Below are 72,089 nucleotides of genomic sequence, written 5' to 3' on the forward strand. Positions count from 1 at the left end.
AATGTGATGTAAACTCATTTTGCGAAGCCATTTTCTGAAAAAAAGAAAGATGAAACAGGAAAAATACAGTAGATACTTACCTTATTTCCGCATCTTGCCATTGAAATAAACAATAAACATATGATAAACACTGAAGAACGTCGAATAAAGATGCTTTCGATTCGCACAAGAAGAAAGAAACCAAGAGACAAAGAAAAAACATGAAGATAAAGAACCATCCTTCACAAAAAGGAGAACAATATAAAAGAAGAAGATGATGAAAAAATGGAAGAATTTGTTGAAATATGTTAGTTTTGAAATTATTTTTTAGGAGCTATAAATATAAACTAACCTTCTAAAAGGGGCTAGTTTAATAATTTCTCCTAAAATAAATAACTTTAATAGGTTATAGCTAATTTTTTTTAATAGTTTATCTGATTTTGTAATTCGATCATTAAATTAGTTTAAACGACTTGATGCATTTAACCACTGAAGTCAATTTTAACCGGTGAGAAAAAAGAAAAGAAAAATCTAAAGTTGGACATCTACTGCAAAAGATTATTATATACTATTAAAAGAAAATTGGGTTAGAATTAAGTTGAAGGTCATTTTCAGTAAAATAAAAAAGTAGTACATAATATTGCAATGATTTGTTTGGTTGGTAGTCAGAATGTGGAGCAGAGGCAGCGCAGCCAACTGTCAAAACAAACAAAGCACAAGCACACACTCTTTCTCTTTCCCTGACATCCGCCTCTGTTTTCTCTACTCCCGATTCTGATTCAACCACACCTTTCCAAAAATGGTCACTCTTAATCCCCCAATTTCAACTCAAGATCCTCGTCTATTCTCTTCCTCTAGGAACTTCTCTGATATTTCTCTTTTCGATTCCACCACTGCTAAAACTAGATTTCTCTCTCATAAACGACTTTTTGGTCTTAGATTGACTTCCCTCACCCACCGCCACAATCCTCACGCCGGGAATGTTGTTTTTCCACATGGACTTTCAATTTCTGTGAGTTTCTTCTTACACTTTTCCTCTGTTTCTTCTATACTCAGAAATAGTGGTCAAAAGTTCTATTTGTTATTTCTCTGTTTGCGAAGGATGAGTTTGACTGCGTCTGTAAATAATATCAATCATGCCTTTTCTGTTAATTCAAATAACTGCCACATCAACATTCAATAGTGTGCACTGTGATGGTTTACTACCACCTACCACTACCACCGATGCTTTACCTTTAAGTTAACCAATTTGCATTCTGAATTCTTCATGCGGTTTCTTATCTTTTCCTTCAATATTTAAGCTTATTTCTATGAATTCTGACCTAGGGTCTTGAAGGCAATAGAAGTTCTGTTTTGCTCAAGCTAAATTCTTGCAGCAATGATCTGATTTGATTGGATTTCTAATTAATTATATATATATATGGACAAAAGGGGCAGTAAATGCGTTACTTTATCAATGGGACTAGTAAAACCATGTGAATGTGATGAAGTTGATCAAACTGTGATTGTAACTTACTGTCGTTGTACCGAGGTTTGATTATTACTAATATGCAGTTTGCAGTGACTATGGTTCAGAACATATTGGTTATCATTTATATAACTGATTTGATATTGTTACAAATATAGCACGAGCTTTATTCAATTTTACTCCATTTTCCAATTTTTAAAGATCATTTCAATTATTTTTTTTTCTCCTCCTTTGACATAGTTGTAACCCTAACCTGAAGCATTCATGTGGCTAGGATAATCTCAACACGACTGAGTTTTTGACTAGCAACCAGATTACAGGGCAGAAAGGAAAAGTTCCACATTCTCTAAGAAAAACAAAAATAGTCTGTACAATTGGACCTTCTACGAGTTCACGTGAAATGATATGGAAACTAGCAGAAGCTGGGATGAATGTAGCTCGCCTGAATATGTCGCATGGAGATCATTCTTCACACCGGAAAACTATTGATCTGGTAAAAGAATTCAATGCCCTATCTGATGACAAGGTTATATCAATAATGCTTGACACCAAGGTACATTTCTTATAGGATATTTTGCTTTTATGTCAATGTCTAGTTAATAATGGTTTTATATTAGGTTCAACCTTCCTAACTTGTGAAGTCAGTCAGTTGATTTGATAAATTTCAAGTTTGTTCTCTCTCTTTTTTTTTTCTATTTTCTGCATCACCTTAGGAACCACTTTTATGTCTCTTATATAAAATTTTAGACTTCTAATTGGTAATATTTAGGTCTCAATTTCACTTCCAGTTGTAACTATTTGTAATTAGACAACAGGCATTCAAAACAAATGACATGCTAAATTTCAAAAAGTTATTGTCCAAGTAGCAATACCTTCCACTCTAGTTGCTTGTACGTTAAACTTATCCAACTTGAGTTAAGAAAGTACATATAATTTTTTTCTTTACTATGTTGCTGAGTTTTCTTCTCGATCAAATTGACAAGGTTTTTCATATTTTCTTAATAAGTGCAGGGACCTGAAGTTAGAAGTGGGGATGTGCCTCAACCAATTATATTAAAGGAGGGACAAGAGTTTAATTTTACTATAAAAAGAGGTGTCAGCACAGAAGACACTGTGAGTGTAAATTATGACGATTTTGTGAATGATGTTGAAGTTGGCGACATACTCTTGGTGGATGGTCAGTATATATCTCACATTGGTTTTGGGATGTGGTGGGTTTTAGTTGCATTGTTCAGTTTTTTTACTATTTTCCATGTCCCTATGCACATTAAAAGATTCATGAGGAGTAGCCTTTCTAATGGGCAAAGAATTGGAGTTATATTGTAATTTAGGATGCCTCTAAATGTAAATGAGTTAACTTTGTGTTTTTTCTCTTTTAACTTGTTTTCTGTAAAGTCATGAGTAGTCATTTTTATTTGCAAGACATGAGTTCTTCATACTTTTGCAGGTGGGATGATGTCATTAGCTGTTAAGTGGAAGACAGATGATTTGGTTAAATGTGTTGTAGTTGATGGTGGAGAACTAAAATCCAGGCGCCATTTGAATGTGCGTGGAAAAAGTGCAAATCTGCCTTCAATTACAGGTTATTATCTGTTTCAATTTTAAATGGCAATATTGCTGATATGGACTTTTACTTTTTCATTTGCTGTCTGTTTTTTTTTTCTTACTGAGAAGATTCAGCTGTATTTGTCATTTTTGGCAGAGAAAGACTGGGAAGATATCAAATTTGGGGTGGACAACCAAGTTGATTTCTATGCCGTATCCTTTGTGAAGGATGCTAAAGTGGTCTACGAGTTGAAAGATTATCTCAAAAGTAAAGTATTTGTCTTCACTGAGATAAGGCTTTGTAGTTACAGTTTCATTTGGGTTATTATCTTGTTTCATTTTTATCTAATCAATGTTGTGGTATTCCTCATGTAGGTTGTAATGCTGATATTCATGTGATTGTCAAAATTGAAAGTGCTGACTCCATACCGAATCTTCAGTCAATAATTTCTGCATCTGATGGGGTTAGTTCCTGTGGATTCATCTTCTCTGGTTCTGCATTCCATGTGAAAGCATAAATAGTGGAGTTTTACTTTCTTATTATCTGTTATATCACATTCCTGATTGATTGGACTCTATGTTAAAAATAAAAGGCAATGGTTGCTCGTGGAGATCTTGGCGCTGAGCTTCCAATTGAGGAAGTCCCTCTGTTGCAGGTAAATTGAACCATATGAGTTTGTCTAAAACCACATTTCACTTTTCATATTGATGCATATTTATCAGGTTTCTTCCTAACAGTAAATCTTAGGAAGGTTCACAACCTGAAAAAGAAATCAGGGAATTTTGATTCTAAGCTAATATTTTAGATGAGACTATTCTTTCTACATATTTTTGATTTAAAATCATTTCTTAAGGTTGCAAAAAATGGTGGATAGATTGTTTTAATTTCTGACAGTCACATTCTATTCCTCATAAAATCTCCTGCTTATCTTGCATTCCTTAATCATACTTGGCAGAGCATCTAGAAGATAAGGCTTATATTTCAGGCTTGTATTTTTTCCTTTATGTATCCCTATTGAGTCTTCTTGGAAGAACATGCCTTATTGCTTAATCCTCAAGTTCAAAATGTAATAGTTTCTCTTTCATTCAAACAGGAAGATATTATTAGAAAATGTCACAGTATGAAGAAACCAGTTATTGTAGCAACGAACATGCTGGAAAGCATGATTAATCATCCTACACCAACCAGGGCTGAAGTTTCAGACATAGCAATTGCAGTACGAGAAGGTGCTGATGCAGTCATGCTTTCCGGAGAAACTGCACATGGCAAGTAAGTGAACTTGGGCATTACAATATTCTATTTCTATATTTGTACTTTGTGATGGTCGAAACATGTTTTATGGTAAATTTCTAGGGTCGGGATGATACTTATCATATTTCCCATTTGAGAATCAATTAGATATTATTTGGTTACTTATGTATTGACCAACATTAAAAACCTTGCCATTATCACCATTGTGTCATTGACTGTCAAAACTGCTCCGACATGACTAGGCTTAAGGGTCCCATAAATCTAGGTCATTTCCTTTGGTTAATTAAACTTATGTCGTCATTGCATTTAGGTTGTTGATTCTAGTATTGCCTAAAGGTGTGCCTCAAAGCTTTAGGGTCTTTTCTTATTTTATTTTGGTTGTTTGCAACTTCTTAGGGTATTATTTGCTCTGGTATTTGTTTTACTTCATGCATTTGAGGTTCGATTTCAATTATTCGATGATGTTATGCATCTCATATGCAATCCTTGGGTCAGAAATGAACTCTACATCCCACCCATAGTTGTTAAATGCGCGCCTCAGGCGGCAAACCTCTGATTGAAAGGCTCTCGCCTTGTGCGGCTCGTCTGGGCTTCACAGGCTCTCCTCAGGCGCACCTCTTCTGCGTTTTGTTTAATGATTGGTTTTTAATTTTTGTTACTGTTCGCATGAAAATAAAAGGTTGATTAATCTCAACCCCTTATCCTATTTAGTAAACTTAAATCTAAACCGACGATCTGAGTAAAAAAGAATAAGAAGAGACATGAAAATAGAAGGGAGTGAAGAAGAGTAAGAGACGTAAAGGAGAGGAGCTCCTCCTGCAGTGCGGCACAAGAAACCAACAGAGATTTGCTGCAGTTCTAGTATCTTTTTCTCTGTTGTCAACACTTGGTGTTTTTGAGGTTTAATATTATGTTTTTATATGGTTTTGTTTTGTTTGCGTGGTTATAAGTGTGTTTTTAAATTCATCGTCTATTAGAGTATTTGTGACATTAGTATTGTCAGAGATTAATATAAGATATATGATTGAGCCTTAACTATCAGCTTGGGATTTTAGTTCAATTGGTTCCATTCCAAGTATCAAATATTGATGATTAGATTTTGTATCTATTTTTTTTTTTTTTCATTTTCTGCACCTTCTGTTCATCAAGCGCGTGCCTGAGCCTTGCGTCTAGGCTAGAGGACCCCTATCGCCTTAGTGCATGTTGCGCCTTTAACAACTATGATCCCACCTATTTGTTAATTTGGTGATTGAATTAGCAACAAACACACAATTTTTGTAGGTCTAGGGAGGGGCATAATTTAGTGCGATAGACAAAAACAATTAAGATGTTGAAGGGCATTTCTTGATAATGAGAGATTAAGAAAAAGCCATTAACTTCAATAAGTGAAGATTAGAGAGTAACTATTATTTTCTTATTTCGCATTCTATATAAACTACGGTCAGTTATATACATCTCTTTTCTTTGCATTGCATTTTGTACTTGTTCCATCTAGAATTCTTTCTGTTATTGATTGGTCATGTTTGATTCTTTTGTTATCAGCATATTGAATAGTCAATAGTCAATTGTCTTTTTCTTATCTGATTACTCTGATTTTGCTTTTACAATAATTGTTTAAGGTATCCACTGAAAGCTGTCAAAGTTATGCATACAGTAGCATTGAGGACAGAGTCAAGTTTGCCAGTTAACACGACACCTCCTCCTAATGGCACTTATACGGTATGCATTAATAAAATAAGAACATATCTTGTTCTTTTTGTCTTGTTCTTTATGTTTTTGAATTCCCGTTGTTTAGACATATAGGTTCCATGAATTTTAGATTGTAAGTTTGATTTGTGAGTTTTGGGCTTAATGAGAACTGAAACCAGGAAAATGATGCACTGCTGCAATTTCCCAATTAATTTTTTATGTTGGTTTTGTCAATTCTCTCTAAGGATCCTCTTTCATGGTCTGATTACTTGGTGGACATTCTTTTACAGGGCCATATGGGTGAAATGTTTGCTTTCCATTCCACAATTATGGCAAACACCCTTGGTACACCCATTATTGTTTTCACAAGGACTGGATCCATGGCTATACTTCTAAGTCATTACCAACCTGCATCAACGATATTTGCTTTCACAAATGAGTAAGTGGAATAACCAGTCTGCATTCAAATTATGTTTTGTTTCTTAGATTTCTTGCTTTTTAGTTTCTAATTGCTGCTTAATACAATGTGATTGAAACTGAATCCAGTTAGGTAGGTAGGATCAAATAAATTAACACTAGTAGTTTTCTTAGTTAGACTTTGCATGCTCATTTACTTTGGTGATTGTTATGTTTGCATTGTTACTAGCTGGAGTATTTCTATGTCCACGAAAAGAACAAAAATCTCAAATGCCATGTTTCTTTTTTCATGTGTGCATTATCAGTGATGTAAATGGTTTTTATATTGATTTCATAATTTACATTTCAAGGTCCAATTAGAATTGATACTAGAACATGAAAAGTTGACCTTTAATCCTGCATATGTGAATTGTTTTTCTGACTGAATAGTTGGTGAAGAGTGCAGTATTTCTGATCCAAAGCTTGATTCTTATAACTTATCATGACACATTGGACAGGGAGAGGATGAAGCAGAGACTCGCACTGTATCGGGGTGTGAAGCCAATATATATGCAATTCTCCAGTGATGCAGAGGAGACTTTCTCTAGAGCAGTCAAACTATTACTGGTTAGTAACTTTCATTTATATATATTTTGGTTGGATCAACAGTTACAAGGGTCAAACTTAATTGAAACTTTTCATCCCCCAGGAAAAGGGTCTCTTGATTGAAGGAGAGTATGTTACTCTTGTTCAAAGTGGAGCGCAACCAATTTGGCGTGAAGAGTCTACTCATCACATCCAAGTTCGCCAGGTTCAGAACTGATTTTGTACCAGTAAAGACTTCGTATTATAGCAGATTATATTGGATGAGCTGATATTTGTATAAAACATTTACTGTATATATAATAAGTAGAAAGTATGTGACTTCATGTCTGAAATATGACCTTATATGAACGAATCAGTTTAAAAACCATGAATGAAAATCGTTGCACAATTTTGCCAGAGTGCTTGTTTTTATCATCATTCAAATGTTTTTTCAGTTGAGTAACTATGGGATGTCAGGTAAAAAAACATCAGTCTCTCATGAATGACTTACTTTTGTCTTCTTTGTCCTTCCACCCTATCAATGTACAATATAACCTATCAAGCTTCTTCTTATGTCTGTGTCTTTTTTTAGTCACAAGGTCTAATAATTATGGTATTCTATTAATTCTGCCTTTGCTTATCGCTAGCTGTTATTTTTTGGGTTTGGTTTTAGCATTATCCTGAATCAGCTCCTAACATGAACTGATGAACCTAATCTTGTTCATGGTGATTTATCACTACCTAACTTGCTGCCATGTTTATAGCAGATAGTACCACATTTGAAGAGTCTTGACTCGCTCTCTATTACATCTGAAAAAGCCTAATTGGTTACGCAATTATCATATTACTGGCAGTAGACATTAGATGTCTGAAAACCTAGAGCTCTTGTAATCCAAGAGGGGTGAATTAGATGTCTGAAAACCTTTTAATACTTTTTGCAAAATCTCTTTTAAAAAGAGACTAAGAAAGAAATATAATATAAAAGGCTTAAAAGAGTCATGAAGTGCATGATTGATAGTTGTTGTTTTATTGACTAAGAGTATTATTCCAAATAATAAATCAATTAACAATGATCGCAATAGATAATAGTCAAATGTATAATAGTGTTATCGGATGTAATAATAGTGTTGCTGCAGAATTATGAACTATAGGTTACAAGGTTCTTCAAGGATTTTTTGAAGGGTTTTAATAAAGAACTTCAAAGAGATGAAATACACAACATGAAACTGACTTTGCAGATGAGTATGAAGAGGATCAGATCCTCGAAGAAGAATTTGATGATATTAGAGATGAGGAATATTCATGGTGATGAGTGATGATTGATGAATTTGGCTAATATTGATGAGAAGTAGCTATTAGTTAACTTAGAATTTATTATTTAGTTGAACACTTAAGAATGTGAGGTTTATTGCATGTTAGAATTTATAAGTAAAAATATTGTCATGATTTAGTATTTATTGCATTTTATTTTAGAATTTATCATTTCTTATATCGTTTATCATTTGTGGTTTTATATATTTTTGTTCTTTTAGTGCAACTTCTGTTGCTTTGGTGTGCCATGCACCTTTAATAACTATGGGCAGTGTAAATAGTAGAGAAAGAGAAGCAAATGCATAGGATTTTCATAGAGGTTTGGCTTTCTTGCCTACGTCCTTTTCTCAGGTACCCCCGAGAATTTCCAATCCACTATAATTTCTTCAAATTGAAAGAAGAATTTCAAACCGACTTACAACCTAGTTGTCATCTCAACAAGTCCTTCATTGAAGAGGCTAACAACCTTTTTGGAACACGTCTCTTTTTATTTACAATATTTCTTTCTTCTTTTTCTTATAACTTTGTTGAACTTCAAAGATCACCAAGCACTTGTATTTATAGGCTTGAAGAGCTTTTTGACTGTTGTGGTACAAGAAATAGTCGGTTGAGAAATGAAGCTTTGATCAAATTAAAATCTAGTTGTTTGAAACAGATCAACAATCATTGAAAGTAGAATTTCTTGATGCTAGAACGATCCTGAGTAACACTACACCACTATTAGCTTCTGGAGAAATATGAAACAATTTTATTTTCATTTTTGAATAATATTTTCATTTTGACTTGAAGAAAGATTTCTTTTGTTCATCATAGGAAAGGAAATAATTCCATGTACTTCAGTTTGAAAGATCATCTATGTTGGAGACTGCAGTGAATGACCCTATTTTCAGGTAATTTCATATAGTCAAGTCATTCCCTTTTTATGCTAAGTGCTTTTAACATAGAATTCTGATAATACCTCTTTTTTTTAGTAATAGTAACATTTAGTTCACAGGAGAAAACAATTTAGTTAGTCAAACAAGTAGAATCATGCGTAAGAACAAAAATCGAAAGACATGTGACTTATGATGATGATGTTTTCTTTGATTCTAAACATTTTTATTATATGCGATAAAATTTATTCTTTATCTTCAAAACATATAAGCAAATTGAGAATATTTCTTCAGCATACGTCTTTTTTTTATATGCTTTGCCTCAACTTTTTCATGGCAATGGAACTTTTGATGGGATGCATTGCGCATGCAAGGGAGGGGTTCAGGTGGGTTAAGGGTTTGATGTCTTAGCTGAAAACTGGAATATGTCAAATCTGTATAGCTTGTTTTGTGGAATGCAATGACAGATGAAAGGAAAATCTGTCAAAACTTCAAACATGATCTTATGGACTGCAATGGAAAATGAGAAGGAAAATTTTCTTGTATGACAAGCATTTCTCATATCCGTTTGTTGTTTATGCTCATAGGTAAGATTCTAAGAATGACTTAAATCTGCAGCAGTTTAATTAATAAACAAAAGATTGTTAAAACTTTTAAGACTAGATCTCTTGATTTAGGAGGGCTTTGATATATGTAGTAATGCCAAGTGTGAGCATGTGATGAAAGGCGGCACTTTTCTCTTATTATCATTCATTAGAGAAGCTCTCATATACATGAAATGTCTGTACTCTACAAAAGAGAGTCCACTCTATTTAAATACATATATATATATATAGAAACATATCTTCAAGCTCAGGTGAATTCTCTGGCTTTTGAAAAGCCAATAAATTAGAATGAGATGACTTTAAAACAAACCTCTTCAAACCCATTTTTAGCCAACCTAACTCTAAAAACAGAATCAACAGTAGAATTAGGTGTCGAGGGAATATGGGGAAATTAGGTGTTGAGTTCAGTAAACAGGTTTCCTCTACTCCCGCAACGCCCAATTTTCTCTTTAACACAAACTTCCAAATGATTATGTCTACCCTACATGACACCCTCTTATTTATATATGCTGGTAGAGTAGATGTTAATGTCGGATCGATGTTCGATTGCTAGACGTCGAAGCTGTCTTCCTTGTTGTTTTCTGGACATTTTCCTTCCAGCTTGATGTTCTTGTACCATCTTGCACATGCTATGTAGACAAACAAGTCTGCAGATGTTAATGCTGCTAAGAGAAAGTAAAACCTATCTAGATGACCCTTGTTCAGATTCCCTGGGATCCATCCGGGCATGTGATCTTCAGTTGAAATCTTCATCACCATAGTCACGAGCAAGCTACTCACGTAGTTTCCTAATGAGATTGATGTCATACATAGTGCACTTCCGAAGCTCTTTAGTCCATCCGGAGTTTGTGCATTAAAGAACTCGAGTTGTCCGACATACATGAAAACTTCGGATGCCCCGATAAGTGCATACTGAGGAACTTGCCAGAAGATGCTCAAGGAACTTGAGCAATCTGTGCAGTCTTTTCTTGTATACTTGAGTCTATAGCACTCTACAATCCCGGCAGAAACCATTGCCATTACCGCTATCACTAGGCCAATCCCCATTCTTTGCAGCTCAGTCAACCCTTTTGATTTTGAGCTCTTAAATCTGCTCACAAGTGGATCAAGAACTCGGCGATAAAGGAAAATGAAAAGTGCAACACTGAGAATGTCGAAGCTAGACATGCTAGCGGGAGGGATTCTGAAGTTTGAGATTGTAGTTTTCATGGCAGCACCTTGTTCTACAAACAGAGAAGCCATTTGTGTAAAGACAACTGAATACAATATGGTGCAGAGCCAAATTGGGAGTAGTCTCAGTATGCATTTAACTTCTTCCACTTGTGTAATCGGACAAAGACGCCAAGGGTTTTGACATCCCTGCTTCTGCTCATCCATATCTCTCGATGAGATGAAAGCTGCTCTATCCAAGAACCTGAAATATATAGATGAAGATGGGTTAGCATTGTTATTGATCAAACTGGGTATTATCAGTATTTGAGTAAGGCAAATCTTACTTGAATCCATGTGTATAGAGTATTCTTCTTCCATTGCCGTTGCCATTGCCATCGACAGAACAATCTTGTTCAGCGTATAATTCGTCTGGTTCCTGGGGCATCTCCACCCTCCACTTCTTGGTTGCAGCAACAAAAACTTGGCTGAATCTCGAGAGGGGATTTCCGGTAGGCTTAAAATGTCTGTACCTTGCTGATCCTCCAAGAAACAAGAGCAGAGCAGCCAAGGCAGAACCTGCTGATGCCCAAAAGCCTAATGCCCACATTCCTTCATCCTCAAAGTAACCCAAAACTGTGTTGGAGAAAAGGGAACCCAAGTTCAAAGCTAAGTAGAAGTAGCTAAAAAAGGCTACTTTGGAGAGGCCTTCCTTAGGGTCTTCTTCATCAAATTGATCAGCACCAAATGTAGCAATGTTAGGTTGATAGCCTCCATTTCCTAGTGCAATCAGATAAATGGAAAGGTAAAAGAGTCCAACTTCCATGCTTGAATGTTTCCCACATGGAGTGTTTTCATCACCACACCCTGTAGGCCTTATTAGGAAAAGGTATGATGAAAGTGACAGCACTACTAGACCCTGTTGTTAACAACAAAACAAACAAGTTATTATCCTCCTCCCCTGGTGAAGAAGTTCAATTTCATTTTTAGTTAGATGAAATTAAACTTACAACGACAAAAATGCCTTGAAAAATGGCACAGGTTTTGTATCTTCCCCAGTAGGAATCGCTGAGAAAAGCTCCAACGAGAGAGAAGATGTAAACCGTTCCGGTCCATTTGCTAACATTATTAGCAGCTTCAGCATTGTCCTGCTGTAACACTCTCGTCAGGAACAGCACCAAGTTAATTCCTACCCCGAAGAATGCCAGAGTTGCAAGAGCTTGATTCACTGCTCATTGGAAAAAAAAAACATTAAAATTCATCTAATTTCAATTATAATTGTTTATCAAATAAAGATTTGATAGTATTCTCATTCTATAGAACACTTAGGAGTTGAATTACGTATGAGGATTTGTCTATGAAAAATTTGTCAAGTAGCTTTCATAATTAAATGAATTTAAATGATTGAAGCTCACAAGGAAAAAAGAGTTCAAATATCTATCATCATATGCAACAAATTATATGTATTTTCTTGCAGTGACGGATTCAAGATTCAATTTCTCTTGTGATTTATGGATACTAAATTGATATTTTTTACGTTTATATATAAAAAAATTAAAAACCAATACATAATTTACATAGAATTTTTAGCGTTTTCTATCAACCAGTGAGTGCTCAAGTCCCTCTGGATCCGTCTCTGTTTTCATGTGCCATATTGAGAAATTACTAGCAATCATATTTGATTGTTAATAGGTTTATCATCTTTCATCTTGCATGTGCTTCCTATACACATTTTTAGCAACTTGACAATTACTCCACAAGTCATATTTTCTGTACGCTACCAAAGAATTAATGGCAAAACAAAGAGAAAAATAAGAGCAATTTTTTCATCTTTTAATTTTTAAATCACAAATTGATTTTTATATCACAGAGATACTGTAATCTTTTTATTGATGAATTAATCAGTTTGTTAACTTAATGTTGGATTGAGACGGCAAGATCACCAAATCGCTTAAATTAAAGATCTCACATTAGAAACTAATTGAGAAAAAATATGCTTAAATTAAAAATCTCAAATTAAAAGAATATATTTGTTATTATTTTCTTAATTTTTGATTTCGATGTAATTAGCTACGCATGCCATTATAATTAGGTTTAACAATTAAGGGCATACTCATACACAAAAAGATAGGGATCGTTTATAATAAAAAATGATATATAAAAACGAAGTCATCTTTCCAGAAAGATCATAACTATTATAAATTTTTTAAAATAAAAAAAGAAAAGGGATGAAAATGGGTAAGAGACGTAAGTGAAGAAATAAATGATACTTTTTGTCGTATATAATGGTAATTGAACAAAAGAAGAAAGTGGTCCATGACTGACAATGTGTGTACTCTAACATCTTTGAATCTGTACAACGTTATATAAGTATGTTTCCATATATAACAAGGTTTCCTTTTCCGCTCAGGATATCATCATTCCTATATACCAACTATATATTTTTTTTTTCTTTTCTAAAAGATTATAACAAAAAGTTTGTTTTCCCCTTAAGAAAAAGTTTCAATTTAGCCATATAAAGAAAATATCACAATTACTCCCAACTAATCTTAAACCTATTCTTCACCAACTAAATAGTCTAATTTTTAAATTATCCTCTAAAAATTGAATTTGAGTTTGATAAGTGAATAATTGATAGATAAATGATTTAATTAATTAATAATGGGTAAATTGAGAAAGAAAAAATATATATTTTTTTGATAGTAAAATTGAGAAAGAAAATAAAAGGGGATACGTGGCAGAAAAGAGAGATAACGTGTCAGGTGGGATTTTCTGTTTATAATGCATGTTTTCATCTTCTTCCTCGTTGCTGAGTTCAACCATATTGTAAATTGTAATAAATGAAGCAGCTGACTTTGCAAATACTGGTGTTTTTTTTAACTTCATCTATCGCTTATCTCACTCTTCATTCATTTTATTTTGTCTTATTATCCTTTCAGAGATGAAGTTCTTCTTATCATCAAAATCCATAATATCTAACTATTTCCCATAATAACCTTATCACCATTTCTTATTTTACTTTTTTAACCTCATGCAAACTGAGCTCTGATACTCTCTTCTAAACTTTAATTAATTTGCAATTAAGTACATATTTTTATGTTAGGTTATAGTAAACCGAGTTTAATTAGTAAGTAATTCTGAAAAAATGAATGTAGATAAGTAAGCTTGTACAGTGTTTATGTGGGGATGGATACTCAGTGCGTTCACACAAATCAATAATTTTTATGTATAAGTATTATCAATTTTATTTAGCTTCTGGACCCATCCATCTTATATACATACAGTACTAAAGATATATACATCTCAAAAATTACTATTTTAATTTACTGCAAAATTTATGGACTACTTACGGAGAATGATAATTCCAGCAACCCACTGTCCAGATTTGTGTTTAATAGCAGGACGGCCTTCCCAATCAACTGTTCCATCAAGAGTGCATCTTTCTTGATCATGCACTTTCAACTTATTACCCTGCTTAATCATAGTAAAAAATTAAAAAAGGTTAAAAATCATGATCATCCCTTTAAAACATGAATGCATGCTGAAGATCAGAAATGACACCAAAATTCAAGAAATTCAAATTATTTTTCTTGATGATCATTTGTAGTTTATATATAAAAGGAAGAAGAATTGCACTAATTAACTAACCTGATCCTTACTGAGCTCCAAACAATCCATTGATATGATCTTGGAGAGAGAGCAAAATAAGAATTGATTTGTGAAATTAAGTTAAATGCACAAGATGAGTAATTTTGTAAGTGATCAAGAACAAGAAAGAAGAAAGAAGGGAAGTAGTTTGGGAGTGATTAAGAGAAGAGAGGGAGAGGAGTGGTATAAATAGACACTCAGATGTTTAGATGAATGGTGGAGATTAATACAGGACTTGACCCTACCCCACACTATATAATATAATATAAAATTCATTTTGTTTGGACTGCCACATTTGATATGTCTTTTTCTTTATTTTACGAATTTTCCTGAAAATATGGGAAATTATTTTGATTTACAAAGAAGGGCCTTTTTCCAGTATGTACTGTATGTCTCATTTTTTTGTCTATTTGATTTGACTATTGATTTGATATATGCTACTTACTAAACCTTAAAACTGTTTCTTAAGATTGCGAATTTCGTGCTCACCGTTCATTATTTCCATTTCCACCATACACCTATATATGTAAGATTATAATAAGTTGAGAGTTAACAATTATGGATTGTGAAGACGGTATTAGATCATATGAAAAACAATGTTGATGAGTTTCGTGTTCTTAGACAGTTACACATTCTTCTTAGACCCCTTCAAGCTTTTAATGTAGTTGGTGTTATTTGGGTTCGTCCTCTACCGGGATGACACAGATGGTTCTGCAAACGTTAGTAGAGGAATGGGGGGCGCAGGAGGACTGTTTCGCACTATTCGAGGATTTGCTCGGGATTGTTTTGCGTTCCGAGTGGATACCCTTTCTGCACATATTTCCGAATTGAAAACCGTTATTTTTGTTATTCAGATTACTTGGGGAAAAGAATGGCATAAACTATGGGTGGGATGCAATCATGTTTATGTGGTAAATTTACTTAGGAAGCGCTTTCTAGTTGTTCCATGTGCATTGCGACATGATTGGATTGCTTGTTTTCGGCATTGTTCTTCTATGGATCTAAATGTTACTCATATTTTTCGTGAAGGAAATAGAACGACTGATGCATTGGCTAAATTTGGTGTCACAACAGATCATATTATTTGATGGAATTTTGCACCAGTTTTTTGCAATATGATGATATCTATTGTTTAGAACAATTTGGTTTCTCTAAATTTTTCTCCTGTATTTTTTCCTTCTTTTAATAAAATTCGGATTAGGATTTTTAATTAGTTTTATGGAAATGTCAATCTAGTTATGATCTTTACATTCCAATCTTAACATGTAACCCAACATTTACTTAAAAAATTAAATTGAACAATTATGAGTTTAAGTAACAGAAATTTAAAAGTTATAAGAGCCATGATGATATTTTTTTTCAAAAACATCATACATAGTGTACATGCATATGCACGTGCATATGTGCAGGAAAAAAAATAAAAAAGAATATTCTAGTACTAATAATTAAGCAGAAAAATATGCTATTAATTAATTTTTAAGAATAAATAAAGGAGAATATGTATTGTATAGAGGTTTGCAGCAAACATGTTTAGTATTATTGCAGAATTATTGTTATGTAGGAGGATATGATTCCATAGATTTATGCATGTTTTTGATTTCAAAGGATGACGCATTCAGATTAATTAATTAATTTCTTCCCTTAGTGGAGACATTGGCATATATTATCTCACTCTTTATATCCTCCAAATATAATGTTCATATCATATCTCACTCTCAACTTGCTAATAATTCTCATCAATATTCATATACTTCTTTTTTTTACTTTCATATCTTAATTACTTACACAACTCTGTTATTATATATGTAAGAATAATGTTGTGATATATTCTTATATTTTTTCATTAGTCAGATTTCAGATTTAAGGTACGACTGGTGACACTAAAGAATTAAGTTCCAGTAACAAAAAAAAAAAAAAAAAAAGAATTAAGTTCCATTTCGTATATATGGTGTTCCTCCAGCAGAGCACATGATGATAATATTAAAGTCAAAATCAGAAATGAAAAGCCATTAGAAGAATAGAATTGATGCATGCTTATTTTATAAACAAGAAGCAAAATTTTAATTTATCTAGTAATGTTAAATGGAATAATCGGTGTAGCATTATAATTTTAAAATAATTTTATTTGTTATCTGCGACATTGTATATGTAATAATTAGGTTAAAAGGATTACAACTGTCTCACACTAGATTATTTGAGGATCTTCAATCAACTTGAGACCACATATTTTGCTCATTTTCGTGGAAAAACCCGGCGTCTTCTGTGCTTTTATTCGACGAGTTCTTCTACACGGAAGTTATTTTGTTTTTTTTTCCAAATGATTTCGTCGCTAATGTCTTGCATTACAAGTGATTGTATTTCTACTATAATTATAAAGCTTTCCACACCATAATTACAGTAATTTCATTAGAAATTGTATTAGTCCGGCTTAGGCTAAGCTTGGTATATATATATACATTGTGATTGTGAATCACTAGCTAATTGTTATATGGTATAAGAGTTGTAAAGTTCATTGAAAACCATTAGTCCAAAGAAAATAAAACTGTCATAAGACTTTTTGCCTTCTGTTGATGTTTCATAAGACATGCAAAATCTCTCGTTTGAATAATGTTCGCATGATAGCAATCAAATTGGTGTTATCCGAATACAAATCATATGGTGGTATGACTAATACGTTTTGTCATCTTTATTACATTCTCATGACATATTGTTATTGATATTTTTGAAATATCCCAATTTTCAACATTAATATGCTAGTGGATTAAAAATTGTAAAAAAATAAATGAGGGGCTTGCCAGAAGTTAATTCTCGAATGGTAGAATGGTAATTTTAGAAATAAAATAAATGATTTGCGCCTAAACTTGATTTCTAGAAACTAAGCTATTGGACGAGGGCTACAACCTGAATACAAACATTTTGTAATTCTTTTCAATTGTTTTTGGGTTCAAAACAGTCTGTCTTTCCTTCGCTTCTATCATACCGGATCTCCTCTGCTCAAATGTGAGAAATAAAGCCGGAAATTACAACTTGAAAATGTAATTAAAACGAGCAAATTGTAAAAATAAAACAATATGTACGATGAAATTAATTGCGATAAATGTGCAAAAATAAATAAATTTTAACAAACTTGATGTCCTGGCTAAGGATTGGTCGTTCACGTCGTTGGAGAGCTCGTGAATGAAGGCTTGAAGGCCGTTGGACTTTCTGATGATTATGGACGTAATAGGAGCGTAACAGACAATTGGGGGACTAAGATATATATTTGCCAATTTCGGAGGCAATAGGGGGTTGTTTTGGATAAAACGAAAGCTGGAATCTAACGATTGTATGTTTGAGAAAAAATCTGTTTAGAACAGTTGTTTGATGAGATTAAATTTGATTGAGATCAAATAAATACCAAAAGCTTGGTTCTGAGGAAATTAATCGTTTAGAATCAATATATAGCTTCGAAAGATGATATGTGAATAGTTTGTAGTCAAAGAATGGCTCGAAATAAAGATCCCGAGTTAATAAAAAAAGCTTGAAGCTATAACAATGGTGAAAATTGATTTGGACTAAATTGGTTCGAATTTAGGATTGAATAATGTTTATCTAGCTAAATAAGGCTCTTGGAATATTCAGATTGGAATTTATCGAATAGGATGTAATATTTGGACTTGTTGAAATCGTTTTAAAAGTTGAAGGACTGAAATGAAATTTTACCAATTCATTGAATGAAAAGGGGTACGTTTTGGATGACAAAACGAAGGCTATAGGAGATGATTTTGGACGAAATAAAGATTGTGATATCAACGAAGAGATTGAGATTTGTTTCGTAAGGAATGACGACTCATTGCGGCTAGAATAAATATTGAAAAAGGGATGGTTAGTACATGTGTTTGATGTAAATTATGATTTTGAGATCAATAATTACCAAAAGCATAATTCTGTGTGTTTTAACTAATTGGAATCAACTAATAGATTGCAAATATGATTTAGAAAAGGTTTACAACAGCAAACTGCATAAAAATGAGGCTTTGAGTGTTTAGGTTTGTGAGTTGGAGTTTGAAGCTACAAAAAAAAGACAATAATGGCAGATTACAGAATAAGCAGAGTTAATCTAAATTGATGATTGAGAAACTTATACCGAGCTTAAACTAAGAGGTTTGAATAATCAGATAACAATTTTATCAACTAGGATTGGAGAAATAATTATCGAAAAGTATGAACTTTACTAAGCTTTTAAGCTGAATTTGAGAATTGGAAATTGGAGAATATGAGCTTGAACCTAGAATTGGAGGCTATAGGCATGAATTGGAAGAGATAAACAATGATTTTGCTAGATTTATCTATTGATAAATTGATTGTTTGATTGCTTGGTTTTTTATTTGGTTGTAGGTCAGCATGTGCCATATGAAGCACTGCTTAAAGTTGGAGGCCGACGATACTGAGTTGAGCTTTGGGAAGATGAAGTTGGTCAATATGTAATGAGCCATCTTCTGATTTTGTCCCATACAGGTGCTGGGTATCTCTCCTTTATGATTCTTCGGTTTGCAGAATCCTTTGACATGATCAAGCGTTTCTTTGGTTGTCCTAAACTCTTTCCCTTCTTCTGGCAGGTTGAGTAAGGTTGCTAGGTAAGATGGGGTGATTGTAATCTTGTGGCCCTTGACGGAAGTTTCCAAGTAGTCAGCATCTTCTTCGTCAACATGAAGATTGGAATAAAATTCCCTAACTAACCTGGGATAGGTTTTCCCAGAAAGAGAGAAGAGTCCTGCCCATTTATTTTTCTCAATCCACTCACAGAAGGGTTTTTCAGCGGTGACGAAGCTGGGAGAGAACCACCTACTTTTAAGAACTTCAAGGTTGTTGACTTTCTTGTGGACCTTGACCATAGTCCTTTCCTTGGGCTTCTTTGAAGAGCTTGCTGGGTCATTTTGAGGGTTTTTGTTTTGGTCAAGCAGAGGAGGAGATATTGGATTTTCATCGGTGTGATGTTTGCCGGAATCACTGATGCGCCCTCACCTAAGTTAGAGATGAGAACTCACTAAGGGATAAGTGTACCCCGTCGTTATCAAGTAATAAATTTCTGGTTTAAGTCCAGGTTATCGTCCACAGGATTTATTTCTGCAAGTACCGAGCTACTCGATCTCGGATGTTATCTAGGCTTAGGGGGTTTTGAGTTGGTTTGTTTAAATTAATCTACTCCTAGGTTGAATTATACTAATCCTAGCTAAGTTATCTAATTCTAACTAAGTTATCTAATTCTAGCTAAGTTATTCTATGCCTAACTAAGTTACTCTACCCCTAATTGATCTTTCATTAATGAAATTATCCGAAGGAACATGGTATGAACGATAATAATGAAGATAGATTATCAAGTCCATTGAATAAAAACCTAATCTGAGTCACTTGTATTCAAGGCGATTAACCCTACTTACCCTCCTGAGGTTCCTAGTGCGTGATTCCCTAAGGCCGAAACTAGGTCTAAGGCTCAGTAAATTGGCGCTTAATCAACTAAGAGGTCGTCAATCTCCTAGGCTCTGACTAGGTCAGATTCAGCTCGCAATATGTGCCTACTAGATTTTGGGGCTTTTGAATGAGTTAAACCAATTGAATAAAGCGTAAGACAGAGATTAAACAAATAATCATAGAACAAAACAAGAGCTGAATTATTATTAAAGGCGAAGATAATTTGTCACAAGATACAATAAGTCAAGTTCGGCAACTGTATCAAAGAGTACAAACAAGGAAAGATAAAAGGAGATACAAAAATCCCTTTCAGGGAACCTGTTTACTCTGCAGCCGGCGACTTAATCTTAAGGACGGACCTTGATAATTCCTCGAGAAAAAGCTTTGAAGGAGCTTCAATGGAGGTTGAAGAAGATGGAGAAGATGGAGAGGAATTACAAGGGGAAAGCTAAAATAATTTACAAAAACGAAAGATATCTAAATTACAATGGAAAAATCCTATTTATAGACGCGGCTCGGGCCTCGTTTTGACCTATTTTCGTGTACTTATTGGTGTAGGAAGACGTGGGGCCAATCGTGGCTTCGTGGGGGCGGAATTGGTCTTTTTGACCAATTCCCGCAGGGCTGCTCGCCGAGCAGGGCGGGCTGCTCGCGACGAGCAGCCCCCTGCTCGCTGAGCAGGCGCCTGGCAACCTGCTCAGCGAGCAGGCCTCTGGCGGCCTGCTCGGCGAGTAGGCCTCTAGGGGCCTACTCGGTGAGCAGAAATGGCCCACGGGGCCCTGCTCGTCGAGTGTTTTCGCCCGAAATGCGCTTGATTCTTGCCGAGTATCCTTGATGTCCTTTTTCGCCCGAACTTACACCTGCGCACGTATAGAAACTCCAGATAACATTAGTCCAAAAGCTAAATTGATCCGTCAATCGCTTATTTTGAGCAAACGCTTCGTTTGGTGCGACTTTTGACAGACCAATTAGCTTCAAAAGATAACGGAATTATACTATGCATGCTATTTCGGCCGGATTTGCCTAAATTGATCATAAAGCGAGCCTAAACGACGAAAAGTAAATAGAACGTTTCCAATTTCTAACTTACTCACACAAAAGCATTTAAATGCGAGAATTGCTCGCTTATTAACTAAATAACTCTAAAACACGTCCTAAAACCGTACCCAAAGATAGGGGTTTTTGACCCCTATCAAACCTCCTCGCACTTAAAACTTTACTTGTCCGTAAGTAAACTAAAAAACTAAACCCGCCATCACAAGCAAGCTAGAAAACCTCCCGGTTTGACTAGGTGCTTGACACAATTTCGAGCATCTGTAATTACATGCATTCGGAAATACAAAGTAGAGACACGATATCCAAAAGCCGCATTTCAATTATCATGGGTCATAGTTTTAAGCAAATGGACACATGTTCAATTAAACGAGCTTGAGGGGATCGCTAAGTAAAACACCTCACCATAGGTAGTTTACTCATTTCACACAATTTTTGGTGGCTAAGGTGTTTACTCTCGGCTTATGTTCTTACTTAGGATTATGTTGATTTTGCACGTTCATCCGCGTTCCTCTACTATGCTATATGATTCCGATGATATCAAAAACAGCCTCTAATCGGGGTTGTAATGTGGTTAGAGGGTTAAGTACAACAAGGGTTATTAGTTCTAGCGCTACAAAAACAAAGTTTAAATGGCTTTAGCAAATATGAAGTGACTGAGCTTTTTATTCATCCCTTATTATTAATTTTTTTTTTTGGGATGTTTCCCTGAGACGTTTTTGATTTTTTTAAGAACTGGGGAATGAAGTTCTTCCCTTTTGTTCATCTTTTTTTTTTCTGGGATAGTGATGCTCATTCACTTCTTAGCCTTTTGGCTTGCTACTGTAATGCCATAAACAAAGATAAAGCGCTAGAAGAAAACAAAGGCTCTATTTGAGCTTTGCACAAGAAATTGGGTTAAGTAGCAAACCAAGTTGTGGTTTGCAAAAACAGGTTAGAACGAAAGAAAAATCTATAAACTACAAAAATATAGGCTCAAAGGGGCTTCCTAGAGTGGATGAAAAAGAAAAAATAAGGTAAAGAAAAGGGTTAATTCTAATGAGGCTGATTCGTCGTTTATCATCTCAAACCATTGCATGTAGGTTCAACACAGTATTAGATGCAAAATCTGTAATCTTCCACAAGTCAAAGCATTCACACAAAAATGTCAAGAAAAAGAGCTTTTTGATGTTCGCTCTTAGGCTCAAATTCAACTCACAATTCTTTGGGTTTTAATTTTGTGTTTACTAGTTTTCCCCAAACTCAAGTTTAATGTCACATGCCTTCAATTCTTAAGTTATCTACCTAAGTAATGATTTTAGCATTTCTTCAAAAGTAGGGTCTAAATGCAAACTTTAGCTCATGCTTTTACAGATACAAGAGTTGTGTCCTACGCCTAAACTAGTTGTCATGCAATTTTAGATTCGGTTCTCAGCCCTCAAAGACAAATAACGAAGTTTAGATTCGAAGGAGGTTCACGGTTTTAGGTCCTAAACATGCAAAAACATAAACAAAACCCAAAAACGCTAAACTAAACTAGACACGACGCAACAAAAATAAAAAATTTATACAATTTTTGTAAGTTTGTCTACCCCTCCTCCCCACACTAAAAATATGCAATAAGTTCCAACATTGCATCACAAATCATGAAGTACGAGTGTAAAGAGTTAGGGTGGAGAAGACAGCTTACTGATCGGCCGCCCATTCTGTGCTTGTCTGTAGGCGCAGAACTTGTACGTCCGAATCGTTCTTGCCAAGATAAAGCTTCAGGCGGTGCCCATTTACCTTTTGGGTGGCTCCATCCCTCCCTTTGATTTCAACCATTCCAGAGGGGTGTGCGTTGATGACCGAGAATGGCCCGTGCCATCTACTTTTGAGTTTGCCCGGGAAGAATCTTAGTCGGGAGTTGTATAGTAGTACTTGGTCACCTATTTCAAAGGTTTTCTTTTGTACTTTCCTATCATGCACCCTCTTGGTTCGTTCTTTGTATAGCTTGGCATTTTCGTAAGAGTTGTACCGGAGCTCATCCAGTTTGTGCAGCTGAGTTAGTCGTAGTTCACCTGAAAGTTTTGGGTCAAAATTCAAATATTTCAGCGCCCAATAAGCCTTATGCTCTAGTTCAACCGGTAAGTGACAAGATTTTCCGAAAACTAAACGATAGGGGGACATTCCTATTGGAGTCTTGAAAGCTGTCCGATATGCCCAAAGAGCATCATCCAGCTTAAGGCTCCAATCTTTTCTAGCATTCCCTACTGTTTTCTCAAGAATACGTTTCAACTCCCTATTTGACACCTCTACCTGACCACTCGTCTGAGGGTGGTAGGGTGTTGCAACCCTATGAGCTACGCCATACTTTTGGAGCAACATGTCAAATTGCCTATTGCAAAAATGGGATCCCCCATCACTGATGATGGTTCGGGGGGTCTCGAATCTGGTAAAAATATTCTTTCTCAGAAATCTCATCACTACTCGAGCATCATTTGTGGGTAGAGCTTCTGCTTCTACCCATTTGGAAACATAATCAACCGCCACAAGAATGTATTGGTTGTTGTGTGACATGGGAAAGGGTCCCATGAAGTCTATGCCCCAAACATCAAATAGCTCACACACGAGTATACCTTGTTGAAGCATCTCATTTCTCCTAGAGATATTTCCTACTCTCTGACATGCATCACAGTATTTAATATAGCTATTAACATCTTTATGCATTTGTGGCCACCAAAACCCACTTTGGAAGATTTTTGCCACCGTCCTATCTGGCCCGAAGTGGCCACCTGGTTCCCTAGAATGACACATATTAATCACTGAATCTACCTCCTCTTCAGGTATACATCTCCTAATTATGCCATCAGTGCAGAATCGAAACAAATATGGTTCTTCCCAAAAATATTGTTTGGTTTCAAACATAAACTTACGTTTTTTGCTTGCATCTAAATCAGGGGGAAGAATGTTACCGACTTTGTAGTTCGCGATGTCTGCAAACCAGGAGAGAGATCGTACCGAATACAATGTTTCGTCCAGAAATACCTCCTTGATTGTCTCATGCTCTAAGGTTTGTTGATCTGACTCTAACCTGGATAGGTGGTCTGCTATTACGTTTTCCACCCCTTTTTTGTCTCTGATCTCGATGTCAAATTCTTGGAGTAGCAAGATCCAACGGATCAGCCTAGGTTTCGCATCCTGCTTGCTCATCAGATATCTCAATGCTGCATGGTCAGTAAAAACAATTACCTTAGATAGCACCAAATAGGATCTAAATTTGTCAAAAGCAAAGACTACGGCTAGCAATTCCTTTTCAGTTATTGAATAGTTTTGCTGTGCATCATTCAAGGTTTTGCTAGCATAGAAGATTGGGCGAAAAAGTTTATCCACCCTCTGCCCAAGACAGGCTCCTACGGCCAGATCACTGGCATTGCACATTAACTCAAAGGGGAGGGACCAATCCGGGCTTACCATAATAGGTGCTTCGATTAATTTCTTTTTTAGTAATTTGAATGCAAACATACATTCTTCATTGAAATTAAAATCAGCATCTTTTAGTAATAATTGAGTGAGGGGTTTAGTGATTTTTGAAAAGTCTTTTATAAACCGTCTATAAAACCCCGCATGTCCTAAAAAGCTCCTAACCAATTTTACATTGGTAGGAGGTGGCAGTTTTTCAATTACCTCAATTTTTGCCGGATCGACCTCGATCCCTTTTCCCGACACCTTGTGTCCTAATACTATACAATTTTGGACCATGAACTGGCACTTCTCCCAAGTTCTTGTCTTCACAACGTTCTAAGACTCGGTCCAAGTTTTCAAGACATTGGTCGAAAGTAGATCCTACAACATTAAAATCATCCATGAAAATTTCTAGGAACTCCTCGACCATGTCAGAAAACATAGCCATCATACAACGTTGGAATGTGGCAGGGGCATTACACAATCCGAAAGGCATCCGCCTATATGCGAAAGTCCCATAGGGGCAAGTGAATGTGGTTTTCTCTTTATCCAAAGGGTCCACAGGAATTTGCATATAGCCGGATAGCCCATCTAAAGTACAGAAAAATTCGTGCCCTGCCAACCGTTCCAACATTTGATCAATAAGAGGTAAGGGAAAGTGGTCTTTACGGGTGGCCTCGTTTAATTTCCTATAATCTATGCATACACGCCAACCCATAACCTTTCTAGTTGGGATTAATTCCCCTTTTTCATTTTCCATTACCGTTGTACCCCCTTTTTTAGGCACGCATTGAACCGGGCTTACCCATTGGCTATCAGAAATCAGAAAGATGATACCTGCGTCGAGGAGTTTTATAACCTCGACTTTTACCACCTCTTTCATGTTAGGGTTGAGCCGTCGTTGAGGTTGGGCAGATGGCTTGATCTCTTCCTCAAGGAAAATTCTATGCGTGCAGATTTTGGGGTCGATGCCTTTGATGTCGTGGATCGACCATCCAAAGGCCCCTTTATGTTGCATCAACACCTCCACCAATTTTTCTTCCTGTTCAACTGTCAACAAAGAAGAAATAATAATGGGTAAATCTGTGGGAGGTTGAAGAAAAACATATTTCAGATTGTTGGGTAAGGGCTTAAGCTCTAATTTTGGAGGTTCCTCTAACGAGGTTTTGGGTTTAGGTTTGATCTCACGATCAAGGTCCTCTTTTCTACCCTTAACCCAATAACATTTTTCAGGTGGGAGATCTTCAAATGGTTCATTCGAGTTTTCACATTCCTCACCACCTAGACCGAGTTCTAAAGAGGCATTTCTTATGTTAAGGTCAACTTCCTCAATACATTCATCTATTAGCGCATCTACAAAGTTACAACTTTTGGAGCGTTCTTGAGGAAATTTCATAGACTCATAAACATTAAATGTTACCTCTTCGTCCTGCACCCTTAGGACCAATTTACCTCCATGGACGTCTATCAGTGTCCTACCAGTTGCAAGAAACGGTCTCCCAAGAAGAATGGGGACGGAGTCATCTTCTTCCATGTCGAGGACCACAAAGTCGACCGGGAAGATCAGTTTGTCTACCTTCACCAATACATCTTCAACTATGCCTCTAGGCCGTGCGATCGACCTATCTGCCATTTGCTGTGTCATGTTTGTTGGTTTAGGCTCTCCAAGTCCCAATTTCCTGAAAATTGATAGAGGCATAAGATTAATGCTTGCTCCTAAATCGCATAATGCCCTATCTATGTGCATGTTGCCTATCCTACATGGGATGGTAAAGCTCCCTTGATCTTTAAGCTTGGGGGGTAATTTATGGGTGATTATGGCCGAGCATTGTTCTGTTAAAGCCACTATCTCATTTTCCCCAAACTTTTTCTTTTTCGACAACATGTCTTTAAGAAATTTTGCATAGTTTGGCATTTCCTCTAGTGCTTCCATTAATGGAATGTTTATTTCTAATCTACTAAGGATTTCCGAAAACCGAGCAAATTTCTTATCTAGGTTGGCCTTTTTCTGCTTCTGAGGGAATGGCAGTTTTCGTGTATAAGGCCTAACTACTTTTTCTACAGCTACTTCAGGAGTTGGAGTTTCAGATGCGGGACCGGGGTTGCTTACCACTTCCGGTTCCCTACTTACCTGAGGTGACGGATACGTTTGCGATGGAGGTGCCACGAGTGTGTCCACTTCCTTGCCGCTCCTTAGGGCGATGGCTTGAATCGCCTCTTCTTGTAAGAGGAACGCCTCGTGGCATTCCCTTTCTTCTTGTCTGATTGTGGCAAGCTGGTTACTCAGGGTCCTGCAGGCCTCCTCGTTGGCTGCCAGTCGGGCGGATATCTCTCTTAAGAGGGTCATTATTCCTTCTGAGTACCCTGTTTGCCTGCCATAAAAATCAGAGTTAGAATGGGGACATGGAAGGGTATCCACAGGTGCCATGTAGGGCGCCGGTGGATATCGTGTATGCTCCTGATCGTAGTAGTTGTAAGTTGAGGGTTCAGAATTATACCTTTGATGATTGCCCAAATAACTTACATTCTCACCTCTAGGTACGTGATAGTTGATGTGGCATACCCTACCGGGGTGATTCTGGCCGCATCTCTCGTAAAATGGTGTCCTTGGTTGGTTATTATGGCTGTATGAAGCCACAAGGAAATCCATTTTTGTGTTGAGATCGTTCATGGACGGATCTGACGCTCTGTTGTCCATAGTTACTGAAAGAATGATTTTTATAAGTACAAGTAATGTTACAGAATTTAAGTAATCAACCACTATATATATAAACAAGTATAAATGATATTAACAAAGGATATATTCACAAAGAATGCCTAAACTAACAAGTCGACCTTTGGTTCGATATTGCAGAAGAAATAAATCCCCGGCAACAGCGCCAAAAACTTGATGCGCCCTCACCTAAGTTAGAGATGAGAACTCACTAAGGGATAAGTGTACCCCGTCGTTATCAAGTAATAAATTTCTGGTTTAAGTCCAGGTTATCGTCCACAGGATTTATTTCTGCAAGTACCGAGCTACTCGATCTCGGATGTTATCTAGGCTTAGGGGGTTTTGAGTTGGTTTGTTTAAATTAATCTACTCCTAGGTTGAATTATACTAATCCTAGCTAAGTTATCTAATTCTAACTAAGTTATCTAATTCTAGCTAAGTTATTCTATGCCTAACTAAGTTACTCTACCCCTAATTGATCTTTCATTAATGAAATTATCCGAAGGAACATGGTATGAACGATAATAATGAAGATAGATTATCAAGTCTATTGAATAAAAACCTAATCTGAGTCACTTGTATTCAAGGCGATTAACCCTACTTACCCTCCTGAGGTTCCTAGCGCGTGATTCCGTAAGGCCGAAACTAGGTCTAAGGCTCAGTAAATTGGCGCTTAATCAACTAAGAGGTCGTCAATCTCCTAGGCTCTAACTAGGTCAGATTTAGCTCGCAATATGTGCCTACTAGATTTTGGGGCTTTTGAATGAGTTAAACCAATTGAATAAAGCGTAAGACAGAGATTAAACAAATAATCATAGAACAAAACAAGAGCTGAATTATTATTAAAGGCGAAGATAATTTGTCACAAGATACAATAAGTCAAGTTCGACAACTATATCAAAGAGTACAAACAAGGAAAGATAAAAGGAGATACAAAAATCCCTTTCAGGGAACCTGTTTACTCTGCAGCCGGCGACTTAATCTTAAGGACGGACCTTGATAATTCCTCGAGAAAAAGCTTTGAAGGAGCTTCAATGGAGGTTGAAGAAGATGGAGAAGATGGAGAGGAATTACAAGGGGAAAGCTAAAATAATTTACAAAAATGAAAGATATCTAAATTACAATGGAAAAATCCTATTTATAGACGCGGCTCAGGCCTCGTTTTGACCTATTTTCGTGTACTTATTGGTGTAGGAAGACGTGGGGCCAATCGTGGCTTCGTGGGGGCAGAATTGGTCTTTTTGACCAATTCCCGCAGGGCTGCTCGCGACGAGCAGCCCCCTGCTCGCCGAGCAGGCGCCTGGCGGCCTGCTCGGCGAGCAGGCTCCTGCTCGCCGAGCAGGCCTCTAGCGGCCTGCTCGGTGAGCAGGCATGGCCTGCTCGGCGAGTAGGCCTCCAGGGGCCTGCTCGGCGAGCAGAAATGGCCCACGGGGCCCTGCTCGTCGAGCGTTTTCGTCCGGAATGCGCTCGATTCTTGCCGAGTATCCTTGATGTCCTTTTTCGCCCGAACTTACACCTGCACACGTATAGAAACTCCAGATAACATTAGTCCAAAAGCTAAATTGATCCGTCAATCGCTTATTTTGAGCAAACGCTTCATTTGGTGCGACTTTTGACGGACCAATTAGCTTCAAAAGATAACGGAATTATACTATGCATGCTATTTCGGCCGTATTTGCCTAAATTGATCATAAAACGAGCCTAAACGACGAAAAGTAAATAGAACGTTTCCAATTTCTAACTTACTCACACAAAAGCATTTAAATGCGAGAATTGCTCGCTTATTAACTAAATAACTCTAAAACCCGTCCTAAAACCGTACCCAAAGATAGGGGTTTTTGACCCCTATAAATCACCACCGGAGACATTTTGAGGATTTGACATTTTCTTCTCAAAGATTTTCGAGGGATTTTGAAATTCAGAGAGAGAGAAAGATTGGAATGCCAAAGGATTCAAGCGTAAAGATGATTAAGTGGGAAATCTTCCACTATTTCTAGAGATTTAAATCGATCCTTTTCATTGGACTAGCCGTTTTTCCTTGGGATATTCAATCGACAGAGATTCTGTCACTTATGACACGTTCGACGCATGGGCTTTGCCTTTATTGCTTACGTTATCCCAGGTGCCCTTTTTATTACACGTGTTTGCATTAAATGGTGCACGTGGGTTTTACTCAGTTTTACTAGAATATGGAACGTTTGTGATGCTGAGTACCTAGTTCTACGTAGATGAGTTTCTTATCTCTTAGTAACTTAGCATAGGACAATCACTCAGCATGTATATCTACTTAGCATAAAGTGATCTTCTACATTTTAAGCCCAATAAGTAGTAGTTACTAATTTTGAATTCACTCAGCATGGCAATCACTCAACATTCAATTTTTCACATAGAGTTATTGAAGAGGATTAGACATACCGATAGCTTCCCTTAGTATGTTGAATTGTTCACATGCCAATGGCTTGGTGAAGATATCTGCAAGCTGTTCATCTGTTGGTACATAGGTAAGCTTGATCTCTCCCTTTAGTACGTGATCTCTGATGAAGTGATGCCTTATGCTGACATGCTTCATCCTGCTGTGTTGGATTGGATTCTTGGATAGATCAATGGCACTCTTGCTGTCACATTTGATCTCTATTGTTTCTGTTTTTACTCCATAATCCTCAAGCTGTTGCTTAATCCATAGAACTTGGGCAACACAGCTTCCAGCAGCTACGTACTCAGCTTCAGTTGTAGACAAGGCAACTGATGACTGCTTCTTGCTGAACCAAGATACTAGACAGCTTCTAAGGAAATGATATCCTCCTGAAGTACTTTTACGTTCTAGGTTATCTCGTCCATAGTCAGCATCAGTATATCCAATGAGTGTGAAGTCATTTGAGGTTGGATACCATAAACCTGCATCAACTGAGCTCTGCAAATATCTAAAAATTCTTTTTACAGCAATTAAGTGAGATTCCCTGGGGTCAGTTTGATATCTTGCACAATAACATACTGAGCACTGTATATTAGGTCTACTAGCCGTGAGATAAAGTAAGGAGCCTATCATACCTCGATAAAGTTTACTGTCTATTGACTTACTTTTCTCATCTTTGCATAAGACAGTATCAGTACCCATAGGGGTTGATATGGGTTTGCAATCTTCCATATCAAATTTCTTTAACATCTCTTTGGTATACTTGGACTGACTTATGAAGATGCCATTCTTACCTTGCTTAATTTGAAGTCCAAGGAAGAAGTTGAGTTCACCCATCATGGACATCTCGAACTCAGTTTGCATCTGTTTGCTAAATTCTTTACACAAAGATTCGTCAGTAGCACCAAATATTATATCATCTACATAGATTTGTGCAAGTAGGGTATGTTTACCCCTTTTCTTAATGAACAAGGTTATGTCAGCTTTTCATCTGACATAGTTCCTGGTCAGCAGAAAGTTTGTCAACCTCTCATACCAAGCTCTTGGGGCTTGCTTCAGGCCATACAGGGCCTTCTTGAGTTTATAAACGTGGTTTGGAAATTTTGGATCTTCAAACCCCGGAGGTTGGTTAACATATACCTCTTCGTTTATAAAGCCATTAAGAAATGCACTTTTAACATCCATTTGATATAATTTAAAGTTCATAAAACTGGCATAGGCACATAATATATGTATAACTTCTAGCCTAACAACTGGTGCAAAAGTTTCACCATAGTCAATACCCTCTTGCTGACTATAGCCTTGAGCTACAAGTCGAGCCTTGTTTCTGACTACATTTCCATTCTCACCTAATTTGTTCCTAAAGACCCACTTAGTTCCTATGCACTTTTGATTTCTAGGCTTAGGTACTAAATCCCATACCTCATTTCTTGTGAATTGGTCGAGCTCTTCTTGCATAGAATTGATCCAATATTCATCGTGCTCAGCATCAGCAAAGTTCTTTGGTTCATGTACTGATACAAAAGCCACATTGCTTAGATACTTCCGAAGCTGATCTCTTGTCATTACCTTGTTTTCAGCAGCATCAAGAATGGATTTTTCTGAATGTCCTCTTGGAATTCTTATTTCTTTGGGCAATGCTGAGTTATTTGGAACAGGTGTTTCTACAATTTTTGCAGGAGTAGATTGGTCAGCAAAGGTAATTTCAACTTCTTGTTTACCTTTGGTCAGCCCCTGTATTGATGACTCAGCAGCACCATTTTGGTCAGCGGAAGCTGAGCTCAGTTTATATTCTTCGAGCTGGGTTGACTTCCCTGCAGGGTCAGCTTCATCGAACTCAATATGGATAGACTCTTCTACTATTTGAGTTCGTTTATTATATACTCTATATGCTTTACTGTTTGTTGAGTATCCCAAAAAGATCGATTCGTCAGCTTTAGCGTCAAATTTAGCAAGATTGTCTTTCGTGTTGAGTATATAACATTTACACCCAAAGGCACGAAAGTATCCAATGTTGGGCTTTCATCCTTTCCAAAGTTCATATGGGGTTTTCTTAAGGATGGGTCTAACTAAGGCCCTATTGAGAATATAGCATGCTGTGTGGACAGCTTCACCCCAGAAATACTTTGGAAGCCTATTTTCACTCAACATGGTTCTAGCAATTTCGACAATTGTTATGTTCTTCCTTTCAACAACCCCATTCTGTTGAGGTGTTCTAGGAGTAGAGAAATTGTGGTCAATACCACTGGTTTCACAAAATTCATCAAACTGTTGGTTTTTGAATTCTCCACCATTGTCGCTTCTAATATGAGCTACTCTTAGGTCTTTGTCAATTTCAAGTTTTTTAATCAATGTGGTAAACATCTCAAATGTTTCATCCTTGCTACTCAGCAAGATGATCCAAGTGTACCGAGAGAAATCGTCTACAATGACCAAGGAAAATTTCTTACCTCCCAAGCTGAGTGGTTGGATAGGTCCGAAAAGATCCAAGTGTAGTAATTCCAATGGTCTCTTGGTTGAGACGATGTTTTTACTTTGAAATGACTTCTTAGTTTGTTTGCCTTGCTGACAAGCTTTACACAATTGATCTTTTTCAAATTTAAGTTTGGGCAATCCCTCAACTAGTTGCTTTCTCGCTAATTTGGCAAGAAGATCCATGCTTACATGACCAAGTCTTCTATGCCATAGCCAGGAGTTATCCTCTTTAGACACTAAGCATATGTTTTTAGAAAACTGTTTTTCTAAACTCAGCATGTATACATTGTCTACGCAAGGGGCAGTTAAAATCAATTCATTTGTATTTCCCTCGAGTATTGGACACTTAGTATCACCAAATACAACCTTTCTGCCGCTTGTGCAAAGCTGAGCTACACTCAGCAGATTGTATTTGAGACCTTTAACTAAGGAGACTGACTCAATAGTTGGGTTACCTCCGATAGTACCTGAGCCGACTATCTTACCCTTCTTATTGTCCCTAAAGCTTACACTACCACCTCGTTTAAGCTCTAGTGTGATGAATTGTGTTTCATCACCTGTCATGTGCCTTAAGCATGCGCTGTCTATGTACCAAAGTTTTGACTTCTCTACGCATGTCAAGCTGACCTGCATTTTAAACTATTCATCTTTAGGTACCCAATTCTTTTTGGGTCCTTTCTTGTTAGTATAAACAGGTGCAAAGTCATATTTTAGTTTGTGACGGCATACTTTTATAGTGTGGCCATTTTTACCACAGAAGTCACAATAAATTACCCTTTGAGGGTGATGCTGAGTATGGTCAGCATTGTTATGCTGAGCATGCCAACATACCTTAGTGGTATGTCCTTTTCTTCCGTAGAAGTCACATTGGACAATCCGCTTGTTGAACCAACACACATCTTTCGTGTGTCCCCTTTTCCCGCAACAGTCACACTGAGTGAACTGTTTATGCTGATTAGTACTTGCGTACTCAGCATGGGGTTTATTTCTATTTGAGCCTTTTACTTGACTCTGTAAGGTTGTAACGTCCTTTCTTAGTTTCTTTGACTCAGATTGGACCTCCGTGACAAACTTATGCACTATTTGCATGTTGCTATGTAAATCTGAATTGTCTTGGAGGAGATATCGGAGGTCACTCAGCTTGACCTCTTCAATCTCGTCACATCGCCTGCTGAGTGATTTTATTTTCTTGTTACATTTTTTAGTTAGCTTATATAAATCACTCAGGGCATTGACCATCTCATTTCTAAACAGGAGTAAAGGTGTTACCTCATTGTTGTGTACCTCCTGGTCAGTTTCATCAAAGAGGTCAGCTTGCTCAGATTAAGAGTGATCAGCATCATCGGCCATGAAGCATATCTTTGCCGTTTCATTTGCATCAGCTTCGGATGATGTTGACTCATCACTGTCACTCCATGTTGCTACCATTGCTTTCTTGTTTCCCTTCTTATCTCTTTTGAGGTTTGGGCAGCTTGACTTGATGTGCCCAGTTTGGTGGCACTCAAAACAGGTGACAGACTTAGAGCAGCCCTTCTTGTTTTTATCACTGGACTCAACTTTGTATCTGTCATTTTTTCTGAATGGCCTCCTGCTGTTCTTTTCATTCTTTCTAAACAGCTTCTTCATTTTTCGTGTAAACATGGCCATTTCCTCATCGTCTGATGAGTCAGCTTCGGTCGAGTCAGCTTTCATGACAAGTGACCTTTGTTTCTTGTCTTCTGACTTTTCTTTCTCTTTAGCTTCAAAGTTTTACATTGAGATCTCATGAGTCAGCAGAGATCCGATTAGCTCGTCATACTTGTATGTAGTCAGGTCCTGAGCTTCCTCTATGGCAGTTTTCTTAGCTTGCCAGCTCTTAGGTAAGCTTCTCAAGATTTTCTTCACTTGTTCTTCTTCGGTGAAGTTCTTACCGAGTCTTTTTAGTTCATTTATGATATTAGTGAATCTAGCATTCATGCTGGAGATGTCTTCGTTGTCGTTCATCTCGAACAGCTCATACAATCTCATGTGTTGATTCACCTTTGACTCTTTGACCTTGCTTGTACCTTCGTAGGGCACCTCAAGCTTTTTCCATATCTCCTGTGCTGACTCACAACCTGATATTTTATTGTATTCTGCAGCATCTAGAGCATAGTGAAGCATATTGATAGCCGAAGCATTATTTTGAAGTTTTCTAAGGTCATCTTCTGACCACTCAATTTCACTCTTAACAACTTTCTCATTGTTAACAGTTTTATATGGCACGTATGGGCCTTGAACTATTGCAAGCCATGCACTCATGTTTGTGGCTTGAATAAAATTCTTCATCCTATTCTTCTAGAATGTATAGTTGGATCCAAAGAATAGGGGAGGCCGACTAATAGATAATCCCTCAGGGAGTATCTGTGTTGTTTGGTTCCCTGGAAGGAAATGAGTGCTGTTCTCAGCCATTTATGGGGATCCGCTTAAGATAGTTATATCTTAGTGTAGTGAGCTTAGGCTTTGATACCACTTGTTGGTCCCTTGTGATTAGTTCCAAGGGGGGGGGGGGGGGAGGGGGTTAGGAACTAATATAATTTTTTTGCTAATTTAATTATACTGAATTGGTGATTTTGACGAGTTTGTTAACTCAGCTTTTAGTCAGCACGACCGATCTTGATGTAAGACAGCTTTGGTCAGATGTTGACTAACACGGTTTTACTCGTGAGTTAGGAATTGACACTTTCTGTGGTCAGCTTCCAACTCAGCACTCTGATTTACTCAGTATTAGCTTGAATAATTTATATGCTGAGTAAATTCAACAGACAACACATGCATATATATATATATTGAGAGAGTTAGAAATTACTCAGTACGACTTATCCTGGTTCGGCCTCTCTGCCTACGTCCAGTCCCCAGAGTCCTCCGGGCTTTTAGAATCCAATACTGAGCTGTTTAAAGGTAAAGCACAAACCATTTACAAGGCAGTTGAATATGCAAGAGTACCGTCCTCTATTCTTCTACTCAACTCCTACTAAGCACCACAACTCAGTACTTAGATTTCTCTACCACTGAATGTTTACAACCAAACACTCAGCACAAACACTCTCAATATCACGATTGATACAAGTTGTTCTTTTTCAAGGGAAGAACACTTTAGATGATTACAAACAATCAATCTATCATTTACACAGGAATAGAAAATGGGTGTAAGATCTCTTTCTTGTTTTTGAGTGCTTTGAACTTGTATTTTTCTCTATTGTATTTTTCTTGTTGTAATTCGGCAAATGATCCAAGGATTTTGATTGTCCTTATATAGGCAAAAATCTAGAGGTGGATCATTTCAAATGATTTAGCCGTTAAGTCCAAAACGGCTCTTTTAGGAGACAGCTTCTGGTCAGCTTCAGGTTTTGCAGGCCAATCCTATCCTCTGATTTCTTCAGACGTCAGACTTGTCTTCTTCCTGCAGACTTTGTCTTTTTGTGCCAGTTGTCTTTTAGCAATAATCTGTTGACCCATGCATCTCGGAATGTGTCTTTTGCGTAATTCCGAGAATTCAATTGGTGCAGAAGGTTTGCAAAACTTGTCTTCTAGTGAACGGATCTCTCATGCTGTCCTGAAGATTTACTCAGCTTCTTCTTTATTCATTGTCTTCGTTTATTGTTAACTTCTATGCTGAGTTCCATTCCACTCCGCTATGTTGAACTTCAGGCTTCTATTCTTTTGATACTGAGTTCAATTCTACTCAGTTTTATCTTTGATCTCATGCTGACTTCGTCCTGTCTTACTTTTTATCCTTTTGTATTTAAGTTTATACTCAACATTGAACAAATAGATTAGTACAATTAAATCAAAGCACTTAAATTTAATTGTCTCTTAATCATGGATGATTTTGTCAAATCAAAATCTAGTGGAAAGGTGTTTCAACAAAATGTCTAGAAACATTATTTCTATTAGCCGTCTTGTTGACGATGGTTTTCATATTTCAATAAAGAACAAACATTGCGAGTTTTATAGAGATGGGATTTTCTATTTTTCAGGAATATCACAAAATGGGATTTATGTGCTAGATGACAAAATTTCTGTATTCGCGATTGATACCAAAAGACATAAGCTAGATAATTCGACTTACTTGTGGCATTGTCGTTTAGGCCATATAAACAAAAGACGCATGCTTAAGCTACATCATGATGGGCTTATAGATTCAATTGATTCTGAATTATTGCAAACATGCGAAGCATGTTTAAAAGGTAAAATGACAAAGACACCCTTTAACAATAAAGGTGAGCGTGTATCAGACACTCTAGGATTAATACATTCAGATGTATGCGGTCCTATATCAGTCCAAGCAAGAGGAGGATTCAGATACTTCATAAACTTTATAGACAACCATACCAGATATGATTATGTTTACTTGATGAAGCACAAGTCTGAAGCTTTTGAGAAATTCAAATGCTTCAAGAATGAAGTAGAAAATCAATTAGGAAAGAAAATAAAAATACTTCGATCCGATCGAGGTGGCGAATATCTTTCAGATGATTTTCTGAATTATCTAACTGAATATGGGATATGCTCACAATAGACACCTCCCTATACACCACAACACAATGGTGTATCCGAAAGGAGGAACCGTACCCTACTAGATATGGTACGATCTATGATGAGCATATCATTACTTCCAAAGACATTCTGGGGCTATGCCTTAGAAACTGCCCTCTTCACCCTAAATCGAGTACCAACTAAATCCGCTAGTTCCACACCATATGAATTGTTCGTTGGTAGGAAACCCACATTCTCATTCATGAGAGTATGGGGTTGTTCAGCATTTGTCAAACGCATAGCGTCAGACAAGCTAGATTCTAAATCTGATAAATGTTTCTTCATTGGATATCCTAAGGAAACTGTAGGGTATTACTTCTATCATCCAGATGATCAGAAAGTAATAGTATCCAAGCACGCAACCTTCTTGGAGAAAGAGTTTCTCGAAGAAACAAAAAAGGGAAGCATGATTGAACTTGATGAAGTTCAAGAAGAAGAAACACCGACTGAAACAACAGAGGCGGTTGAGGAACCCGAAGTAGTCCCATTGGATGAGACTCAAGTGCCACCCATTCGTAGATCACAAAGAGTTCATGAACTCCTAATTAGATATGGTTTTCTAGTGGGAGATGATGATGAGGTTCCCGTGTTAGACGATGAACTCAAAAACTACGAAGAGGCTCTTAACAGTCCAGATTCTAAAGCATGGCTCGAGGCCATGGATTCTATGTACACCAACCAAGTGTGGACTTTGGTTGATCCACCCGAAGGGATAAAACCCATTGGGTGCAGGTGGATCTTCAAAAAGAAGACTGACATGGATGGAAAGGTTAGCACCTACAAAGCTAGGTTAGTAGCGAAAGGATATCGTCAGAAACAAGGAATTGATTATGACGAAACTTTCTCTCCTGTGGCTATGTCCAAATCAATCAGAATAATGCTCGCTATTGCCGCTCACTACGATTACGAGATTTGGCAAATGGATGTGAAAACAGCTTTCCTAAATAGAAACCTGCTTGAGGATGTATATATGATGCAGCCTGAAGGTTTCATATCAAAGGATGCAAACAAGGTTTGCAAACTACAGAGATCCATTTATGGACTCAAGCAAGCATCTAGAAGCTGGAACAAGCGTTTTGACGAAACCATAAAACAATTTGGTTTCGAACAAAATTGCGAAGAAGCTTGCATTTACAAGAAAGCAAGTGGGAGCTCAGTTGCATTTTTAATATTATATGTGGACGATATATTATTAATGGGAAATGATATAGCTCTCCTACAGTCGGTAAAAGTTTGGTTATCAGGTAACTTCTCCATAAAAGACCTAGGTGAAGCAGCTCATATACTTGGTATAAAGATCTACAGAGATAGATCAAGAAGACTGCTTGGTCTTTCACAGGCTACATACATTGAAAAGGTGCTAAAGCGGTTTAGCATGCTTGAATCGAAACGAGGTAACTTACCCATGGTAAATGGAGTAAAGTTAAGCAATCATCAATGTCCTAAAACCGAAGATGATAAGAAACGCATGGCTGTAATCTCGTACGCCAATCCAATCGGTTCGATTATGTATATTATGCTATGCACTAGACCTGATGTAGCGTTCGCGTTAAGTATAACGAGTCGTTATCAAGGTAATCCGAGAGACGAGCATTGGAATACCGTCAAGAACATTCTTAAGTACTTGAGAAGGACTAAAGACATGTTCCTAGTGTACGGAGAAGGGGATCTGAAAATAGAGGGATTTTCAGATGCCAGTCATCTCGCAAACGATTTTAGATCCTAATCAGGATACCTGTTTATCTTGAATGGGGGCGCGGTCAGTTGGAAGAGTTCCAAGCAGGGAAGCGTAGCTTTCTCTACGACCGAGTCAGAGTACATCACTGATGCGGAGGCAATAAAGGAAGCGGTTTGGATTAAGAAGTTCATTACAGAACTTGGTGTGGTGCCTGACATTGTAAATCCCATTACTCTGTACTGTGATAACAATGGAGCCATTGCACAAGCAAAGGAACCACGGTCTCATAATGCATCCAAGCATTACCTAAAGCGATACCACATTGTAAGAGAGATTGTGGCAAGAGGAGATGTGAGAATAGAAAGAGTACCTATTGAGGACAACGTTGCAGATCCGTTGACAAAGCCCTTAGCCCAAAAAGTACATGATCGTCATCTAAGTTCTACTAGGATAAGTTGTAGAAAAAATTGGCTTTAGTCCAAGTGGGAGTATGTTGGGGTTTAGTGTCCTATAGACAATTGTTCTAGGATATAAACTTAATGTAAATGAAGTGTTCTTTACATCATTTGTTTTAAATAGATATGGTTTCATAAACTATATAAAGGCAACCTCTTTTAAGAACTAAATAAGTCTAATAAAAGGAAATCCATAAGTTTGTTTAAAGTGATTATAAAGTGTTCATACAAGTATGAAGTGAGACGAAACTTTATAATGAACTAATAAACTTAAAACCACCCCAAGTCAAGTAATATGTTTAGAAATAAGATTGACATATCACTGTTGAGACTTGCATGTAACAATGTCTTCTGTCGAGACAGAGAGCTGATCTCACAAGCTTCAGATATGCAGATATCTAGACAGTTACATGGATCCAATGAAAGTGAGTTCATTAGGATTGGGGACCCGACTTGAGATAACAGGATGGGTAGATTTATCCTTGTCACCTGTTCATCTCATTGGTATTAATAGGTATAAGTAATCCTCAGACTCAAAGGAATGTTAATTAGTGATTCTGGATTATGGAATGTGATGCTTTGATCCTGTTGTAACACGATCCATAACAGAGATGACTCTGGGGTGTGAACAGCAGACGTTTGGTATCACAGGAAGTAATTGCAGGATAGTTATACATTGGATTGAGCATTTGTCACTCCCGATAAATGGGAGATACGTCCAAGAATCGCTTATGGAAGACTTGACTCTAAATCCTTGCAAGGTGATATCTTAAGACTTGAAATGCAGATTTCACTTAACCTATCTAATTGGAGTTAACTCGGCCTGTACAAGTAAAACGAACGTCTCGCTATATGTGACTTGACATTATCCATAGTCATAAGATTCAGTTCAAGGATGTAGTTGATAAAGGATCGAATTATACCGTAACTAATACGGAAAGGTCAACAACAGAATCGACCTGTCTTCTTATAGCTCTGGGGGAATGTTTCGGATTTGCTAATCACATTTCGCGTACTCATTCCGTTATGCAAAGATTAAATATAATTCTGAGAAAATTAATTTAATAGTTGCATACGGCTAGAAGCAATAAGAACCTAATGGGCCACACATAAGACTTGGAGCCCAAAAGAGAAACAGATGTTAATTGATTGACGGAAGCCCAACTGAGTCCACTAAGGCCCAGTACTTAAAGGGGGCGATTTTATGTATGTGAAATACATAAAGAAATTAATTTGATTTTAAAGTAATCCTAATTAGATTATGATTGTGAATTAAATTAATTAAAGGATAAATAAGTTAGGAGGTTTAATGAGATTAAATTGCTCCTATTATTATCCTAAAAGGTTATTATTATTATCTTTATATTAAGATATAATTATAGATAATAAATAAGAATTATATTCCGAATTAAATTCTTATTCAGTAACCTAATTCTATCTAACTAGGGTTTAGATACAAGAGAATATATATACCCCCTTATATGTAAATTTCGGCCAAGCCATTGTCTACCGAAGAGAGAGAATTTCGACCCCCTGTTGAGGATGAGATCATTCACCGCTTCCTTCCGTTTCAATTGATTATTAATCTCTTTCTCTATTCCTTGATCTTGTGTTGATTAATTAGAGGCAATCTATTCTTGATTGCTTTCATACGGTTGAATTCTAACTTGGTTTATAATTGTGTTTTTGTCTTGTGCTCGGGAACTCGAAGTAAGAGTTGTGGGCACTTCGATTGCAACGGTAGATAGAACATCAAAAGGTATTTCCTTCTATCCCTCTTTATATGAAATAACGATTAACGGATCTTGGGTTAATGGAAAAAGGTTAAAATTTTTATATTTCCGCTGCCAAACGTTTGCCTATTTTCCTTCACAACAGGTAGGCAAACGCAGAACCGTTCACTCTAACCAAAGACCAGTATCAGACGCTAGTCGCCTTATTGCCACTGAGCCATTCAGAAAAGTCCCCGGCCTCAGGCAGCAGCGTCAACACCTTTGTCAAGGGAGACAGTTCTGGTAAAAGCCTAAACCATAACTCTATTTCATCATGCTGGATAATAGACACCGGAGCCACATAGGACATCATTTGTGACACAAAACTATACACCTCATACACAAAAATAGACAAATGTTGGGTAAATTTTCCTAATGGAGAAAAGGTCAAGGCAGAACATGTTGGTACTGTACCCTAAGTCCACAACTCGCTTTGCATAATGTCATGTGCATACCTGCTTTCGATTACAACCTCATATCAACTAGTAAATTGCTAGATACTGGTAAACTGTGCATTGTGATAACTGGGTCCATGTGTGTGATACAGGACACAACAAGTTGGAAGAGGATTGGCTTGGCTAGGGAGCATGAAGGTCTTTATTATTTAGAATATCTGTTGCCTAGTAGTCATTGTTCTGTTTTTTCAATTAAAGCAAATATATGGCACCAGCGTTTTCGCCATCCCTCTTACGAAAGGATTAAAGGCCTCAACTTACCCTGTAATGATTTTGATTCATTTAAGGAAATACCATGTGACATTTGCCAAAAAGCTAAACAGAAAAAGACTTCATTCTCAAACAGCCATAGCATAGCAAAAGAATGCTTTGACCTAATACATGTGGACATATGGGGCCCTGCTATAGAGTCACACTCTAGCAAGCGTTATTTCCTAACTATACTTGATGATCATATCAGGTATACATGGGTAACATTAATGCAAACGAAAGGGGAAGCAAGCACATCATTGCAACAGTTTTGCATATATGCTAAAAGACAGTTCAACAAAGACATAAAGACGATTAGAACGGACAATGGCCCTGAGTTCATCATGAAGGATTTCTTTGTCACAAACGGAATCATACATCAGACATCATGCCCAGAAACACCACAATAGAACGGCAGGGTAGAAAGGAAGCATCAAGACATCATGAATACCACAAGGGCACTCATGTTTCAAAGTTCCTTGCCTAAAGAATTTTGGCCGGAGGCAGTAAGTCATGCAGTCTACCTCATAAACAGGTTGCCTTCGACACCTATCCTAGGGCAGACCCCTTATCAAAGGGTGTATGGAGAGAAAAGTAACCTAGAAGACCTCAAGGTTTTTGGGTGCTTAGCCTATGCATCGTCACTGGATAGACACAAGAACAAATTTATAGAAAGAGCAATCAGATGCGCATTCATGGGATACAGACATGGTACAAAGGGTTTCAGACTCTTAAATTTAAACACTAACATCCTTTTTTTTCCAGGCATGTCAAGTTCTTTGAACAATGTTTCCCATTTTCGGAAACCAATCCAGGAACAGAAAATTTTTGCAGCGAAGAAGAGTTAGACTCTTTGCACATTGCAACCATGATTGACGATGAAGATGAGACCCTAGACATAGACACACAAGCAGGGATACCAGAAATTATGCAGCATGTGGATGCAGTACAAACAGACAATCATGAGCCCACAGAAATACAATACACAAATACTCAACCAGCCAGTGAAAGACCACAAAGAACCAAAAAGACACCAACTTATCTCAGGGATTATCACTTATAGCTTTAATACAAGGTTCGTCATTGCCTTGTCTTACAAATTCTCCACATGCCCTTTCAAAACACCTTTCATACGAGAGGCTTTCCCCTACCAAAAGAATTTTCTCGCTTAACCTTGCCTATCACAAGGAACCTGCCACATACCAAGAAGCTAAGTCAGATCAAAATTGGGTAAAAGCCATGAAAAATGAACTAGCAGCCCTAGAAGCCAACCAAACATGGCACTTGGCCATTTTACCTGAGGGAAAACGACCCATAGGGTGCAGATGGATCTATAAGATCAAGCATAAGGCAGACGGAAGCATCTCGAGGTACAAGGCTAGACTCGTTGCAAAGGGGTATACCCAACAGGAGGGAGTTGATTTTACGGCTACCTTCGCTCCTGTTGCAAAATTCACAACGATTAGAATGCTTCTAACTCTGGCAATAAACAAAAATTGGTACATCCACCAGTTAGACATTGACAATGCTTACCTACACGGGGATCTGAGCGAAGATGTTTATATGGCTCTGCCTCCAGGGATTGAACCACAACACAGCAAGCAAGTTTGCAAGCTCAACAAAGCCCTTTACAGGCTACGACAAGCCGAACGACAATGGAACGCCAAGCTTATGGCAACCATCAAACAAATGGGCTTTACGCAGGCCATAACCGACCCTTCCTTATTCACCAAAATAGAAGCAGAGCACACAACCACAATTTTGGTGTATGTTGATGACGTTATACTGGCAGGAAGCGACATGCATGCCATCTCTAGGGTCAAAACACATTTGAATGACACCTTCAGCATCAAGGATATAGGTATCGTATATTACTTCCTTGGCTTCGAGTTTTCTCGCAACAATCATGGCCTCCACATGTCACAAAGGAAATACACGTTAGAACTGTTACAGGAAATGGGTTTCATTGACTGTAAGCCAGCCTCATCCCCAGCATTACCAAATTACAAGCCTAGCCAAAATGAAACATTGTTACCAGACAATACACCCTACAGACAGCTTATCGGAAAATTACTCTACCTTACCCATACAAGACCAGACATTTCCGTCTAGTAAATCAACTATCTCAACATCTTGTACAACCAACTACAGAAGATCAAAGTAGAGCTCAAAGGGTGTTACGTTACCTCAAAGGGAAGGTTGGCCTAGGCTTGTTCTTTCCCGTCATCAACGATCTTCACCTACAGGCTTTTACGGATTCTGACTGGGGAAATTGCACAGAAACACGAAGATCGGTAACAGGGTATGCGGTTTTCCTCGGATCCGCCTTGATCTCGTGGAGATCAAAGAAACAAAACACCGTATCACGCTCCTCGTCGGAAGCGGAATACCGTGTCATGGCTTCCACCTCTTGCGAGCTCCATTGGCTCACGAATCTCTTTCAAGATTTTCACTCACCGCCGGCCACCGCTTCTCTCCTCTTCTGTGATAATATATCGGCCATGCATATCGCCCAGAACCCCGTTTTCCACGAGAGGACGAAGCATATAGACATTGATTGCCACGTTGTTCGTGAAAGAGTCCAGGTCGGCCTCATCCGTCTCATGCCGATTCCGTCCGCCTTACAACTCGCCGATTTGTTCACCAAAGCACAACACTCGCCGCAGTTAAGGTTCCTTTTGAGCAAACTAGGCTTGAAGAACCAGTATCAAGTCTAGTTTGAGGGAGGATGAAGATACAAACACAAGGCGGATGAGATTTCTCAACAGAACAACAAGAGTTTTTCATACAGAGGAAGAAAATTAAACGGGGGAAGAAGAATAGAAGCCTTGAGGCTTTTGGATTTCCTTTCTCGAATAAATGGAAAGGTTAAAGTACAATTAATGAAGACTTGAAGTCTTATCTACACGCAAAGCATGGGTCAGGGGCACATGCGTCTTTTCGCACAAACTAGGGGCATTTCCGTCATCTCCAGTTTTGTGACACATTCTAGAAGGACCTCATCAAGCCATTGTGTTCATCACCACACCTAATCACACCTTAAGCAAATCTCTACCATTCATCTCATCAAATGGTTTAGATTAAGACACTTGTTTTCTTTATTTTCTTGATCATTAAGTTTATTTGGTGGACAAACCTAGCATTAAGATATAAATGTAATAGTTAGAGGTTTTTATTTTTAATGAGAAATTAAGGAGTTGAAGAATATTTCTACCTCATTCAATTAATAGTTGATTTTATTCATATGTATAATAAATATTTATTATAATTATGATGGAATCGGTATAATTGTGATTGCACCATGCTTGAGTTTCATTGTATTGTTCCCTAATTGGGGGCGATGTATCCATAACTTATTGGCTCAAGTCTTGAAAAGAATGAAAAATATATAGATTCTTTTAATCTTTTCTAACTATTGTCTCCAATTTGTTGGCTTGTCCAAAATAAATAAATTTTTGAGGTCTAGTCTTTTTCTCTCTAACAAACGAATATGTAGAACAACTCATAAAGCTCTTCTCTAATCAACAGGATTTTCCTTTTTAATAAATTCTCTTCAATTTCTTTTTAATCCAATTATTCTATTTTTTCGCATCCCATCTAGTAAAGGAGGAAGGGAGCTAAAACAGGCTAAGACTTTGTGCAGATTGTGCATGTAATAATATGGTATAATGGCCCTGTTTGGGAATTAGCTGTTAGGTGATTACATTAGCTGTTAGCTGTTAGCTGATTACATTAGCTGATTTGACTAGCTGATTTGATTAGCTGTTTGTGTAGACCTGTTTGGTAAAAATTAGCTGATTGATAATAGCGGTTTGTGGAAAAAAAAAAAACGAATAAGGGCATTAATTTTGGCGCATGAGAAGAGGGAGTCTATTAGGGTTAAAGAAGTCCATTAATTTTAATATTGCAAAACGCTAATTGAAAAAGCTCATTTTAAGAGCTTTTTCTAAATTAGCGTTTTCATTCCAAAACTCTCTCCCAAACCTCTCTCCACCAAACACTCCAATTAGCGGTTTCAGTGGTCAAACCTCTAAAGTTGGTTAAAACCGCTCTTTTTATCCCAAAACGCTCTTTACCAAACAGGGCCAATATCATATTGTGCGCTTTAGTCTAAATTTAATAGGTTAAAATTCACGGATTTAAAACGTGTTTATGTATTAAATAATAAGTTTTAGTCATTTTCCAATATGAGATTAGAATTCATTTTCATTATTTAAATCTTTTTTCTCCAACAACACCCATTCTGAATTAAGTCGATACGGTGCATGCACAAGCCGTTTCTTGCTGAGGCCTGGATACACATATTTTAATTCATAACAGAATCTAAACATACATGCATATACAAAATTTAATAAGAATTCATAAAAATATTAGATTTTGAAAAGGTTACTACAGGTTCGTTGCATTCTATTCTATAATATGAATTCACAATTAAAACATTGTTAATTTAAAAATTGTTTTGTTAAAAAGAGATGATTTAAATAAAGAGTGCCGTTTTGTAGAAAATGTAAATAGAAGTCCAAAAGAAGTGGCTACTTTTTATTGCAGAAAATTACAAAACGGAAAGCAAAGAAAAGTAATAAGGAATACAGATGTTAACCATCTTCACAACATTACAAATAATAAGCATGAAAGGCCACGCTAACCCCTTCAATAAAAGACAGATATACAGGAAATTTATTTACCTTTTTTAAAAAGGCAAGCCCATAATATATAAAGATATCAGAATTTTAGTAATTTTATTTAATTTTTTTGACAGAACATATGTAAATTAATAGTAGTTCAAACATAACAATCAAACTTAGGTATATATATGTTTGTGCGTGTGATTCTGAAATGCAATACCTCCTATCACTCTTTTTCTTTTACAGTATTTAATTTAATATACATAATTACCAATCACCACATACAATTATAACAATTTCTTCTTCATGCCTCACACTTTCATTTTTACTAACTTCACTCTTTACTATTTTCAATTTTATTAAAAGGACACATTTTTTTCCAAGCTCATTAAAACAACAGCTAGACTAATTACTCATAATTTTATAATGTCCAACATAATTAATTGTGATTATTACAAGTATAGGATTATTTCCTTATAAAAAAATATTAATTTGCTAAAGAGAAAATAGCACTACTTATCAAGTCAACATATCCTGCATTAATATAAGAAAAAAGAAAAATATAAAATGATATGCATATTATCCAATATAGTTTATGTCAATTTTTTCCATTATCATTCTGCTTATCACTTTATTAATTCTATAGTGTAATGAGATTCGGGTTGAAACATTAATATATATGTTTGAATATCTATTATCATCAATAGTTGATTACTATAAATACCTGTTATCTTGTCACGCTAAGATCATGACAAACATTCCAGTCAATATGGCACTATTCAGTAACATCCCATATTGATAGATTTGTTATTAACAATATTAATTCCAAAAAAAAAAAATTCAAAAAAAAAAAAAGAAAAGAAAAGGGAAGCAATTTTATTTATAATATGAAATTATAAAATGAAAAGAATAACTGCATATATAGAATACTTTCAACATTCAGATAAGTAATTACCAAAAAAAAAAAAAAAACATTCAGATAAGTAGAAATGAAAGTAGGAAAGCTGAGATCTATACTGGACAAATTTTTAAGATACAACAAACTCTACTGTGTACAAAGAAGTTATCACAGAATATGAAGAACAAACGTTTATAAGACCAGAGAGCTGAACCATAATTTGTATGTATGAATTTTGTGTATTCGGAAAAACTGAAGGACCATTCAAATAGAGGTTGGAAAGACGTTTGATAGTTTTAATTCGAAAACTAGTCACATAATTAATTTCTAAAATGATATTTAACAACTCTAAAACGTTTCAAAGTTTGGAAAAAAGATTCTCACTGTTGAGAGGAAAAATATTACCGATCTGGCCAAAAGAAGGCCAGCTCGGTTCCAATTCAGTCTGACATTCATGTCATCCATGACGCATGGCATGGCCTCCAAGCCTGTTGGAGTTTGATTTGCAGTCTCTACCTGTGAGATAGCCTTCTAGTTAGTTATTACTTACACCTTGTAAAAGGACTTTGTAAATAATTGTAGAAACTCCTCTAAAAACGGCCATGTGAGAAGAAAACTTTATCAATCAATAAAACTCAATTTCTCATTCATTATTTATCAATTTTGACTTTATAATATATTGTTGGAAAGATCTCATAGAATGGAATAAAATGACATTACCTATTCAAAATGTCATCTATCCATTATGTTTTTAAGCCTCAAGTTGATAAATATAACAATATAAATAGTTAATTTTTCAACAATCTCACATGAATGAAATTGAAAAGTGAAAAGAATTGGCTTTGGTGATAACACTCTACACAATTGATATTTGCATAGGATAGGACAACAATCTTTGAATCTTCCATTGTGAAAGTACATTTATTTTACTAGGTGACTAGTAGAATGATATCCTCGAAACATTCTACATTTTGTGTAAACGATAATATACCTCACACACAAATACCAACTTAACACAAATTTGGTTTTCACTATGTTCATTATGGTCGTGAACATATCCTAATTCAACAAGATTTTAGAGAACTAAGTCTCGTTAGTCTCCTTTGAAGGGGCCCTAATTCACTCTCACCTAAGTGACTACTTTTTCTCAAACATCTGATGAAAAAATATCATTAAAAGCATAACTTTACCTTTTTCGTTTTATATCACTATTTAAATCAAAGGAATCGACAAGGATTTTGACACCTCATAGTTACCTCACAAGGTCTATACTATTAGGTTGTCCTATTGAACCTATATCTTGGAATCTCCAGTAAACATAGTTGGATTTTCCTTCACATAGAACCTTAAATTATAATAGGTTTTCAATCCTATTTCTTTCAATGTCTTTTCAACTTGATCTCGTTTAACCCTTTGGTTAACGGATCCGCAACATTATCCTTAAATCTTACAAAATCAATAGAGATAAGCGGGTCCAGTTCAATTTTTTAAATTTTTATGTAAGTGATGCATACATGTATTGATTTTTAATGTTATAAATCACATTCTCTGCTTTTGTTAATTGTTGGTTGATTATCATAATTTACGCAAATTGTTGGAAAAAGCTTTAGCTATTCAAGATTATCCTCTAAGAAGTTTCGTAGCTAATCAGCTTCTTCTCCGATTTTATCCAATGCTACAAACTCAGACCTCATAACGGATCTCGTTATTATCGTTTGTTTTGAGAATTTCCAAGACACTTTTCCTCCTCTAGAGTAAACACGCATCCATTTATACATTTAGAATCTTTATATCAGATATCTAACTAGCATTAGAATTCTTCTACACATTAGGATCTCTCATATAGTGCAGTTTTTAATCACAAGTGTAACGCAAATACCTTATATTCATATGATAGTGGTTCTCCCCTAGATTTCTCGTGTACCTACTTAAACTGCTCAAAAGAAAAGTGATATAAGGTCTTATACAACTCATGAGATACATCAAACTGCCTATTATCTTTGTATATTCCATTTGGTCAACACTTTCATCTTTATTTTTAGATAGATGTTGGCTAATGCTTATTGGAGTTCTCGCTTTACTAGAATCATCCTTACTAAAATTTTCAAATCTCTTTTTAATGTAGTCTAACTGAGTTAAGATCAAATTATGTTTAATTTGGATGCTCAAAATCACAGCCACGAGTCTCATATCTTTCAAATTAAACCTTGAGTTTAACAAATTCTTAGTACTATTTACCATCTTGCCATTACTCCATACCTGAGTATGTCATCAATATACAAACACAAAATAATGTATCTTTTATTTATAGTTTTGACATATATGCATATGTCTAATTCATTTATTTTATAAATGTTTTCTATTGACATCATCAAACTTTTTGTTCTATTGTTTTGATGATTGCTTTAATCCGTATTAAGACTTCACCAAGTCACTAACTCTCCTTTTCTAGCCTAGAGCTACTCAACCTTTAGGTTGTTCTATGTAGATATTTTCATCAAAATCCCCATTCAGCAAACATGTCTTAACATCCATTTCATGTACTTTAATATCTCATAGATGGAAGATTTCAAGCATCATCATAATGGAGGTTATTATTGACACATGAAATTATATATCAAAGTATGCTATGCCTTCTTTTTTACTGGACTCTGTGGTGCTATTGAGGTTGTTTTATAATTTGTCTTCGGCTTTCTTCAGTTGTTGCTTGAGTTCCACCATCTCTACTACGTGTGCAGCTCTTATATCGTCCCTTTCTTTTTGCATCATCTCTAGGTTTTGCCCAAACTTAGAGGAAATTTCATCCACTAGTAGTTGGTATTGAGGTTCCAATTGTGGCTGGCGTTCAATTTCCTAAGTGGATTCTTCTCTATTATTTCGATGGATTTCCGAATGGATACGATTAGATTCTGCCATCTCTGAATGATTTGATTTCTTGCTCGTTTTTCTTCAAGGTCCATGCTCACCGCACTAATGATAACCATGTTTATGAACTCTCAATCCGAATATTTTGATGAATCTTCCCAGATGAACCTGTAAAAAAGAACCAAGTGTCAAAAAGGGTTGGAGTCTGGTAAACCCGCTCTGATGCCCAAGCCAGTAGGTGCTTAGGAAAGGTTGAAGAGTAAGGACTAAGTCTGAGTTGTAGAGTAAACGTACCGTAGTATGTGGCTATACCTGTCTATTTATAGGGTCAGTCCGAATCCCTTATCTTTTAGGAATCCATTTGGTATTAGGACTCCTACTATTAGGAATCTGACTTTAGGAGAAGTCCTCCATGATGTGGAGTCTTTGACCTAGCCGCATGTTGGGTTCCTTTAGAGGGAAAACGTTCTATGGAAGCTTTTTGGCAGATTTGAAGATCCAAATTAGGACATGTGGTGGCAAATCTGAAAGATCCTAAAACATCATGTGTCTTATTCATTTTGTACGATATCAAATGGTTCATTTTAAAGCCCATTGGTCGTAGTTGGTGAGGCTCCAAGTGGTGTTCGGGAGCCTCTGAACATCACCAAGCCATGTTTCATCCAATATGAAATCATGCGCAATCCGTTAGTTTGGAACCCTAAAGATTAGGAGGACACATTTTCAGAAGACAACTGAGGCTAGTTATGCAACCCTTGGAAACCTTAGGGTAGTTTTTGGGACCAACAAATCATGCATCCTAACTTTTGTAGGTTATAACTATTATGTTCGACATCCAAGTGGAGCGCACTTCGTACTCTTGGAAACAATATGAATATTAATCCAACTTATATTAACAGATCTAAGGCTAATTCTAACCCTCGGGAAATTCAACTTTTCTGAACAAATTCCTGAATTTAACCGAAAATTTCGTATGTCATAATTTTGTCGTTAGAATTTCAATTTAGGTATGTCACGTAGAATTGGAAAGCTTATGGGGAGTACTACTCTTGAATACTCCAAGACCTAATTCAGCTATTATAAAAAGGTTAACCTTTTAGCTTATGACGGTTTGCCTTTCGAAAACTTTTATTTTCCATCAATTACAAAGTCTCAAAGCTTCCGTACATCTCTTATTTATTGGGTATCATCAATTATGGGGATTTTTAGAACACTGTCCCGATTTTCTCAAGTCGGACAGCATTCATCGGTTTATTGATTTTTGACCGCCTAGACGGTCTCAGACGGCTCCATGCGGCCATTTTGAAAAATTGGCCCTTAAATTTTATATCAATATTTCTAATTTCAAATAACAAACAAACAAAAAACAAAAAAAAATCTTAAACTATATATGTATGACTAAGAATATTTATTTATTTATTTTTACACATTTTGTTATTAATCTTATTTTGTTGATCCATTTTTTAAAAAACATCAATATAAATAATATTAAAATATATATGTTTTCCTATCCTGTATATTTTATATTATTATTTTTACATAGTATAATTCATATTTTAATTGTATGTATATGGTAATTTATTTAATAAAAATATAAAAAATACAAATCCGATTAATTCTGATTAATCTCCTTCTTGATTAATCCCCAGACCCTATCCGTCCGACTAGCATCTCTTACAACATTTGTATATCACCGGGTTTGAATTCCAATATAAACACCACCGCAAGCTGGAAATGATTCTCTTGGCTGTTGGCATGGTGTGTAACATTTTCCTGGGCGTGATGATCTTCCGCAGGTGAGTTTGATATTTTGTCCCTACCAATATGAATATTCAGTGCTGACACAATTGAAGGCTTAAAAATCAGAGTTTATTTTTAGTTTCACTCAACTTCAAAATCACTGCAGAGATTACTGTAGTGTTTGGTGCATGAATTTTTATCGGACAAGAATTAAAACTTTTATTTCTGAACTACCATGCAATAGGTAGGAGGATCTGATTTATTAATTCCACACTATATATATAAGTGGTCTGAATTCTAATATATTAAGTATTAATTATCATAAGTGGTCTCAGATTTTATACCATTTATTTATCTTTTATGAAAGCCAACCATGTCGATACACCGTTGCTACAGTTTTTATTATTATTATTTTTGTTTAGGATTTTGAGTGTGAAAAGTGTTGAATGGTCATCAAGTCAGATTCCACTAATATTGTAATATAAAAAGAACAGTAAGCATCAACATCCTGACCGAAATTTCATTGCAATAAAATAGTAATATTGTAAGAAAGGAGACAGACCTGATTAGTCCATGTCTTCATTCGTGCTGTCCCAATTTCCTTTTTCTTCTTTATTTTGTTTTTCTTATAATCTCATAAATGTAATTTTTTTTCCCAAATTATATGTCACCCCTCATTACCTAATTACACCTCACTACACCCTAAATTCATAATGAATCATGTCATTTTCCAGTAATTAACTGTCTTCCACACTACCACATAATAAATTCTACCAAATGATAAAATATACAAGAAGAAAAGTTAGATAAAGTGATCATGACTTTTATTACTATTAACAAAATATCAATTAAATTTCGTATCTAATCTAAATAGAGAAAATGGCACTGCTAATTTCATAAGAATGTTCTAGATTATCAAGAGAATGTTGGTCTCTATGGCTAAGTTTACCCCAAGAGAGGTGATTAGATTTCTAATATTTGTTAAACTCTTTCAAAGCGGGTCTGATTCGGTTATTATCAAATGAGTGTTCTTATTGAAGTTGGTTGTTTCAGTTAGCTGTTTGTTATTGTTATGAAACCAATTGAACTGAAAGTTTAAGCATATAATTTAGATCTAAGAATAACTTTTATTATTTTTTTTTGACAAACTCCCAACTCTCGACCACTTGGTTAAGAGATTCTAATATCATGTCATGAAATCAATTGAACGAAAAGTTTAAGCTGATACTTGAGGCCTAAGAATAGCTTTTATTGTTATTTTTGACATTTATTGACTGATTATACTGTTTGGTAAAATTATACTGTTTCTGTTAGTATGTAAAATCTCTAATATAAAAATGTTTTAAATTAATTAACAAATAAATTATAAAATTAAAATATATAAATTAATATAAATGATATAAATAACTATATAATAATTTATTGAATGGAGTAAAACCTTATTCTTTCGGCAGTATATAGAGATGTGTTTTGTGAAAATAAGAATGATAAATTTGTCAACATTAAATAAATACAAACAACTGTTTATGAAAAGCTCAAAAAAAATCATGAAAAACTCCAAAACACTATTGTTTCTTAGCAAAACATAACCAAACATCATATTTCCTATGGTTTTGAATGAAACACTAAACGATGCTCCAAAAAAAATTGAAGCAACTCCTTTAATATAATAGATAAATATTAAAAAAAAAATCAAAGCTAAAAGTAAGGGTATATGTGATTTCTGATATTTGATTGACTAACAATTTTATCTTTACTATTTGACACACTCTTAAGTTTCCATCAAATTAATGGATTGCATAAACAAAGAAGAAGAAGAAGATTACAGTTGGGGAAGAAAAATATGAAGTGAAAAATTACAATAATCTTCTTATCCTTTTATACAAAAATAGGGGAGAAAATGACAATTGCTCACCTAATAACTAACCCAATCCTATAGTTAAAACTACTTTAATAAACCATGGTTAACACTTCCTCTCAAGCTGGGAAGATGGACATTAATAATTCCCAATCGTTGAAGAAAAGAAATCAGCAGAGGCGAATGTAACGGTTTGGTGAAACAATCAGCTAACTGGTTTTCTGATCTTACAGGCATCAACTTTATCTTCCCAGATTGCACTTTCCCTCGAATAAAATGATAGTCCAACTCTATGTGTTTCATCCATTCATGAAACAATTCATTTTTTGCAATTTGGATTGCAGATAAATTATCTTAGAACATCATATTAGGTTGTGGATGAGGGATATATGTAAATCATTCAGCAAAAATAATAATCATTGTAACTCGTAGGAAGTTAAATCCATGGCCCTATACTCTGCTTCTGATGATGAACGGCTAACTATACTTTGTTTTTTAGACTTCCAGATTGCAAGGCTATCTCCTAAAAACACACTAAATCCTGTTGTAGACACTGGAGTCGGAACCCTATGATGATATCCAACAAAGAGGAGATCAATGGAAGTGTTTTGGAATACATTTGAATGAAAGTCAAAAAAGTCATAGAAAAGGTCAAACTGTCCAAGCTGAAATTCAACATTATTATTGGAGTCAAGTTAGGTCCCAAATATCAAATAATATCATTGTACTCTTTATGAGCTTTCCAACGCCATGTGGCACGTCTAAATCAGAGGTCCAACGGAAAAGTTATGACTTATGGAAGTTTCGGTCAAACTCGAGGTTTAACCTAAAAGTTGACTTTTTATACGATTAAAATTAGCTCTAGAGGTCTTATAGATTAGTGTTCTCATGGTCTTAAGGGTTTCAACGCAATTAACCGTGTATGATTCCGACATTAGACGAGAAAGTTATGACCTAATAAAGATCTCTGGTGGTTCGGGCCCTATCGGGTCTGCACCCTGCCGTGGCAGGGCATGTCCTAGGGGGCACCCTGCCGCGGCAGGGTACATGCAAGGTTGATAATCATTCGAATTCTAAATTCGAATCTCATCCCAAGCTTATCTAAGTAGCTTATTGTTCAGAAAATCAAGGGAAATCAATCTATATTCGGTTATGGATTGATTTTAGGAGTTTTAATATCATTTAACCTCATTTAATGGGAGTTAAACGTCTTTTATTCTTCTATAAATAGAGGGGAACGAATTAGGGTTAGGGTTAGCTACAACAAAAACACCTCTTAGCCTTCTTCTTCCCGAGTCTAAAGTTCTTCCGAGTTCATTATTGTTAATGATTTTCATATGGAGCCAAGTATATTTCAACAACGTCAAAAGGGAAAGAAGGCTCGGGAATGCCCAAGTTTGTTTGTAAATGTCGATTTAATTTCGTTTTGGTAATTGTTTGTATGAATTCACCCTTTTTTTACTTGCTTTAAATCTCTAATTAAAATGGATTTCCAAACTTTGTGAAAACTTACACATATCACACATATCACACATACCTCACGAATTTAAAAAGCTTAAAAGAGTTATTAATAGCCTGATTGTATTTAGAAATGCTAAGTAGGAGGCCGATGGGTTCACCGGGCGATTTTGGGGGTGCTTAATATTTCCTTTCGAGGAGATATTAACCTTCCCCAAGCGTACCTAACTTCCCGAACCCACTTGCTTCCCGTAAGGAATCTCAGTAACATTCTCGGACCTAAAATCCGGGTGGCGACTCTTTCTCCGACACCGGCCCTACCGAGCTAGTCGTTTTCTCTAGTGGACCTCGAGTCCAAACAGCACCGTAGTAGTCATGGCGGACCTCCCGTGGGTGAAAGCTCGCGAGGTGGGCTTCATCTACAATGGCGACTCCGCTGGGGATGCAGATAAGTTGATTCCGAAAAGCATTTTCTTCTGTACACTTGGAACTATTCTTATTCTCTTTTAAGTTCGCATAGCATATTCATGAAGAAAACCCTTTTGGGCAATTCTCACGAAAGTGCTTCAAGATCCATTCGATACTTGGAGATTACCTAGTGTCAATGCCCCCTTGTAAAAAGTTTTGGACTATTCTAACTCCATTCGAAAGGAATAGTTTGATCTTTTTGCAATGGTCCCCATGTCTCAACCAAACCTCATGTAATGGCTTTAGTTACTTCCCTTAGGATAAAGCATGACCCTAATAATGATTTGATTTTCCATTGTATTTTGACCTTTTGTTTGTCTTTTGTTATAGCCTATGACATACCTGAAGTTTCATAGCTCTTTCATAGAGATTTTACCTCTTTGTTCAAACCCGAAAGAAGGAGAAAAATTCTAATCTAGGATGACTTCTTCTAAAGAAACTAAGTAGTCTCTTTAACCATGACTTATACTAGACCCAAAAGTTTCACATTCCCAAAAGAGATTTTACCTCTTGTGTCAGAAAGGGAAAAATGAAATATAAGGTTGGTATGAATCATGATTCAAAGACCATTTTGACATCTTTTGTTCAAGTCATGTCATATTAGAATTGAAATTTCAGTTTGTTATAATCTATGCCAAAAGAATAGGGTTTCGTGTCTTTTAATATAGTATGTACTACACCCGAAGTCTCCATTTACTCAAAAGAGCTTTTCACCTCTTTCAAATCAAAACAGTAATGGAGATCAAGGTTGGTACAACCTATAGTAAAGGAAACGAACATGTCATTTAAGGTAGTGCATGTCATACTTGAAACGAGAGAAAACCCCAATAGAGATTTCAACTCTATCTTAAGGGTACTTTCGAAATAAAGTTGACATAACCTATTTTAAAAGACACCAACTTGTCTAAGACGACCTTTGCTATATCCAAGTTTTGGAAATCACCCTGAGGAGGCTTAAAACTTCAAATGATGAAACAGGTGAGTTCTACAGACTAGATTGGTATAGTTTGTCCTAAACAAGACCCTAACCGATAAGATAGCCCACATTGTATCCCATGGTCCCACGTGACCTAAAAAACTGATACGGTCTATCCTAAAGGCGAACTAAAGGCCAACCTTGTATGATGATTGATTTACATCGCTTTGAGAGTTATGCATGTCGTCGGTTTCGTGCATCCCTCGTTGATGCAAAACGAACCAAAGCCAAAAATCCTAGGAAAGGACCTGAACCACTACGTGTATGGGAGGAATAAGGTTGGAAGGAATAATGTTGTGATATGTGTTATGTGTGTTATGACTAATTGTTTGTTCATTTTGTTTTCTGTTTCTTTCTTTCTGTAAAAATAAAAAAAAACGCACACACCACGAATCATGCATTAAGTCATGCATCATATGTATATCTAATACCTTGTGGTTGCAGCCATCATAGATTCTCATTGGGTTCGTGAAGGCTCTCGTTTAGTCCGCTCAACCACATTAGCTTACCATTCAGACTCAGATAATTCTGTCAATCAGATGGCTAACCACACAATGGAGGAGAAAATGAAACAGATGGAAGATAGGTTTAAGACTCTAGGGGCACAGATAGAAGCCCTCACTACTCTTGTTGCAAAAAATAACATGGGTCCCCAACCTAATGGACCAGAGACTCATATCGAAGATGAGGAAGACATGGCTGATTACTTGATTAAGAGGAATGCTGCTGCAAGGCATAAAGCCCTAAAAGAAGAAATATTGAATGAGATCCGAAACCTGAACGGAGATGGTTCAACTCACGATGAGGTCTTCAATCTGAGAGGTCGTTTGGCCCGGGGCGGTCTGCCAAATAAATTCAAGCTACTTGATATTAAGAAGTTTGATGGATCAGGTGACCCCACTGCTCATGCCACCTCTTATATGGCAATCATGCTCTTGACAACACTGACAGAGGATCAAATTGTAGACCTTTTCAATGTTTATCTAGAAGGCCCAGCCTTGACATGGTACCACACCTTGTCCCCCTCAATCAAGAAGAATTGGATAGAGCTAACAAAGGCCTTTGTGGGGCAGTATGGCTTTAATGCTGGACTAGAAGTGACTTTGAAGGAGCTTGAAAGCACCAAGCAGAAGCAAGGTGAGTCTTTCGCCGATTATGTAAGGAGATGGAGAGATAAAGCAGCCTTAATGAAAACCAAGCATGAGGGAGCCGATTAGATTCAAATGGTGGTAAAAAATTCTCTATCGTTCATCAGGAACGAGATCAGATATATGCCTTTCTCTGGATTCAAGAAGATGTATGATTGTGGCCTATCAGTAGAATCAGATCTTGAGCTAGGAAAGAAGCCATTTTTGAAAAGGATCGGGGGTAGTTATGAAGGAAGTACAAGTGGAAGTAGTGGGTCTACAAAGGCGATGGATGTTCATGCAGTAACTGGGAGGAGGTTCTCCAATTTTAATCAATCGTTATCAAAGATGTTGAACCGACTGCAACAGAAAGGGTTGCTCTCTCCTTTAACGGCTCGCCCAAGTACACCTTCTACTCAGGCTAAGGAAAATGGATATTGCAATTTCCACCAACAATATGGTCATAAGACAGACGATTGTGGTAGGCTGAAGCATGAGATTCAAGATCTCATTGACGCGGGAAAGATAAGTGATCCAGATTCTTCTCGCAGCTGAATCCTTCAGCAGTGCATTGAATAAAGGAACTTCGTAATGAACCAGAAGGAGCTGAAGAAGAAGTTCTCAAGATTGAGGATGATAAATGGAGCAGAGGCACCAAAGCCCCTTGAAGCAGCATGAGAATGGAGGATTGCATTATTAGTCTTTATCTTTTATCTTTGTTTTTGTTCAATAAGACATCATGAATTTCTTTCAATAAAATTATGTTTTTATGTGATATTGGCAATCTTTTACATTCTCATCTGCACCACATATCAGCATTTGACATTCACTCATTTGAAACACTTCCATTGTTATCACGGCATGGACGAAAGTCCCAAAAATATACTTGTTGCTCAGAACTTAACCACTGAAGAGAGAAAATTAATGGAGTGGATAAAGAAATAAATCATGAGAAGGGTTTCCTTGGCCTTACAGTGATAAGCCAGACCTAAATTCATCAAGCAAAAAGTTCTAACCTACTTGCACACAAAGAAGGCCAACCAACAATTGACAGAGGCGAGTAGTAAGCCGAAATCATACTGGTCTCAAACACTAAGATTTCTATGAGAAGGTCACCTCCAATTCCACAAGAGACACTATCGTATGGGTACCCCATTCATATTGAGGCAACCAATCTATAGATGAGAAATGACCTTATTCCATGAGGAACGATAAGATCCAAATCCATGATGTGATAATCCAAGACTAAAAGGAAGTTGCTAGAAAAGTTCAGGGGCAAAGTCTAGCAATAAGAAATGAAGATGAAGCAATCCAAAGCCATCTTGAAAGAAGATCCTTCAGAATTCCAATGAGATTAAAAGCCAACACAGTCAACTAAGTGGCTTCATGGAAAAATGATCAATAGTGCCTGACAAGTGGCTAACCAAGCCTTCAAGAAAAGCTCACTTTAGTCAAGGAAGAAAATCTGGACTTAATCGATCATGCTCTCATAAGTTCATATCTAACATGGAAATTCCAAGTCAAGATCAAGAGTTCAGTTAAGTGAAGCCAAGAAATCCTTCTCATAAAAAAACAAAAAAAAAGAAAAAAAGAAAAAAAAGTCCTAATAGGTGGAAAATCCGCAAAGGACGACCTATGCAACAATAAGGGACTTCCCCAATGAGTGAAAACCTGTAAAAGGCATTCATTTGAAAATTCCGGGAACAAAAGTGAGGAAATGAGATAGCTGAAATGTGAAAACCCGTAAAGGCGCACTTTAGTGACAGTGGTTAGGAATCTAAGCAATAAACAATTCAATGTATATTTGCCAAGTGTTTTGTTTGAGTTGAACAGTTAGAAGCTATATATACGATGAAATGTTTGAATGAATAGATATCTCACCTCAAGAGAATTTTTTTTAAAAAAAATCAAATAAATAAGATTTGAGTAAAAAAGACTACTCCTCCATCTCTATGCTCCCTAAAGCTTGGTCTCTCTACTCCTCTGTTGTCCTCTTAAGAGCCGAATATGACAGAAGCATCTTGTGTTTATAATCATCCAGAGTAGTGAACCCCGATCCAAACTAAGGAATATATCGAGTTCTTCACTCCTCATCTATATACGCAGACCAACCAACATAGCGAGTGACAATGGTTCACTCCCAACGGTGGTGTTCCCAATACAAACACAAATGAGGCCTCACCTCAGATTTTTCAGGGGCATCCACCCACATGAACCTCTATTTAGCACCCAAGTTGTAATCTTCATCAAGGGTACATCTGCATGACCCGATCACCTATCAGCCCATTCAGAAGGCTTTTCCACTGGTCAAAAGACTGAGCACCAACTCACCTTCGATGCTAAGTATGGTAATCAACAAAAAATGACTCTTGGGTCCATGCACTTCAAAATACCGAATTTCTCTTGCATCTATGAAGATAAAGAAAAAAATGTTGGATTGAAAACCTCAAAAGAGGCAGTCCAGGCAAAAGGAGAGATAGAGAAAAAACTGTGAGATGTTAAAAAGCTTAATTGAAAACCCCTATGGGCAGTTCAGGCAAAAGGAGAGATAGAGAACAACAGAGAGATCCCGTTGAGTTGAAACCTCAAAAAGGGCGACTCAGACAAAAATTAGGGAAAAACGAACATATCAACACTTCCTGCAAGAAAATATGAGCCTCATCAAGCTGAAACCTTGCCCCTAGAGCTTCTCATGTCAGACCTATCTATCCTCATCAAGCTGAAATCTTGCCCCCAAAACTTCTCATGTCAGACTTATCTATCATCATCATTTACAGACAGTATAAGCTCTCACAAACTGGGGCATATCGTCAAAACACCATTCATTGATCCTAAAGACGCCCCATCTCTCGAGTCTGGAAAAGAGAATCTATGGAATCATTTCATCCATTCATGCATAATCTTCACACATTTACCAATGTATCGACACCGAGTAAAATGCACGTGTAGTATACACATTCATTCACACACACATGCTTCCATGCATACATGCATACATGCATACATTAGGCTACATACGCATCACTACATATTTGTCATTTGATTCAATGACGACTATACGAGAAAATAGGCATCTTACTTTATTGCAGGGAATACCTTAAACTCTAGTAATCGTCATCAAAACAACATCTTCTGAAGCAAGAGAATGAAGGATTTGAAGCGGAAACATGTTGGTATTTAGGAGACGAATTTGAAGCGGAAACATTATTATTATTATATATATCTATTAAAGCTTCTCTAGCGGTGAAGCCTCTAGTCCGTCCAGTAAGTCGATTAGATCAAGCCTTACAGAAATTCACCTTACTCAAAGTTGAACATACTGATATCTTCCAATATCATATATAATATATACAAAACTTTATATAGTTTTTTGTATATATATTCGTATGGATTGAATTCTAAATTCAATCCATACTAAGGTATGCATTAGGACATACATGTGTCCTAGTGCATGTAACCTTTTTTTTTTATTTTTAATTTAATAATAATAATAATAATAATTAATATTAAATATAATAATAATAATAAAAATAAATCTTATTATTATATATATATAATAATTAATTATATTATATTATTATTATAAATATATATAATAATAATTAATTAACTACTTAATTAATTATTAGTATGTCCTTTAACAAAATCTTAGAGGAGCTAATTTAAAACACCCCTAAATTCCAACAGTCAACACTTGACTATTGTATTCTGAAAAAGCCATCAACTTAAATTGAGCAAGAATAATTATTTATAATTTCCTCATTTCAATTGAATATCAAACAGTGTTAGAATGTTTTGTCAATCTCATTGCCATATTCAATTGTGTTAATTAATTAATTAAAACACTTTTAATTAATCAATTTAACTAAAGCTTGATACATGCAACTTATAAGTGTGTGACTTTCTAGGTTCATCTTTAACTGGCATTAGAGGCATAATACTAACTCTTAGTAAGTATGTCAGGAATCCAATTCTTTGTACTATAAGTGTATCCTATATAAGCTTAACTTATATTTACTTATAGTCCTCTAAAGGTCATGATCTCCAGCTAACACACTACGCCATGACATCCCAATTAAAGAATGAAGTTACTTGAAGTAAACTTATAATTAAACTAATTATGAACCATCGATCATAATTTCCATGCACTAAAGTCCTTTCATTAAAAAATCCCGATATTGACTAGAGCCACAAAGTGTCAAGCTCTAATTGTCAAGATACTAAGAAATATTGATTAAGTCTTTGATAAAATAAGACTCTTATCAAAGAACCATTCTTTGATATTTCTCTCATAAGGTGAGTCTTATTGTCCTGGCCAGGAACTCATTCCATCAAAAAACTAATCAATAACTATCTTATGATTTATCTCTATTTACTTAGAGTAATGAATCCTCTATTAGCAAACTCTTGTTACACTACACAACTAACTATAGCGATTCACTGCCGGATTACTAGAATTAAGATCCCAGTACAAAGCAGGAACAAACTATAATTGCCTGCGCAAGAACAACTAAGTTTCCTCAAGTCAAAGGACTATATGCATTATTATGACCTAGATAATAATTATGTTGACTAGGAGTAAACCTTTGTGCAATTATTATCTAACGTCACAGTTCGAACCATTCACCTCTTTGAATGTCCACATATTTATTCTGATATCAACATATCAAACAAAATGAGATTTTCTGTTTCTGATTAATATCTCATACTAATCAAGAAAATAAACAGAGGTGATAGTCTAAGGATAGATGAGTGTCCAATTCATTATCCACCGACTATGAACATTTAAGATTATTATTTTACCAAAGAAATATATCTCATTATTATTAACTCTTAATAATATTATCTCTTTGTAAATAATCTTTGGACTAATGTAGATATATATTCATTAAGTAATTAAACAATACAAATAATTACACATGAATACATATATTGTTAACTGCCATTTGGATACAAAATTCACCCTGTATAATATACAAAAGGAATGGCCTAGGGCATACAACACTTACAATCTCCCACTAGCACTAGAGCCATTCAGTACAATATTTAAGACCTATCTTCTCAAGATGATGGTCTAACCGTGACTGAGTCATTGGCTTAGTAAATGGATCAGTTGGATTATCAGCTGATGCTATTTTCTGCACCGAGATATCTCCTCATCCAACAATCTCTCTGATTAAGTGATACCGCCTAAGCACGTGTTTGAAGTTCTTGTGAGACCTTGGTTCCTTGGATTGTGCAATCGCTCCATTGTTATCACAATACAAAGGGATTGGACTAACAATGGAAGGAACCACACCAAGTTCGGTGATAAAGTTCTTCAACCACACTGCTTCTTTAGCGGCACTTGAGGCAGCAATATATTCAGCCTCAGTAGTGGAATCAGCTACAGTATCTTGTTTAGAACTTTTCCAAACAACTGCAGCTCCATTACATGTAAACACATATCCTGAAGTGGATATAAGTTTCTCCTTATCTGATTGAAAGCTAGAATCTGTAAAGCCTTCAATTAACAGATCACCTCCTCCATATGTTAAGATCATATCTTTAGTTCTTCTCAAGTACTTAAAGATAGCCTTAACAGCAATCCAGTGAGCCATACCTGGATTTGATTGATATCTGCTTGTTAGACTGACAGCAAATGCAATGTCTGGCCTTGTACACAACATAGCATACATTAGACTTCCTATAGCAGAAGCATAAGGAATCCTGGCCATTTCTGCTCTCTCCGCTGGAGTCTTAGGTGATTGTTCCATGGAGAGTTGCAAACCATGTCTAACAGGTATCAATCCTCTTTTGGAGTCTTCCATTCTAAATCTCTTTAGAATTTTCTCCAAATAGAGTTTTTGAGATAGCCCTAATATTCTTTTAGCTCTATTTCTATAAAGCTTAATTCCAAGAATATAGGCGGCTTCTCCCAAATCTTTCATAGAGAAGGTAGAGGATAACCAGACCTTAACATTAGTTAACATACCAATATCATTCGCAATTAATAGAATATCATCAACATACAATGTTGGGGTTTAGTGTCCTATAGACAATTGTTCTAGGATACAAACTTAATATAAATGAATTGTTCTTTATATCATTTGTTTTAATGAGATATATGTTTTATAACTATATAAAGGCAATCCCTTTTAAGCACTAAATAAAGTCTAATAAAAGGAAATCCGTAAGTTTGTTTAAAGTGATTATAAAGTGTTCATACAAGCATGAAGTGAGACAAAACTTTATAATAAACTAATAAACTTAAAACCACCCCAAGTCAAGTGATATGTTTAGGATTGATATATCACTGTTGAGACTTGTATGTAACAATGTATTCTATCTGACAGAAAGCTGATCTCACAAGCTTCATATATACAGATATCTGGACAGTTACATAGATCCGATGAAAAGTTGTTCATTAGGATTGGGGATCCGATTTGAGATAACAGGATGGGTAGATTCATCCTTGTCACCTGTTCATCTCATTGGTATTAATAGGTATAACTAATCCTCAGACTCAAAGGAATATTAATTGGTATTCTGTATTACGGAATGTGACGCTTTGACTCTGGTGTAACACGATCCTTAACAGAGATGACTCTGGGGTGTGAACAGTAGACGTTGGGTATCACAGGAAGTGATTGCGGGATCGTTATATATTGGATTGAGCATTTATCACTCCCGATAAATGGGAGATACATCCAAGGATCGCTTGTGGAAGACTCGACTCTAAATCCTTGCAAGGTGATAGCTTAAGACTTGAAATACAGATTTCACTTAACCTATCTATTTGAGTTGACTCGGCCTGTACAAGTAAAACAAACGTCTCGCTATATGTGACTTGACATCACCCATAGTCATAAGATTCAGTTCAAGGATGTAGTTGATAAAGGATCGAATTATGCTGTAACTAATACGGAAAGGTTAACGACAGAATCAACCTGTCTTCTTATAGCTCTGGGGGAATGATTACGGACTTGCTAATCACATACTCTGTACATCATTCCGTTATGCAAAGATTAAATATAATTCTTTGAAAATTAATTTAATAACGTTGCATACAGCTAGAAGCAATAAGAACTTAATGGGTCACATATAAGACTTGGAACCTAAAAGAGAGATAGATGTTAATTAATTGATGGAAGCCCAATTGAGCCCAATAAGGCCCATGGACTAAGGGGGGGTCGAAATTCATGTAGTTAAATACATGAATAATTAATTTGATTTTGTTAATCCTAATTAGATTAGGATTATGAATTAAATTAATTAAGAGATAAATAAGTTAGGAGTTTTAATTAGATTATAATACTTCTATTATTATCCAATAAGGTTATTATTATTATCCTTAATATATTAGATATATAATGAGATAATAATTAGGAATTCTATTCCGAATTGAATTCCTATTCAGTAACCTAATTCTATCTAACTAGGGATTAGATACAAGAGATTATAAATACCCCACCCTATGGGATTTTCGAAATCCAAGAGAGCTAATCCCCTATTGAGATTTTCGAAATCCATATAGTGCAAGAGAGAGAAAATTTCGACACCCCTAGTTCGAAGACGAGATTTTCTACGGCTTCTTTCCGATCAATTGATTTCATCTATTTCTCTTATCCTTGATCTTGTGTTGATTAGTTAGAGGCAATCTACTTTGGTTGCTATTCAACGGTTGATTCTAAATTAATCTTCCCGTGTTTTATTTCGTGTTTGGGAACTCAGAGAAGAGTTGTGGGCACTTCATTAACAACGGTAGATTAATCATCAAAAGGTAATTCTTCTTATCCCTCTTTATATGAAATAACGATTAACGGATCCTATGGTTAATGGAAATAGGTTAAATTTTTTATATTTCCGCTTCTATACCTTAGCCTAATTTCCAACAGTGGTATCAGAGCCATCGTTAAATCCGTTATTTCATATATGAAAATTTAGAAGTTTTTTCAATAGGATTGAATAAATATTTATAGTTAGGATTAATTAACAAATTGTTTTGATTAATTGATTCTAAAGATAAATAAGTTTTAATTAATTGTTAATTAAAATTGATTATGCGTATGTTCCTAATTATTTTGGTTGATGATCATTATAATAAAATCTATTAGTTTTATAGTTAGATTGATAAAATCAGTTTTATTAAGATAAAACAGAAATCTATAGTAGTTTTTCCTATTTTTTGAAAATCGTTTTAAAACCGTTTTAGAACTGATATATATATTTATTTAAAATTATTATTATATATATAAAAAATAAATACGAAAGCAACCCGAGTCGCGCCTCGCGTCGCGACTGGCCGCTGTCGCGCGGCTGCTGCCTCGCGGCAGCGGCCACGTGCGGCGCCTGGCCGCCGCTGCCGTAAGGCAGCGGCGGTTCAGCCGCGCTAGGGCTGCTGCCAATCGGTAGCAGCCCACTCTCGGGCCCGGCCCGAGACCCACTTGATTTTAAATTGTTTAAAATTGTTTTTATATTTAAATATATATATATGTTTCAGAAATTGATAGTTTTTTGTTTTGATTATCGAATGAAAATTTGTTTAAAAGTTTGTTTTACCAATTTGTAAATCAAAATGTTAAATGAATTAAAATGAAAATAATTGGAACGTGCATAATTAAAGTTTTGTATAGTTATATTAATCTAAAGATTAATATAAAAGATACGAAACTATTAGAAGTAAAATTGGATGAAAGTTAATTTGATAAGTTAGTTTGATTAACATAAATATTACATAAGATAGTTATGTAATCAACCAATTAAATTTATTTAATTGAGTCTGTGCATGTTTGGAGTTATGGACATATTTGGACCCTCTTTTAGTCTTTTGGTATTTTTGAAATAGGGCCTGCGAGTCATTTCTTTCTACTATCTATTGTAATTTCTCCTCTCATCTGATTCCCTTCAATTCAATTGAAGTTTTCTTTAGTAGTATAGAAATTAATATGTAATTTCAAGGCGCCATGGAGAAGACGGAGGACCTAAAGAGAAATATGTAATAGTTAGTATTTCCTTAGGTTTGCCCTTTTATTCCGTCTCTGGCTCGACGGAATAATTTAGATGATATGTCCATAACGCCAATGTATGTGAATGTATGTGTCTGATGTATGCCAAAGCAAATCAAGACTAAGTTAGATTATGAGACCTAAAATAAAATCCCTCATTAAAAGTTAAGTAAATAAGCAAGTTATTAAAATCGGTTGCCTCTCCCTAATATTATAATTCAGCCGGCAGTACTGAGGGCCTTTGGGTTGTTGAGTAAACTCAAGCTCGGGGTCTTACGGTAACATCTGAGTTATCGAAAATCATTTTTCATGAATATGGGGTAATACTTAAATTAGATTATGATAATTGGATGAGTAAACTCATGTTGTCATAAACTAATGGGCAATATGGTTGGGATTAATATGAATAGCATATTAGTTACTAATGTGGTTAGTAACCCAATAACCTAGGAATCACATTAAAGATGTGATTGATTACATGAATCTACCTAATAAATGAGACTAGCTTGTTGAGTAAACTCAAGGCGAAATCTCAGGAGTTAGGATCCTAGCTCACTAAAGGATTTGTGAAATTCTTCGAATTAATATGGAAGGCTATTAATTTGGCAAAATAGTGGGAGCAATCTAAAATAAACAAAAGGCCTATAATTTTAGATTGATATACTTTAAAGCAAATGAATAACATACGTTTACTCTTTCTCACATCTCAAGTTTTAAATTAAAACACTCCTAAAATCATGACTAACACCAATCTGCAAAACATTCTTACCGATAACAAATTGAATGGTTCAAACTTCACCGACTAGTTTCGTAACCTCAAAATCGTTTTGAAGTTCGATAAAATAGGGTATGTACTTGATACATCAATACCCCCTGTCCCTGCTGATGATGCTCCCATTGAGGAAATTGATGCTTACCAGAAGCACAAGGCTGATGATGATCATGCCGAATGCATCATACTTGCATCGTTGACACCGGAATTACAAAGGCAACATGAGGAAATGGATGCCTATTACATCATCATGCACCTAAAGGAATTGTTTGGGAAACAAACCAGGTGCGAACGCTACGAGATATCCAAGTTGCTATATCGTTGTAGGATGCAAAAGGGCACATCTGTCATGACACATTGTGTCAAGATGATTGGCTACATTACCAAACTTTCTAGTATTGGATTTGCGATGGATAACGAATTAAGCATATAGACTTAATTCTTCAATCCCTCCCAGAGAGTTATTCACAGTTCATTATGAACTATCAGATGAATGACTTGCAAACCTCTCTTGAAGAGCTTGCAAACATGCTCAAGTCAGTTGAGCCCAATATGAAGAAAGACAAAGCCATACCGGCTCTTGTCATTGAGGGATCAAAGAAGAGGAAAGGGAATTCTCCCAATCCTAAATATCCCAAGAAAGGTAAGAAAGCCGTGCCCAACAAAACTAAGGGAAAGGAAGTGAAGAAGCCCAAAGGAGAGTGCCACTTCTGTGGTAAAGACGGGCATTGGAAAAGAAACTGTTGGTGTACCTAGCCTTCCTCAAAAGGGGAAGAAGCTGGGACTTCAACATCTGGTATATTTTATATTGAAATTTCACAGTCTGAATCTTTTGGTACTTGATACCGGATGCAGCTTGAGGATATTCCAGGAATATCTAGAAATATTATTTCTATTAGCCGCCTTGTTGACGACGGCTTTTCATATTTCAATAAAAGACAAACGTTGCGATTTTTATAGAGATTCGATCTTCTATTTTTCAGGAATATCACAAAATGGGATTTATGTGTTAGATGACAAAATTCTTGTTTTTTTGCAATTGATACCAAAAGACATAAGCTAGATAATTCAACTTACTTGTGGCATTGTCGTTTAGGCCATATAAATAAAAGACGCATGCTAAAGCTACATTCAGATGGGCTTATAGATCCAATCGATCCCGAATCATTGGAAACATGCGAATCATGTTTAAAAGGTAAAATGACAAAGACACCCTTTAGCAATAAAGGTGAGCGTGTATCAGACACTCTAGGACTCATTCATTCAGATGTATGGGGTCCTATGTCGGTCCAAGCAAGAGGAGGATTCAGATTCTTCATAAGCTTCATAGATGACCATACCCGATATGGTTACATCTACTTGATGAAGCATAAATCAGAAGTTTTTGAGAAATTCAAATGCTTCAAGAATGAAGTAGAAAATCAATTAGGAAAGAAAATAAAGACGCTTCGATCTGATCGAGGTGGCGAATATCTTTCAGATGATTTTCTGAATTATCTAACTGAATGTGGGATATGCTCACAATGGACACCTCCCTATACACCACAACACAATGGTGTATCCGAGAGGAGAAACCGTACCCTACTAGATATGGTACGATCCATGATGAGCATGGCCTTACTTCCAAAGACGTTCTGGGGCTATGCCTTAGAAACTGCCATCTTCACCCTAAATCGAGTACCAACTAAATCCGCTAGTTCCACACCATATGAATTGTTCGTTGGTATGAAACCCGTGTTTTCATTTATGAGAGTATGGGGTTGTTCAGCATTTGTCAAACGCATTGCGTCCGACAAACTAGATTCGATCTGATAAATGTTTCTTCATTGGATACCCTAAGGAAACTATGGGATATTACTTCTATCATCCAGATGATCAGAAAGTAATAGTATCCAAGCACGCAACCTTCTTAGAGAAAGATTTTCTCGAAGAAACACAAAAGGGAAGCATGATTGAACTTGACGAAGTTCAAGAAGAAGAAACACCGACTGAAACAACAGAGGCGGTTGAGGTACCCGAAGAAGTCCCATTAGATGATACTCCAGTGCCACCTATTCGTAGATCACAAAAAGTTCGTGAACTCCTAGTTAGATATGGTTTTCTAGTGGGAGATGATAATGAGGTTCCCGTGTTAGACGACGAACCCAAAAACTACGAATAGGCTCTTACTAGTTCAGATTCTAAAGCATGGCTTGAGGCCATGGATTCTGAAATGGATTCTATGTATACTAACCAAGTGTGGACTTTGGTTGATCCACCCGAAGGGATAATACCCATTGGGTGCAGGTGGATCTTCAAAAAGAAGACAGACATGGATGGAAAGGTTAGCACCTACAAAGCTAGGTTAGTAGCGAAAGGATATCGTCAGAAGCAAGGAATTGATTATGACGAAACTTTCTCTCCTGTGGCTATGTCCAAATCAATCAGAATCATGCTTGCAATTGCCGCTCATTTGCGATTATGAGATTTGGCAAATGGATGTGAAAACAGCTTTCCTAAACGGAAACCTGCTTGAGGATGTATATATGATGCAGCCTGAAGGTTTCATATCGAAGGATGCAAATAAAGTTTGCAAACTTCAGAGATCCATTTATGGACTCAAGCAAGCATCAAGAAGCTGGAATAAGCGTTTTGATGAAACCATAAAACAATTTGGTTTTGAACAAAATTGTGAAGAAGCTTGCATTTACAAGAAAGCAAGTGGGAGCTCTATAGCATTTCTCATACTATATGTGGACGATATACTATTAATGGGAAATGACATTGCTCTACTACAGTTGGTAAAAGTATGGTTATCTGGTAACTTCTCAATGAAAGACCTTGGTGAAGCAGCTTATATACTTGGTATAAAGATCTACAGAGATAGATCGAGAAGACTGCTTGGTCTTTTCACAGGCTACATACATTGAAAAGGTGCTAAATCGGTTTAGCATGCTTGAATCGAAACGAGGTAACTTACCCATGCTACATGGAGTAAAGTTAAACAATCATCAATGTCCTAAAATCAATGATGACAAAAGACGCATGGCTGTAGTCCCGTACGCCAGCGCAATCGGTTCGATTATGTATGCTATGCTATGCACTAGACCTGACGTAGCGTTCGCGTTATCTGTAACGAGTCGTTACCAATGGAATCCGGGAGACGAGCATTGGATTGCCGTCAAGAACATTCTTAAGTACTTGAGAAGAACTAAAGATATGTTCCTAGTGTACGGAGAAGGTGATCTGAAAATAGAAGGATTTTCAAACGCAAGTCATCTCACAGATGAGAATGATTTTAAATCCCAATCAGGATACCTGTTTATCTTGAATAGGGGCGCGGTTAGTTGGAAGAGTTCCAAGCAGGGAAGCGTAGCTTTCTCTACAACCGAGTCAGAGTATATCGCAGCTGTGGAAGCAGCAAAGGAAGCGGTTTGGATAAGAAAGTTCATTACAGAACTTGGTGTGGTGCCTGACATTGTAAATCCCATTACACTGTATTGTGATAACAATGGAGCCATTGCACAAGCAAAGGAACCACGGTCTCATAATGCGTCCAAGCAGTACCTTAAGCGATACCACATCATTAGAGAGATTGTGGCTAGAGGAGATGTGAGAATAGAAAGAGTACCTACAGAGGACAACGTTGCAGATCCGTTGACAAAGCCCTTAACCCAGAGAGTACATGATCGTCATTTAACTTCTACTGGGATAAGTTTTAGAAACAATTGGCTTTAGTCCAAGTGGGAGTATGTTGGGGTTTAGTGTCCTATAGACAATTGTTCTAGGATACAAACTTAATATAAATGAATTGTTCTTTATATCATTTGTTTTAATGAGATATATGTTTTATAACTATATAAAGGCAATCCCTTTTAAGCACTAAATAAAGTCTAATAAAAGAAAATCCGTAAGTTTGTTTAAAGTGATTATAAAGTGTTCATACAAGCATGAAGTGAGACAAAACTTTATAATAAACTAATAAACTTAAAACCACCCCAAGTCAAGTGATATGTTTAGGATTGATATATCACTGTTGAGACTTGTATGTAACAATGTATTCTATCTGACAGAAAGCTGATCTCACAAGCTTCATATATACAGATATCTGGACAGTTACATAGATCCGATGAAAAGTTGTTCATTAGGATTGGGGATCCGATTTGAGATAACAGGATGGGTAGATTCATCCTTGTCACCTGTTCATCTCATTGGTATTAATAGGTATAACTAATCCTCAGACTCAAAGGAATATTAATTGGTATTCTGTATTACGGAATGTGACGCTTTGACTCTGGTGTAACACGATCCTTAACAGAGATGACTCTGGGGTGTGAACAGTAGACGTTGGGTATCACAGGAAGTGATTGCGGGATCGTTATATATTGGATTGAGCATTTATCACTCCCGATAAATGGGAGATACATCCAAGGATCGCTTGTGGAAGACTCGACTCTAAATCCTTGCAAGGTGATAGCTTAAGACTTGAAATACAGATTTCACTTAACCTATCTATTTGAGTTGACTCGGCCTGTACAAGTAAAACAAACGTCTCGCTATATGTGACTTGACATCACCCATAGTCATAAGATTCAGTTCAAGGATGTAGTTGATAAAGGATCGAATTATGCTGTAACTAATACGGAAAGGTTAACGACAGAATCAACCTGTCTTCTTATAGCTCTGGGGGAATGATTACGGACTTGCTAATCACATACTCTGTACATCATTCCGTTATGCAAAGATTAAATATAATTCTTTGAAAATTAATTTAATAACGTTGCATACGGCTAGAAGCAATAAGAACCTAATGGGTCACACATAAGACTTGGAACCTAAAAGACATATAGATGTTAATTAATTGATGGAAGCCCAATAAGGCCCATGGACCAAGGGGGGGTCGAAATTCATGTAGTTAAATACATGAATAATTAATTTGATTTTGTTAATCCTAATTAGATTAGGATTATGAATTAAATTAATTAAGAGATAAATAAGTTAGGAGTTTTAATTAGATTATAATACTCCTATTATTATCCAATAAGGTTATTATTATTATCCTTAATATATTAGATATATAATGAGATAATAATTAGGAATTCTATTCCGAATTGAATTCCTATTCAGTAACCTAATTCTATCT

General features: G+C 36.2%; 2 protein-coding genes across 2 annotated transcripts; one reads left to right on the forward strand and one right to left on the reverse strand.

Annotated features, from left to right (window-relative positions):
- The first annotated feature begins 650 nt into the window (after positions 1-650).
- On the forward strand, positions 651-7,331 carry LOC136234209 (pyruvate kinase isozyme G, chloroplastic). The gene is made up of 12 exons (XM_066024001.1): positions 651-991; positions 1,722-2,000; positions 2,459-2,624; positions 2,895-3,029; positions 3,150-3,260; positions 3,368-3,456; positions 3,586-3,648; positions 4,087-4,262; positions 5,864-5,963; positions 6,224-6,372; positions 6,848-6,956; positions 7,039-7,331. Exons 1-12 carry the CDS (start codon positions 779-781, stop codon positions 7,150-7,152), a joined length of 1,704 nt encoding a protein of 567 aa, XP_065880073.1. The 5' UTR covers positions 651-778; the 3' UTR covers positions 7,153-7,331.
- Positions 7,332-9,814: 2,483 nt separating this feature from the next.
- LOC136234207 (protein NRT1/ PTR FAMILY 7.3) lies at positions 9,815-14,662 on the reverse strand. The gene is made up of 5 exons (XM_066024000.1): positions 14,500-14,662; positions 14,202-14,322; positions 11,862-12,079; positions 11,199-11,770; positions 9,815-11,116 (listed from the first exon to the last, which is right to left on the reverse strand). The coding sequence occupies exons 1-5, from the start codon at positions 14,527-14,529 to the stop codon at positions 10,252-10,254; spliced, it is 1,806 nt and encodes a 601-aa protein (XP_065880072.1). The 5' UTR covers positions 14,530-14,662; the 3' UTR covers positions 9,815-10,251.
- Between the last annotated feature and the right edge of the window lie 57,427 nt (positions 14,663-72,089).

Source organism: Euphorbia lathyris, chromosome 6, assembly GCF_963576675.1.
Source record: "Euphorbia lathyris chromosome 6, ddEupLath1.1, whole genome shotgun sequence".
In the NCBI taxonomy this organism is placed as follows: Eukaryota; Viridiplantae; Streptophyta; class Magnoliopsida; order Malpighiales; family Euphorbiaceae; genus Euphorbia; species Euphorbia lathyris.

What these genes read in the sequence shown, in the direction of transcription:
- LOC136234209 (XM_066024001.1), top strand. Translation starts at nt 779, where the DNA reads ATGGTCACTCTTAATCCCCCAATTTCAACTCAAGATCCTCGTCTATTC. An exon ending in CGACATACTCTTGGTGGATG is followed by an intron (nt 2,625 to 2,894) that starts GTCAGTATATAT and finishes ATACTTTTGCAG; the next exon opens with GTGGGATGATGTCATTAGCT. An exon ending in GAGCAGTCAAACTATTACTG is followed by an intron (nt 6,957 to 7,038) that starts GTTAGTAACTTT and finishes TTCATCCCCCAG; the next exon opens with GAAAAGGGTCTCTTGATTGA.
- LOC136234207 (XM_066024000.1), bottom strand. Translation starts at nt 14,529, where the DNA reads ATGGATTGTTTGGAGCTCAGTAAGGATCAG. An exon ending in TGGAGCTCAGTAAGGATCAG is followed by an intron (nt 14,323 to 14,499) that starts GTTAGTTAATTA and finishes ATGATTAAGCAG; the next exon opens with GGTAATAAGTTGAAAGTGCA. An exon ending in TGCTGGAATTATCATTCTCC is followed by an intron (nt 12,080 to 14,201) that starts GTAAGTAGTCCA and finishes TCCAATGAGCAG; the next exon opens with TGAATCAAGCTCTTGCAACT.